The sequence below is a fragment of the Falco peregrinus genome, chromosome W, assembly GCF_023634155.1.
Source record: "Falco peregrinus isolate bFalPer1 chromosome W, bFalPer1.pri, whole genome shotgun sequence".
In the NCBI taxonomy this organism is placed as follows: Eukaryota; Metazoa; Chordata; class Aves; order Falconiformes; family Falconidae; genus Falco; species Falco peregrinus.
Window position 1 is genome coordinate 8,801,370 of NC_073743.1, and position 72,089 is coordinate 8,873,458.

A 72,089-nucleotide genomic window follows, 5' to 3' on the forward strand; every position below is an offset into this window, starting at 1 on the left:
CCCGCGCTTTCCATCACGAGGCCTCCGGGCTTTTAGGAATGACAGTAACCTCGGGTTTGCTCGATCTGCCCTCAAGATCCCTAGCGGCCACCCCTTGGTCAGCAAACCCCCTCCCAAGGTACCTTTCCTCCTGGGGACTACGCTGCGCGCCAGACGTCTCCGTGCGTCTCACCAGCCGCCCCGTTTCTAAACATACCGTTTTATCCGTGGATCCAGGGGTTTCTCTTCTGCTCCCGGGGGAACAGCTGAGAAGAGGAGGCTCCTCCGAGGAAATCTCCCGGGGCGCGCCTAGGAGCGTCCGCTCCGCAGCTGGTCCCTCAGCCGAGCAGAAATCCTCCTGGCTGGCTCGCCAAAATGACGTGCGGAATTAGACTCTATAACTCGAAAGTTATAAAGTAGGTATGTTTATTGCACGCAGATGCACGGGGGATCGCTCCTCCAAAAGCGTGCATGCCCGAAGTGACCAACCATCTCACATTTATACAATAAAACAAATGAATATTCAGTTGACGCCTATACATATTCGTTACCTAAACCCGCTTACTCTCGTTTCGTATGTTAATTAGCTTATCTGTCCTTTGCCTGGAATGTGGTGGTCTTGCAGGTTTGTAGGTGATTCATGTTCTTGTGACCATCCGATCTTCTCCAGCAAGGAGACTTAGCACTCCCTCCCTCTAGATAGCATTGGAATGTCTCTCATCCTTTTCTCATTCTTTTTTAAATAGCCCCTTTGTTAGAGGAAGAAGGGTAGGTGTCTCCTCAAAACTGTAGGCGTCTCCTCAAAGCTTTGTGCCTATGTGACCAGACACCGCACCCATGACCAGTCACCATACCCACATTCCTGAGCAGACCTATACAATCACAATCGATGTCCATTGTCCCCATTTCACACTATTTCTCCATATCAGTACTAGCTTGTCAGGGACTTTGTACTTCCTTTATTGCGCTGTGTTCCAATTGGCAGAAATAATGACGAGATCATTATGGTGACATATAAGCCACACTACTTGCTGGTAAACTGCAGCACATCAACATGAACAGCACTGAAATAAAGTCCAACCAGAACAAGCACATCTCATTTTCCTTTGGGAAGGTGATTGTCAAGCTGCATCTTCAGCCCCAGAAGCCTTTTTAAGAAAGCTGCATCTTCAGCTACAGGAGCCTTTTTTAAGAATGCACACCAAAATGGTAGTGGTAAAAAATTGTGAGGACCCGTCCTTGTACATGAATTGGTAATAGTCTCCTTAGTTTTCAATGTATACTTATGATGCATGATGTTATAAACGATAACAATTAAAACAATTTTATTTTGGGTTCAATCAATTTAGGTTGAGAAACAACAAGCAAAAACAGCGCTGGGTGTGCGGAGAACTCAATCAGTTCCACCACACACACACCTGAGTCCTAAAAGCAGCATCTTTTATCCCCGGATCTTGACCAATCTCTTCTCGACGGATGTTCGTCCTGCTCTTTCCCCATTGGGTTGTTAGGGTACACCTTCTCCTCCTATTGGCTCTCCTTTGGCGCGCTTTTTCAAATCTCAAGGTCTTTGTCTCCTTTGGCGGGCCTTCTCTGGCGTGGTTTCACTTTCCTTATCTCCTTTGGTGGGCTTTTCCAAGCAGCGATTGCCTCAGGGGAAGGGGAAGCCATCACATTGTCTTAAAGGAGAACCACACGTGCCCACTCACCACAACTGCGATACAGGTCCCAGATTTACACAGGGTACAACAATTACACTTATCACAGTACATTCTATTTTTGACATGAATCATGACTGCGTTTATCACAATGATGTGGGCGTTGAAAGTATAGTCCGTAGCCTGTTTAGAAAGGCTGTCCCACTTTTAAAAAGGTGTTTGGAAATTGTTATGCCACACATTAAAAGCACCACTCAAGGTATTGCAAAAACTGTAGATGGCTATGTTTCCAAGGTTGTTGTAGATAAGGTGGAAGTTCTGTCAAATGAGGAGGGCTTGGGACTTGCTTATATTCAAAGACAAAGCCTTAAAAAAAAGAGAGCCATGTCATGTCTCCAGAGGGAAGGTCTGCCCCAGCCCTGTAAAAGACAAAGGAAGTGTGGGGCCAGACAACAGTCTGACCAGGACAGGAAGAATTAAAAGAACAAGTCGGGCCGAACCATGAAAAAGAAACAGGAATCCCAGAGAAAGAGGTTCCATTCTACAGCTAGAAAAGGAAATATATTTTAAAACGGATGGTTTCCATTCATGGTTGCTTAGAAGAATGCACCAAATTTGAGCTGGATTTGTTTGAAGTGTCCCTGACACAGACCAGCACTGAGAAAAGCCTGTTTACTGAGGTGCCTCCACTTTCAGCTATTACAGAGTCTGCACTTCTGGACTTTTTCATAGCTGGGAATGGGAAAGATTACATAGATCTTGGCTGCAAGACTGTAAAAGCTGAAAGGTCAAACCTCAGAGCTGGTGAGGCCATGGGTCTCATGAATCACCCACTGGCCTCTATTTTTAGCCAGCTGGACATTATGCTGGGAGACCAACTGATAAGCCAGAACTGTTTATGAAGAAGGTTCAGCTGGTGTCTGGAGTGCCTTTTGGGCATGCTGAGGAATTACTCATGGCCAACACTAAATACCTGATGGAGCGGGTGGGCATGAAAGTTTTCAGCATATTGACCAGCAGTCATGTCAGCAACCAGGAAAATTTGTTTCTGGGTCAGGTACCCGAGCTTGTTGTGATTGGATTTGTAGATAATGACACTTTTAGTGGCAATTATGTGAAGAACCTTTACAACTTTAAACATTATGATATAAATTTTGTGGCCCTCTATGTGGATGGTAAACAAATGCAAACAAAACTGCTGCAGTCTGATTTCAAGAATGGCTGCTGTGTGACATCATACATACAGCTCATTCAGTCAATTGGCTGCCATATGAAAGAACATTCCCTTCTGGTTGATAGGGAAGAGTTCACCCATGGCTATACCCCGTTCACTGTTGACCTGTCTCCAGACAAAGAATGTTCTGATCACTATTCCCGATTAAAACAGGAAGCCTGAGATGAGAGGTACTCTGCAGGGGTCTTGACCACTGCCATTGATATCTTCATGTATGGTGTATTTGACAACGCGACAGAAATAAACCAGAGAAGACACATACTCTTTGACCAGATGTGAAGATGGACACTGAACAGGTTTCTTGGGTTTTATTAGCAGACCCCTACGCCATGGAAACATTCCTAAGTGTTCACTCAAGTGACAGATTCCCTAGGTCCCGTGTTTCTCAAAGACCAGCAAATGTCCACAACTGAAGCATCCCCTCTCCACAGCCCGCAGATACCACTGTCTTTTTCCTACATCACCATAACGAGGAGCTACTTTCTGAATAACTTTTTTAACTGTATTATAATGATTTAGTACAAAATGCCCAGATGGTGATGCATTTTTTAAAATATAAATATGGAGATTTCCCATGACCAGAGCTACTCAAAATATGTTTCAGAAGACCCAGACCTGAATCTCTTGCAATGTTTTTGATAAAAGTATTCTGTAAATAAAACTTACAACCCAACTGCAAGGAGTTGTGTGCATCTTCTTTAACATCACCCCACCCCCCCACTCCACCCCTACTCCACCCCCACCCCTCCCCACCCCAATAAGTTTTTTTTAAATGGACAACAAAGATTTTATGAATATTTTATTTTCAAGAGTAAACTTTACAGGGTGAGTCACTGGGCTTTATTTGTCTTTCTCTTTTTAGGTGGTCTGTATGGTGCTTCTCTGTCCTCCGCAGTCACTTTTAGTTGTTCCAAGAGATCCTGGTTTGCTGTATGATCCATGAAAGAAGATGGGACATTCACCCAAGCCATGGCTTCCATAAAAACATTCCAGCCTTTAGGTGTTCTCAGGCTAGAAAATCTGAAGGATTTATCAGACTAAATCAAGCAGGCTGGACCCCTTGATGACATCTCCTTTGTATACAAAAGTTCCCTGGCTGTCCCAAGGAGAAATATGCTTGTTCTGCCTTAGTTTACTTAGGAGCACTTTGCATTCCTCTGATGCCATGGATGCACATTATCCAACACTCCCTGAACAACAGGGTCAGGGGTCTCAGGAGTCTATAGGGGCTTTTGCACTTCCATCTTGTTTTCTTCTGGAAAAACAAGAGTTACTTTCCCCCTTTCCTGGGGAAAGTGTCAGAGTCCCTGCACCAGGCAATGACGGTATAGGGACTGAGCAGTCAGTTACCCCAGTGATTATGGGGACAGCAGCAGTTGTGATTTGTCTGCTGAGGAATGGACTGGAGAGTCTAAGGATGAAAATGGAAGAGCAATCCCTGTGTGCACTTTGGTTATTAACAAAGCAAAAGGACCCCCTGGGGTGCCGCAGCATACAGTATCAGCATGAGACTACGCTCAGGCTGAGCTGCGGTATTAGGCAGACTCATATCAGCAGAACTCTGAGGAGAAAATGGGACAGTGGTTACTGCAAGTGTGGGACCAAGTAGGGGAGAGTGTACAACTGAGCCCCAAGTAGTGGTGCGTCTGGAAGCAGCTTCCCAATATTCAGTGCTAACGCAATGATTAAAAAAGACTCAGGCAAATGGAAATGAGAGTTACTGTCTTTGGAAATGGTTGCAGGGGGCAGGGAAAACATAACATCCCTCCCCATTTAATTGGAATGACAGAATGGTGACACAGAAGCATATAGATGTGGGGGCAGGGAGAGGGCAATATTTGAGAGAAATGGCTATTCAAGATATTGACAAACCTGCCTTCACTAGCCCTGACCCAAAGGTATTTACTTACCTCAGGAATGCAATCCAAATTGTTAGTCAGGGCACCTTTTTGTCTTAAAGGGAACATCATATTGATCCTGAGAGGTGCCCAGGGGACAGCAGTTGGTGATGCAATTCTAGCACTGAAGCAGTTAAGAAAATACCAAGCCAAAAGGTAAGATAGGACATTACCCTTTGTGGATAAACTGCAAAAGAAAAAAGTTACTTGAAAGGAGATGTTATTATTATTATTAGGTTACTTTAGTTCCTTTAGTGAATGAGCGGTTTAGGTTAAGTCGCTTAAAGATTCACCATTTAAGGTATGAGCGAAATAGTTTAATATGAGCTTATGGGAGCACGACTTCACAAAGTCCGATGGCAAGGTTCACTCTATTACTTATTATGTGGATAGAACACACACAAAAAAAAGAAAAAAACAAATTAAAAATCAAGTTAGAATTAAGCCAAAATGATTTACACAGGGATCAAAGATATAAGGGGTAAGGGAGACCCTACCATTGAGTAACGAGGTTTAGAGAGGACCGCCTTGCTTTCTAAACTATTTGGTAGAGTTTAGGTGCAGATATATCCAATCTTAGTCTCAGACTTGTTCAACAGTTAATGTCTAATAGAAAATATATAAAGAATAGGACAAAAGAGTAGAAGAGACCTTTCCATTGAGTCACGAGGTTCAGAATGGACCCCCTTGCTTTTTAAACTCTTAATAGAGCTTAGGTGCAGTTAGATCCAATCCTAGTCTCAGACTTGGAAAACATTTTATATCTAAGGGTATATAGGGAATGAGGGTTTATTCACAGTTTAAAGTTGATCACAAAATTGTAGCAGCATTTTATCATCAATTAATTTAATATTTGCAAAGTAATTCAATAAGATTTACTTCAGTTATAACAGTGATTTAATTATGGATTTGAAATTATAACACTTATACTGTATTGGTTATGAGGTATCTAAATCAATTCACATGCACAAACACACGCGGACACAAACAGAAAGAGATAGGCGTATAGAAATATATGTACAAATTGGACAAAGGTATACACCTGTTAAAAGTTCCCCTCAATTTCAGTGAAATACGTCGAATGCCTTTGCATTTCTCAACGGGCAAAGTGTTGAGCCTCAGGAAGCAGGAAAATCAGCCCAGGCCCCATCGTCAGCTTTCAGTGACAGTCCTCCTAGTATCTCAAACTTGGGAGTTCACGAGCTCTGAGCAGCATCCCGCTCAGAGAGAGATGCTGGTCACAGCCTGCTGCAATCCAGGAGAGCTCAAAGGGTCTCACTTGGACTGCTGTTTATAGGGTCAGAGACGACTGCCTTTAGTCATCCATAAAATTCCATCCTGGTTGTTATCCAAGTTGGTCATTTTTCAATTACAATGATACCATTCTACTTGGGCTACAGTTTGGGTCAGGAATGTCCCAAGGCTGTCAGGGGATGAACGATTATCATTTTTGTTTCCACCTTTGCCAGGCAACAAGAATTCCTGGTACGGGCAGTACTGCTCCCCACCTTAGTCATACAAGAGTTGTTGGTACGATCAAGGGGTGCTTAACTGCCCAACTCATTACTCAAACACCAAGACCTAACAGGGATTCCTGATGTCATAGAGTGATCCAGAGAAGGGGGCAAGATGCATCACCACAGTTACACATTATTATTAGGTTACTTCATCCACAAACAAAATATATTGATGGCTTTCCTCTTACTGATTCTTTTGGTTTCAGCTGGGATAGAGTTAATTTTCTTCTTAGTAGCTAGTACAGTGCTGTGTTTTGGCTATGATGTGAGAACAATGTTGATAGGACACTGATATTTTTAGTTGTCACTGGGTGATGTTTATACTAAATCAAGTACTTTTTGTTTTCTTGGGCCCTGCCAGTGAGAGGGCTGGAGGGGCACAGGAAACTGGGAGGGGACACAGCCAGGACAGCTGACCCAAACTAGCCAAAGAGGTATTCCATACCATATGACGTCATGCTGAGTATATAAACTGTGGGAAGAAGAAGAAAGGTGGGGACATTTGGCGTTATGGCATTTTTCTTCCCAAGTAACCGTTACGCATGATGAAGCCCTGCTTTCCTGGGGATGGCCGAACACCTGCCTGCCCATGGGAAGTGGTGAATGAATTCCTTGTTTTGCTTTGCTTGCGTGTGCGGCTTTTGCTTTACCCTTTTTTCCCCACCTTTGCATTTTGTTATTATTATTATTGTTGTTCTTACCTCTTTATTCTGTTTAAATTATTAAATTGTTCTTATCTCAACCCTTGACTTTTACATTCCTTTCCAATTCTCCTCTCCATCCCTCTGGGTGAGGGGGAGTGAGCAAGTGGCTGCGTGGTTCTTGGTTGCCGGCCGGGGTTAAACCACAACACTGATTAAGCTATTGGAAAAAAAAAAAGATTTTCACTGTGAAATTGCCTACCTTTTTGTGAAAATAAATAGGTCCACGTTATTGTATGTGTAATCCAGCAAATTTGGGCACCCACTACAGAAACTTCTATTAAGCCAGTGGAGATATACTCACAGTGTCTCAGGCATGTCAGATGAGTTAAAATGGTTGCAACTATATTAGCATTGGTTAACCCATTATGGCCCAGTATCTTTCTATTATCCATGAAGATCTTACATGAGCTTCATTCTATCAAACTAAATTATTATCTTAGAGATGTTATTTGCAGGTTTTGACCTAAGAACTAGATATGGCAGTTTCCTTGTTTCCACTCCATGGTTTGATATTTTTTCTAGCAGAATGATATAATAAATTCAAAGGATGAACAGTATTAGAGCAACTACGTGTATCAACTGCTATTTTCTCCAAAATGGGAATCATCCACTGCCTGGTATACTACAATGGTTCCCACTGAATTAAAACTTATGTTGAAATTATTACTACTCTACTGTTCTATAGGATATTCATGCCAGCTCTGCTGTATCTATTTAATGAAGAATTTCGCTCTTAATATTTCAGTTCATACTATCAGATACACATCAAAGTGGACCTATTCATTCATTGTCTCAACTCCATGCTTATAGCCTAACTCTCCAAGGTACTGATTTCAGTAGTTGCAGCCAATATGACTTTCCATTCTGGATCACTCTCCTGTCGATGTCTGAGCCAATCTGCCTCTTAGGTTTTCTAATCTTTTAATGTCTTTGAGACATCGAGAAATACATAACAGCAAATCTGTTTATAATGACTACCTTCTGACCATCTTTATGTTGACACAAACTGCAACAATGTCATGAGGTGAAATCTGCTTTCAAAAACAGAAATTGTGTACCATCTATATTTAAAACAAACAAACAAAAACATACACAGGTTTTAAAATGGACTTAGGCTTTGGGCTTGCTATCTGACTAGAAAATTAGTTTATCCCCAAATTCATGTTTACTACTGTATCATATATTAATTAATATAGCAGATAGAAATTTGCCTTAGCTAAGTTGTTCCAGAGGTTCTTGTTTTTATATTTTTATAGCTGTTTTTCTTTGAGTAACGAATTATCCCGTTCTGAAAAACTTCCTCAATCTGAAATTCCCTCAGCATATGCAATTACAAGTCCCCCACACACAGAGATAGAAATAGCCAGACCAGCATGTAAATCCCACTTTCTCTGAAATAGCTAGAGATATCTTGGAGAACAATGTAAAGCTTATAAAACTAATGGAGAATTTTAATAACTATTCAAATGTTGAATAAATAGGAATTGAGATCAAAGTCAAACATTGTCTCATGATCATTGTTTGTTTCACAGAGCAAAAGCGCACATGATGAAGCTCAAAAAATAAAGTTTTGTGTGATTAAGCTCTTTGGTTGCAAGACAGTGATACCAGACTGACTCATGCATGGATGAATAATTTGCTTACGGGAGTAGTATACAGGCTACGGGAGTAGTATAGCATTGATCAGGCAACATGGAAATGTGACTATAAATGAACTTTACTGAATTTAAGAAAGCATGGTCATTATTCTATCTACAGCAACAGATCTAAATTCAAAAGCATTTTTATGGTGACTAATTTCTTCATATTTAAAGACACATGGCATCAGAATAGTGAAAAATAATGTTCTTCATTAAGTTATGTGAAGACTTCAGCTATATAGCCATGTAAGGTCAATAAGGTATAGCACCTATTTTATAACTGGCTATTATTTTAGTTCCCTTAACATAAAATTTAAAACCATTCAGAATAATTTGGTGGTGCATATCATAGCATTATGGGTAACAAGATAAATGAATGCATGTGGGAGTCTGAAACGAGAAAAATATATTCTAGAATATCTGAATTCAAAACCTGAAGTCCCTTCCTCCTCACAAGATATTTTTTCTATTTCTATTACACGGAACAAAGACTAAATGATGAATGAATTTTAGGTATTTAGATCATTGTATGAGAGGATTTAATTATGATATTTTAGAATAAGTAGGAATCTTGGGGTGGTAAATCCATACCTACCAGCTTCTTTTTCTTTTCCTTCAGTGATCCTGAATGGTCCTGGCTGACAGTAGGACAGTGTAAATTGTGAATTTTTAACATCTCCAGTGAGGGAAAAAAAATCTTGTTTTAATTTATTTTAATCCTAACTTTTTAACACTATTTCCATGACAAAGTTCCTTTTTACATTGTCTCTATCTAAGCCAGTGTCATTGTCATTTCTAGTAGTGAAACAAATGATGAGTAACTGAAGAATTAAATCTTTATATATGAAACAAACTCACATTGTCATAAGAAACAGTATCAAATATTTCCTTAATCTGTCTGCCCTTGAAGATATTAGACATGGTGAGTTCATAGAGTCTCTTCCCATTGCTGCAAAGCAGGTATCTAACAAATAATCATTCTGGGGAAAATTTAAAAAGCAATTTTTAGATTTATTTCAAGAAAAGTGTCTTGAGTATAAAAATTCAAGATATTAAAAAAATCTGTGATATCAACCACTTGCAACTCTGGATATGCAGCATCAACAGTAAGAATTTCATGTATCTTGCAAACTGCTCATTCAGCCAGATATTCCCCCATTCCACAGTGAGTAGATTACCAAACCACTAAAATAGATTAATATACATATTCAGAAGCAGCTAAAGAATATACAAATAATTTGAAGCAAAATTAGCAGGTATAATGACTGGAAAGAGGGATGAAGAACAATGACTTTTTGCCAAAAAAATCAGCAAAAATACTTCAGACAGTGAATATCTGAAAGACAAAATCCAATCAAGAATAGAAAATCTCTTCTCTGTCAAACAAGCCCAGTGAAGCCTTCAACAAATGTGTTCAAAGCTCATTCCTATGTAGTATATTAACACATCAATCTTAGCACTGATTTCTTTTTTTTTTTTTCTTTCCTTAGGAGAGTATCTTGAGTACAATATAATATTCAGAAAACCACTAGAGGAAGACCACTTGAATTTATTTTTTTTAAATAGAAATGTATGATGCAGGGAATACTTGTGTTGGAAGACATAAGAAGACTCAAGTTGATTCTGTCTTCACAAACCCCAGATCCAAAAGGGTAAACCCCAAAATTTTAGCTCAGTCTACTATAGGGAGCCAAACCTTGTGCCTGAATGGAAAAGCACTCAAGGTTAGTGCTTGCTAGGCTGCATTACTAGGGCTGTAAAACCTATACCTTTTAACTCACCAATCTAAAGGGTGCTTTTAGGATCAATGGGAATATTATCTTGAGTAGACTGAAAGGGTTTTACCAAATGTTTAGGGCTCTATTATTGGGACTGTTTTTGAGAAGTAGCTAGAAAGATAGATATGTATTTTTAGATTAATTTATAGCTTTGTACGCAAATAATATATTTATTAGCTATTGCAGTTGTAGTGGGTTTGGCTGGGGTAGAGTTAATTTTCTTCTTAGTAGCTGCTACAGTGCTGTGTTTTGGATTTAGTATGAAAATAATGTTGATAACACACTGATGTTTTAGTTGTTTCTAAGTAGTGCTTACTCTAAATCAAGGACTTTTCAAATTTCCCATGCTCTGCCAGCAAGCAGGTGCACAAGAAGCTGGGAGGGAGCATAGCCAGAACCGCTGACCCAAACTAGCCAAAGGGATATTCCATACCATAGAACATTATGTTCAGTATATAAACTGGGAGGAGTTGGCTGGGGCCTGCTAATCGCTGCTCAAGGACTGGCTGGGCATTGGTCAGTGGGAGGTGAGCAATTGTATTGCATATCACTTGGGTTTTTTTGTTTTTTCCCTTTGGATTTTATTCTGCTCTCTCTCTTTCATTATAATTGTTGTTGGTTTTATTATTTTATTTTACTTCATTTTATTTTATTTCAATTATTAAATTGTTCTTATCTCAACCCATGAGTTTTACCTTTTTCCCCGATTCTCCTCCCCATCCCGCTGGGGGTGGGGTGGGGGGAGTGAGCAAGCAGCTGTATGGTACTTAGTTGCCAGCTGGGGTTAAACCATGACAGCAGTACAGCTAGTAACTATAGCAAGTTATTAGATATCATGGCTAATAGCTATATTTCACAACTAGACTAATAGCAAACTTAAAGCTAATTTATGAATCAGCTGAAAACTTTTTTTAGCTTCAGTATGTTTTTTAGTAAGTTGTCACTAGCTGTCAAACTTGAACTGTAGCATTAAGTTCCTGATTTATAGTTTATGTGAACAGTAACTACTCATAAGTGATAAATTCTACATGGATATACAATTCTTTCTTTTTACTATTGTGACAGAAAACAGCTTAAGCTGTGATCCCTAGGAGTATTGCTGAGCTAATATAGGAAAAGACTGGATTCACCACCTTGCTGTACATTATCATTCCAGGAGGAAAGATTATTTGTAGTTATATAACTATCCAGTGAGTCAATAAATGCAGAGAATAATCTTCAAAATAGAACCAGTGGGTTTGTTATCAGTAATGCATATAATGCCATGTCTTGATGAACTTGTATGATAAATGATCAAAACTGGACTACCTGATGAAACAGTTTATGTCCTATCAGCATGGTCACCCAAAATTTCTTAGATGCTGAAGATGGTTTTGGATCATAAAGCAGAGAAGTGTCTCTGTAGGTAGCCAGGCCCCAGTTTTCCATAGCTCCTGACTGAAAGTCGGGGACAACAAGAAGATTTGAAAAGAGCACTTCTTTCATGTGTAGGAATCGAGCATCATTGCATAGTTCTAGTAAACAACTGAAAAAAAATAACCCCACTAATGGTCTGATTTAGTGCCTCTTGAAATCAGCAGGAGCCTTATAATAGGAATGGAGCTGGACCAGGTCCACTGTGTGGAATAAAACAATCACCTATAGAGATCATTTCTGTGAGACAAACATAAAGCACCAAGTCACTCTAATAATTTTCAGTAATCTAAAATAACTGATTTTAATAGGAAGATTTAACTCTTTATAGGGTACTTTCCATCAAAAATTATCAAAAGCAAAGTATCTTCCTCTATTGTGCAGTATCTCTTTGATTACAAACAAGTAAGAGCTTTGCCAAAAGCAGCAACTGTTTCTCAGAGAAACTAACAGACCCAAAAGCAGGTTATCTCCAAACTCTTTCTAACTACTTGTATTTGTAAAATTCTTAATGGATTCACCAGCCTGTCAAAGATCTTGATTGGCAATTTTTTAAAGAATGCCCATAACGTATTCCTTAAGGACATAATTTGCTTTCTGTCTCACTTCTAATCACTGACCACACACTAGCAAGACGCTCTGAAAAAAGCTAAAAAAATAATAGTGGGAGTATGAGGATATAAATTATATATTTTACTTCATCACTTCCTTCATATTTCTTCTCTGTTTTGTCTCATTTTAGCAAAAAACAAATGCTTGTATTTAATTTTTAAATAATAAATTCTTTTAGCAAGGAATTTATTCTTTTATACTATATAAATAACAAATAGCAATAACAGTTTCAACATACTCCATCTCCCACAACTTACTTTACATCATATCAGACATGCTACTCATAGAACTCTACTGTCTTTACAGTAACATCCAGTGTGTAGTAGACTTGAGGCACCTTCTCTGGATTAGCATATACAGACAGCTGTTTCAACAGGGGCTAAAACACAGCACTGTAAAGGTTGTCCAGATGGTTTTCAACTAGTTTAACAGAAGGAAGAATACTGGTATCTTCCTATAGCCAGATAAAGAGCATCTCCAGATCTCACAAAGCAATGAGAACATGCCTATAAATATAAGTTTCTGTTGCTTCCCATTCACGTTTTCCATTTTCAATAATGCAGTCAAGCACCTCTGTGACCTGCTGCTTACAGTCTGCATTTCTATAAAGAAAACTACTGGCTTGTCTCCAAAATTTTCATGAAAAAGACTGATAACTTTGGAAAGATGTTCTTTAGTTTTTCATCATATGATCTCATTTTCTCTCACATTCCTGATTCTTTCCAATCCACCTTTCCATTTGTAAGCAGGATACACTATCACTTTCTTGCCAAGAAGGAAGGAAATAAGTCAGAGTTGGGCTATCACCTCAGTGAATGGCAACTTAAAATGTTTAATTTTACATCTTATATAGGTTTCTTAAAGCAATTACATAATCCCTAAAGTCCAATCATAAGAGTCCACCTAAAGTTTCATCATCTTTTTGATTCTTCTATTCTTCTTGGTCAGCTGGAAAGTACTTTGAATCCATCAGCTGATTCTCATCATTCAATCCGACTGTTGACCACATAGATCATGCTGTTCTCTTCTTGACTCAAAATCATAAAAGTCAATTATATCTAATAATAATTATCTGACAGGCTTATTTGATTATTAATTACTGTATAACATATACATTTATTTTTATCTACTGATTAACTCATTTGAAGACTAAATCAATCACAGAAAGAATCATAAAATGGACTTGGTTATACTGTTATTGCTGCACCTGCGTTTTTACTGCTGCTAACAATTAATCTTACTACTTTAACCTACACAATACTGCTATTAATCTATGATTAGCCTTTAACACCTGGGTAATGTTTATACTAAGTCAAGGACTTTTCAGTTCCTTGGGCCCTGCCAGCGAGAAGGCTGGAGGGGCACAAGAAATTGGGAGGGGACACAGCCAGGACAGCTGACCCAAACTAGCCAAAGAGGTATTCCATACCATATGACGTCATGCTGAGTATATAAACTGGGGGAAAAGAAGGAAGAGGGGGATATTTCCTGTTTGTCTTACCAAGTAACTGTTAAGCACGATGGAGACCTGCTTTCCTGGAGATGGCTGAACACCTGCCTGCTGATGGGAAGTAGTGAATAAAGTCCTTGTTTTGCTTTGCTTGCATGGGTGGCTTTTGCTTTACCTATTGAATTGTTCTTATCTCAACCCTTGAGTTTTACATTCCTTTCCAATTCTTCTCCCCATCCCTCTGGGTAGGGGGGAAGTGAGCAGGCAGCTGCGTGGTGCTTGGTTGCAAGCCAGGGTTAAACCATGACACTGATATAAAGATTTCATTTAATCTCTCAGTTGTTAATGAAACAGGCTGATGGAATTTCATAAAGAAAATGGTAAGTGATATCTAGCTGATTATAGTTACAAATTTACAAGGTCTGGAGTTACAAAATTGTGAAGCAGAGAAGACATTCTGTAACAAATTTTATCAATTTTACAGTTATTTCCATGGGGCCTTAATGCTTTCAGCCCTAGTAAGGTCTGTGGGACTTCTTTCTAAGTGAAAGTTCAGAGCATTCAGAGCTGTTCTTCCTATCTAATTTAAACTTAGAATTCCATAGTAATTGTTGGGGTCTGCAGACAAGTTAGTTGACTTCAAAGACTTAGCCGTGTACCTTTAAGACAGCCACAAATTGTCAGGTATGTAAACAGGGTGTGTGGAACAGGAACTTAGAACCGCAGCATACGGGCACCTACAGCAACAGCAAATAGCAAGCAAGAAGAAGAACACAAAAACCTATCAGGATCTGACACCTGCACTGTCTAAGATATATAAATAGTTTGTATAAACAAATAAAGACCATTTTGTCCGAACCCATCCACACAGACGTAGTGTTTTTTTCAGTCCGCCTTGAATTGCATCACCACATTTGGTGACCCTGATGTGCCGATGTGATCCCAGTAAAGGGTATCAAAAAGAGACCCTGAGACTGTGCCGATGTGACCCCGGTAAGGGGTGTCAGGAGCGATCCTGAGACTGTGACCAGCGGGTTGCTGGGGAGGCGGAGCCTGGTGAAGCGGAGTAGCGCAGCGAGCGGCTGCAAGATCCTGGGAGAACGTGACACCGGTAAGGTGAGCCACCAGGGACAGCATGGGGACTAAGTTATCTAAAGAAGATACCATAGTGCTATCACTGTGGAAATTAGTATTAGAGAAGCGTGGAATTACTTTAAATGGGCTTCGGTTAAAAAATATTTTATTGTGGGCCAAAACACATGGAGTGGAAGTGTCCCCCGCGACTGCTCTTAGTGTGTCAACCTGGGACAATTTAGGATCAACACTGTCAGAAGCTCTGGAGAAAGGGGACGAAAAGGCGTCGGGGCTTTTGCCTACATGGGGACTGCTTAGACATGTTGTAGGGGGCTTCAAAAATCTGCAAGACGCAAATGGGGGCTTGAAAAATCAGCAAACTGTGACTGGGGGCTTGCAAAGTCCGCAAGACCCGAGTGGGGGCTTAAAAAGTCAGTAAAATGCGAATAAGGGTACATCGTTCAAACCTCCCCTGTATCCCCCTCCAGAATACAGACAAGAGGATGAGGGGGTGGGGGAGGGGGAGAGTCTGTGTCCCTTACCAGGCGCCACTCCCCAATGCCCCGAATCCCCTAAATCTCTCCAACTGCATCGACCTATACTCGATACCGATTCCGAGGAGGAGGACGACAAACAGAAACCTCGGTGGACCGATCCCAGCCCTCCTGACTCCCCCCAACATTTGTGCCAGCCCACACTCTTTCCTCCCTCGGCTCCGGCCCGCCCGCCCGTCTCCTCGGCACCACCCGCCCCCTCGGCACCGCCCCTCCCGCCTGCCCCCTCGGCTCCGGCCCTGCCTGCGCAGGATGGAAATGCCGAAAACCCGGATTCGGATCCAGCTACGACAACGTTATCAGTCACAGGCAATGAAGAAGGTGGAGGTGGTAAAAATCCAGTTTCCAGTGGTACAGTAATGACGCGCGACCCTCGCCGATTTTGGCAGGCTGTAAGAGATAGGGCATTAAGAGATGGAAACTGGGATTTAGTAGAACTGATAGGCGGACCGCTCCTTGATCTTCCTACGCCTTCCACCGATGCACCGCATACATATCCTATTGTAATAGGAGATGCGGCTGATACACCATTTGCTTGGAAAGTAGTACAGGACTTGCAAAAAACTTTCTCAGTACGGGGTGAATTCGCCACCTACAATGCAATTGCTGCGTTTGCTAACCATGGGTGCTTTGACTCCTTTTGATATTTCTCAGCTGGCACAGATTATGTTCTAACCTGTGCAACTAGCCGTTTTCCACGTCACCTGGCGGGCAGCTGCAGAACAGCAGGGACTGCATAATATAAACCTTCCACAAGCTGATCCCCGGTTTGCTAATGGGCCTGATCCGTTGATGGGTCTTGGGCAGTATGCCAACCCTCAAGATCAGGCTCAGTGGCCCACCATAGTATTAGATCAAGTAAAAAATATAGGCATGCAAGCAATATTGAAAACTGCACAATTAGCAGAGCCAAAACAGCGTTATACAGCAATTAAGCAAGGTCTAAAAGAACCATTATTGCCATTTGTGGAAAAATTGCAACATGCTATTGCCTCTCAAGTGTTTGACCCTCACCTGTGTGACATGCTAATAAGGCAATTAGCCAAAGATAATGCTAATGCTGATTGTCAAAAAATAATAGAAGGATTACCATGTGAACCCAGTTTAGAAGCAATGATATCAGCCTGTGCCAAGGTGGGCACCTTGGAACACAAACTAGCAGTAATGGCTGCTATGCAAATGAAATGTTATTCTTGTGGTAAGTCAGGACATTGTAAACAGGACTGCCCCTCCAAAAAACAACACACGCCATGACCTAAACTGTCCTCGGCGATAATTCCTTGTTTCCGCTGTGGAAGGAAAGGGCATTTTGCAAAACAATGTAATTCTCGTTACGATAAAGAAGGATTTCACCTACCACGCCAGGGAAATGCTCACAAGAGCGCGAGGAGGCGTGCAATGACACAAGTACTTCAGGTTGTCATACCAACTGGCCAGCCTTATGTGACCAATTATCAGGGAGAACCCAGGGATCAGCAGGGATGGATGTATACACCAGTGAATCAGTAACACTAACCAACCATGGAGTGTTTAAGGTCCCTTTGAACGCTCAGGGGCCAATAGGTAAGGGCCTTAGTGCCTTACTAATAGGTCGATCTAGTACTACTTTGCAAAATATCCAAGTCCATGTTGGTGTTATTGATGCAGACTTTACAGGTCAAATATGTGCCTTAGTTTCTACACCTGTGCCTCCTGTTACAATTCCAAAAGATACATGCCTTGCTCAACTTGTGCCTTTTGTGAGTTGTGTTCCCAGAACAGAGCCTAGGTGGCGGGGTGATGAAGGATTCGGCTCCATAGGGGTACCTCAAGTGTGTTTGAAACAAGAACTATCTTCACAACGACCCAACCTGACCTGCACCTTGACGTTATCGGGAGGCACTCCTGCAGAAGTGAGATTGAGTGGTCTTCTGGATACTGGAGCAGACGTAACTGTCATATCAGGCAAAGACTGGCCACCTCAATGGCCTTTGGTAAATAATGCAGCAGGAGTTGTAGGTCTGGGGGGCATGACTACTAGCTACTTGTCTGTAAAACCTATAAAGATCAAAACACAAGGACAGACTGCCACCGTCCGCCCATACGTTGCCACCGCACCATTCACTTTGTGGGGTCGAGATTGTTTAGGACAATGGGGAGTTTGTATCACCACGGATTTTTAACTGGGGCCACTGTATTGCAGGGAGTGAAACATCCTACCCTTGGTCTCACTTGATTAACTGACAAACCAGTATGGGTAGATCAGTGGCCCCTGCCCCAAGAAAAGCTGTATGCCCTGCATGAATTAGTTGAAGAACAGTTAGATGTAGGCCACACTAAAGAATCACATAGCCCATGGAACACCCCTGTATTTGTGATAAAAAAGAAGTCTGGTAAATGGCAATTATTGCATGACCTGCATAAAGTCAACGCAGTGATGGCCCCTATGGGGGCCTTACAGCCATGATTGCCATCTGCCACCATGATACCAATGGACTGGGACATTTTAGTTATTGATCTGAAAGACTGATTTTTTACCATTCCTTTAGATCCAAAAGACAAAGCAAAGTTTGCTTTTACAGTACCATCTAGAAATAACTCTGAGCCCACAAAAAGGTACCACTGGACCGTGCTGCCTCAGGGCATGAGAAACTCGCCAACCATTTGTCAATGGTTTGTGGCCCAAGCCCTGAGCTCTGTGAGAGACAAATACAAGGATGTTTACTGTTATCATTACATGGATGACATTTTGCTGGCAGCACTGTCAACAGAACTGCTGAACGTAGTTGAAAAAGATGCCAGACATAGCTTAGCAGAGTTTGGATTGGTTGTAGCTCCTGAAAAAGTTCAGATACAAGAGCCTTGGAAATATCTGGGCATGAATGTGCTGAAAAGAACTGTGTCTCCACAACCTATCAAATTGAAACTGGACATAAAGACTTTGAATGATGTCCAAAAACTTGCAGGAATGCTAAATTGGTTATGGCCTTATTTAGGCCTTACTAATGAATAAATGCAACCTCTTTGGCAACTTTTAAAAGGAGACACAGATCTTTTAGCCCCAAGGTATTTAACACCTGCAGCCTTAGCACTTGTGAAGGAAATCAAACAGTTGATCTCTTTGCAACATGTGTGGCATGTAGATATCACACTTCCTTTAAGTGGTTTTATTTTAATGGACCAATCTTGCCCTTATGCTATGTTGGCCCAATGGAACCAGGCTTGGGAAGATCTGCTGCATGTACTTGAATGGTTGTTTTTGCCTTTGCAGCCTAAGAAAACTTGTTGCCGATTTGATCATAAAAATCAAAAAGATGTTTAGAGTTGACTGGAGCTGATCCAGCAACTGTAATTATCCCTGTACAACAATACTATGTTGAATGGGCGCTGTTGAATTCTGCTTCCCTTCAAGTGGCTCTTGCCAATTTTCAAGGGCAAATTCAGTACCATCACCCACCTCATCCACTTCTGAAAATGACTGTAAAACTAACTTTGCAGCCACGGCAACTAAGTCAAAGACAACCAGTTGAAGGTGACACAGTATTTACAGATGGATCTGGAAAAACGGGAAAAGCCGCAGTTGCTTGGAAAAAAAATGGGCAATGGCATTCCCAAATTGTGTATCAGGAAGGATCCCCTCAAGTTGTAGAGTTATGGGCTGCAGCTTTGGCATTTCAGTATTTTCCAGGCCCTCTTAATCTTGTTACTGATTCGGCATATGTGGCAGACCTCCTTCCCAAGCTAGATATGGCTGTCCTTGGCCATGTCAACAATCCCAAGCTTTTTGCAATTTTGACTTTAGTTTGGGAAGAGATTCGGAAATGCCATTCTCCATTTTATGTTATGCATGTTAATAGCCATACTTCCCTACCTGGTTTTATAATTGAAGGCAATGCTCGAGTTGATGCTCTAGTTTCTGTGGCTCTGTCAGTGCCTGTTCCTGATGTTCACCAGCAGGCCGTGTTAGCCCACCAATTCTATCATCAGAACTGGCGATCCTTGTATCATCAGTTTGGCCAAAAGGGTCTCTCTCAGGCTGCTGCATGCAGTATTATTGCAGCCTGTCCAGACTGTCAAAATGTTACTTCTATGCCTAATTATGGAGTTAATCCTAGAGGACTTCAAGCTTTACAACTTTGGCAAACAGATGTAACTCATTACAATGAGTTTGGCAGACAAAAATATGTCCATGTTACAATAGATACATATTCTGCTGCAATGATTGCTACTGTCCACACAGGTGAGACCAGTCGTGACATCATTTGGCACTGGCAACGTGCTTTTTCTGTGCTTGGTGTCCCTCTTGAAATCGGAACAGACTGTGGACCTGCCTATAGTTCCAGGAATGTCAGTCAGTTCCTTTCCCAATGGGGGATCTCCCACAAATTTGGTATTCCCCATTCCCCTACGGACCAAGCCATCGTTGAACGCATTAGTGATACTCTTAAATGCCAGCTTGAAAAACAAAAAGGGGGAATGAAGGGAATGACCCCAGAGGCACGATTAGAGAAAGCATGTTATGTTTTGAACTTTCTGAAAATCTCTGCCGACCATGTGGTGCCTCCCATTGTGCAACATTTTGTGTCAATTGGTGACAAGCAGCAAAAGCATGAAGGTGTCTTAGTACGCATGAAAGACCCTCGTACCGGGCATTGGTCAGGACCGCATGAATTGTTAACTTGGGGGAGAGGTTATGCTTGTGTTTCTACAGATGAAGGTCCGCGATGGATACCTGCTCGCTGTGTGCGGCCTGAGCTTAGAGTGCCGGTTCGTGGGAGTGCTGCTGCCGCCAGTCAACCCAACAACTAATGTGTGGCCTCCTTACTGAACCAGTCCTTGTCTGGTGTGCCCTTCCTTGAAACTGACTTGCAGACATTGTTGCAAAAAAGTGAATGTATGCGGGGAATGAAGAATCTTACTGAAAGTCTTGATATTTGGGATAATTGATTACCTCTGTATAATGTTAACCCAAAAGAAGTTGATATTGTTTGCACTTTGAATGTTGATAGTTGTCTTTATGTAGATGCTAATGTAGTGAAAGGCTACGATGGGTCCATGACACCTGCATAAATCAACACGTGAACATGTTGATAAGCATAATGTGTTTAAACACAATATAACTTTGGATGAAGCATGTAATGATGTAGTTGATTTATGGAACTGATGGGAACGTATTGCAGCGGTTCTTCTCTTATCCAGAGTAACAGCAGGGAAAGCATTAAAAAGTTAAATCACCTTGTTTGTTAGGCAGTTAAGAATGTGAGTCAAATTTGCCACCATTACATACAAAACAGAGCAACTATTGGCTTTTTGCTGTTGGCTCAAGAACATGGCTGTGAGGATTTTGATGATATGTGCTGCATGGATTTTAGGCGCCCCATTGTAGCAACATGTTACCAAAATCTAAGAAAATGTCAGCCATTTTGGCATCCATTCACTCAATTGGCAGTACTGTTTGTTTGCTATTGCCTTGGTTGCCGTCATGTTTGCAAGGGCCCTGCAGAACATGACAAACCTGGTACGAGCTGTTCAAAAAACAAAAAGGGGGAATTGTTGGGGTCTGCAGCGGGTCTGCAGACAAGTTAGTTGACTTCAAAGACTTAGCCGTGTACCTTTAAGACAGCCATAAATTGTCAGGTATGTAAACAGGATGTGAAGAATTAGAACTTAGAATCACAGCATACGGGCACCTACAGCAACAGCAAATAGCAAGCAAGAAGGACACAAAAACCTATCAGGGTCTGACACCTGTATTGTCTAAGATATATAAATAATTTGTATAAACAATAAAGGCCATATTGTCTGAACCCAGCCACGCAGACATAGTGTTTCTTTTAAGTCCACCTCGACTTGCGTCACCACAAGTAATGATATAATACACAGCAGATCTGCCTCACTTCACAAATCTTTAAGTACATTTTTTTGTCCTGGTTTCTCTCACCACTATATAACTGCATTGATTTCAATGGGGATATTTCTGATTTACCTTAGTTTAAAAAGTGAAAAATGCAGTTCCTGTATATTTACATAAGTTCCTGAACCAAAATAATTTCTTAATGTCATGGTGTAATCCTGGCTCGCAACTAAGCCCTACACAGCTGCTCACTCACTCCCCCCCACAGTGGGATGGGGGAAAGAATTGGAAGAGTAAAATTGAGAAAACTCATGGGTTAAGATGAATACAGTTCAATAGGTAAAGCAAAAGCCACGCATGCAAGCAAAACAAAGCAAGGAATTCATTCACCACTTCCCACTGGCAGGTAAGTGTTCAGCCATCTCCAGGAAAGCAGGGCTCCATCGTGCTTAACAGTTACTTGGGAAGACAAATGCCATAACACCAAAAGTCTCCCCTTTCCTTCTACTTCCCCCAGCTTATATATACTCAGCATGATGTTCAGTGATATGGGATATCCCCTTGGCTAGTTTGGGTCAGCCGTCCTGGCTGTGTCCCCTCCCAATTTCCTGTGCCCTTCCAGCCCTCTTCCTGGCAGGGCCCAAGAAACTGAAAAGTCCTTGACTTAGTATAAACATTACCTAGGAACAACTAAAGACATCAATGTGCTATGAACATTGTCCTCGAAGCAAATCCAAAAAAACCTCACTTCACCAGCTACTAAGAAGAAAATTAACTCTATCCCAGCTGAAACCAGGAAACTAGACTAAAAAGAACCAATATTTTGGAAACTACTATAAAAAAGCTACAGAAGGGAAAAGATGTTGATAAAAGCAGATATATAGGAAATGTACATTTTCACATATGATTTTTCTGAAAGTTTTATAAATATATGACGTTAATCTTTACATCTACCATAATTCCTTCCTTCAGGAAGGCCTTTGACACTGTCTCCCATAAGATCTTCCTGGAGAATCTGATGAAGACAGTGTGGTGGTTTAAAACCTGCCTGAACGGCTGGTCCCAGAAGGTGATGATCAGTGGCACAAAGTCTAGTTTGAGGCCAGTAAGAAAGAGTATGCCCCAGGGATCAATGCTGGGTCCAATCCTGTTTAACATCTTCATTAATGATCTGGATGCTGGGACAGAGCGTACCCTCAGCAAATTTGCTGATGACCCAAAACTGGAAGGAGTGGCTGATACACTAGAGGGTCGTGCTGCCATTCAGAGGGACCTAGACAGGCTGGAGAAATGTGAAGACTGGGTTAAAAATCACAAATTTCTTGCTGCTTTTGTTGTGTATCAATTAACAGATATTGCTCTGCCTCTTCATCAAATATTCTTTCAGTTTTTCATTCAACAGGTAAAAGAATTCTTCATGTCTCTGGATTAAGAGTTCACACCTTTGTCGTGCCCAACAAGCTATTGAAACCACCAAAGACAATATACAGTGAATGGACAGAAATTTTGAGAAAGTAAAAACATGGGTGCAAACCAAAAAATTAAATTAGGGCATCTTATTTACATTTGTCTAACTGAAAATTCAGGGCTGGAGCAAAAGCTCATTTTTATAAATTTGTTTCTTTAGAAAGAGTTCTAAGGCAGCCTAACCTTACTGCTCAGTATTTTAATATTTCATGTTTGTGGTTTTCTGGGAACAGAGCTTGACTGGTCATTGATCTTTTTCACCAGATAACAGATTTAAGAAAAGAGAATTTGGTCACTGTACAGTGAACTAAGGAGTAGGGAATGGCTGATTACTAGAAATCTAAAATTTATTTATTTATTCTGAAAAAGCAGATGTTCATAAGAGACAAATAACCATGTGAAACTTTCCATCTGTGAATGGCTACCGTTCCTGTATCTTTTCCACAAAGGTAAAACTAAACTTTATTTAACACTGAAGTGCATTTAAACCATGGAGCTATGATGGGTTAACCTTGGCTAGCCACCAGGTGCCCAGCAAGCTGCTCTATCATTCCCCCTTCTCAACAGGACAGGGGCAGAAAATATGACAAAAAGCTCATGGGTCAAAATAAGGACAGGGAGAACTAATTTAATTTATTGACAACTAATAACATAGTAGGATATTTAGAAATAAGAACAAATCTAAAACCACCTTCATCCCACCCCTCCCTTCTTCCCAGACTCAACTTCAATCCCATCTCTTCTACCTCTTCCCCCCCAAGCGGTGCATGGGGGTAGGGAATAGGGGCTGTGGTCAGTTCACACATTGTCTCTGCCACTCCTTCCTCCTCACACTCTTCCCCTGCCCAGTGTGGAGTCACTCCCATGGGAGACAGTCCTTCACAAACTTCTCCATTATGGGTCCTTCCCATAGGCTGCAGTTCTCCAAAAATACTGCTCCAGCAGGGGTCCTTTCCCCAGAGTACAGTCCTTCAAGAAATGGACTACTCCAGTATGAGCTTCTCTCCACAGGGTCACAGGTTGTGCCAGAAAACCTGCTCCAGCGTGGGCTCTTCTCCACAGGACTGCAGTTCCTGCCAGGAGTCTGATCCACAAGCATGGGCTCTCCATGGGGTCACAGCTTCCTTCAGGGTGCTTCTACCTGCTCTGGAGTGGGGTCCTCCACAGTCTGCAGGGTGGATATCTGCTCCACTGTGGACCTCCATGGGCTGCAGGAGGAAAACCTGCCTCACCATGGTCTTCACCACAGGCTGCAGGGGAATCTGCTCCAAAACCTGGAGTACCGCCTCCCCCTCCTTCACTGACCTTGGTGTCTACAGTGTTGTTTCTCTCACACATTCTCACTCCTCTCTTCCAGCTGTTGTTGCACAGCATTTTTTTCCCCTTTCTTTAATATGCTATCACAGAGGCACTACCAACAACACTGTTGTGTTCAGCTTTGGCTTCTGGTGTCTTCTCACAGAAGCCACCCCTGAAGCTCTCCCCACCCCCACCTTCAGCTACAAAAACCTTGCTACATAAACCAAATACATCAGGTTAACATGAATAACAATGCAGGCTCTGAATAGTGAATGGTTATCACATGCAACAGTGGCATACAAAGCCTTTTCTGAAATTTTACACAGCTTGGTAAGAGGTTTAATGACTCTAGTCTGCAATTGCCACACTACAGAAATGTAAGCAAATAATTTCTGCTTCTATATACTACATGCACACACAAATACATATATAGATTGATTACATAACAAATATGAACTTTCAGAGAGGTAGAAAGGAAAAATCACGTAAGAATGTATGAAGTCTCCTACATCAAGATGGGGAACAAATGTTTTTAAACAACTTTTTAATATATTTCCACTATCATTATTAGGTAATCTGTAGGAAATAAGATTATATTTTTCTTATTTTGTCTTATAATAGATTTTAATTTACTTTTTTAATTTTCTATGAAGTTAATCTGAAAATCTTCTAGATGATTAACAAGTATTTGTTCTACACCTTCATATTACCCACCCCAATCACTACTCATATATATTTCACAGAATCACAGAATGTTCAGGGCTGGAAGGGACCTCTGGAGATCATCTAGTCCAACCCCCTGCTAAAGCAGGTTCACCTAGAGCAGGTTGCACAGAATCGCATCCAGGTGGGGTTTGAATGTCTTCAGAGAAAGAGACTCTGCAACCTCCCTGGGCAGCCTGTTCCAGTGCTCTGTCACCCTCAAAGTAAAGAAGTGATTTCTCATATTCAGATGGAACTTCCTGTGTTGCAGTTTGTGCCCATTGCCCCTTGTCCTGTCGCTGAGCACTACTGAAAAGAGCCTGGCCCCATCCTCTTGCCCTTAAGATATCTGTAGACATTGATAAGATCCCCTCTCAGTCGAAGAGGGTCCCCTGTGGAGTCGGCCAAGTCACAACAATCACACCAATATGGCTACATGCCATGCTCACTTTATTAAACAAACAGGTCATAGTTATAACTTAAACCAACCGCTGGTCATGTGGCTCTACACACAGGTGATTGGATAAATGTTTCTGGTCACGTGGGCGTCCGTGTCGCTGATTGGTGAGCATGCTGTAGGCACCTGATCAGAGTGTGCTGATGAGAGTGTGTTGTGGTTCCCAGGACTTGCTCTGCACCTGGCTTCTTGTTTGTGCATAGCTTGTTTTCTTTCTCACCCTGCTTGTTCCAAGGACAATTTAAAGTTGCTCTGCAGCTTCAACTAACAGGCCTGGGTTGTCCAACCCAGACAATGGTAACATATGTCCTCGGTCCTTTAAAAATTCCTCTACACTCAGTCTTCTCTTCTCCAGGCTTAACAGGCCCAACTCTCTCAGCCTTTCCTCATAAGGGAGATGCTCCAGTCCCCTAATCATCTTCGTAGCTCTCCACTGGACCCTCTGCAGCAGTTCCCTGACTCTCTTGAATTAGGGAGCCCAGAACTGGACACAGTACACCAGATGAGGCCTCACCAGGGCAGAGTAGAGGGGGAGGATAACCTCCCTCCACCTGCTGGCCATGCTCCTCCTAATGCACCCCAGGATACCATTGGCTTTCTCTGCCACAGGGGCAGACTGCTGGCTCATGGGCAACTAGTTGTCCACCAGGACTCCCAGGTCCTTCTCCACAGAGCTGCCCTCCAGAAGGTCAGCCCCTAGCCTGTACTGGTGCACGGGGATGTTCCTCCCTAGGTGCAGGACTCTACACTTGCCTTTGTTGAACTTCATTAGGTTCCTCTCTGCCCAACTCTCTGGCCTGTCTAGGTCTCGCTGAATGGCAGCGCAGCCTTCTGGTGTATCAGCCACTCCTCCCAGTTTTGTATCATCTGCAAACTTGCTGAGGGCACACTCTGTCCCTTCATCCAGGTCAGTAATGAATAAGTTGAACAGGACTGGACCCAGTATTTACCCCTGGGGAACACCGCTAGCTACAGGCCTCCAGCTAGACTCTGTGCCGCTGATCACAACCCTCTGAACTCTGCCATTCAGTTAAACCACAACAGTGCCCTATACTTCTGCAGAGTTCACTGTCCTTCAGCAGAGTATAATTCCATTTACCTAAAAGTTTTATCTGTCTCTGATAGAAGCTTTTGGGTCCCAGGAGACATCCCTCTGACAAACAAGGAAAGAGATCAGCTCTAGAAGGCATGTCAGGCAAAAAGAGTTTTTTCTAATGATTTCAGTGGTATACTTCCCGTAAAGCCATACCTTCCAATTCTAGCTGTTTTCTTCAGATTAAATGGTTTAAAGAACCCCATAAATATATTCCCCAATATACTGTAGCCTCAGAAAATCAATAGTATATGGTAGAAACTTCATTTAAGGAAAACTGAATTATCTAGACAATTTATCTAAAGCAGCTTTGAATTTTACAGATCATCTGTTCCTAAGATACATGTATTCATGTAAGCATGGTATATTTACCTTCCATTTCTTAGAAATACTACCTTACAAATATTTTAATTGCCTTTATTATGACAAAGTAATAATTCTCCTATACCTACTAACTGTTTTGAAACTATAAACTACCCTGTGCTGTTCCCACAGTGAGCAAGAAGCCTGAAATAACAAGCTTTATTCTTTCATTTCTTTTTCCTCTTCCCATACTCTTGCACCCATAGGTGGCTTGCACACCCTTCTAACTTAACTCCCTCTCTCCACAGTGATGTAACCTTTGTGTCTCTCTTACCTATCTAGGTCAGTGTTAGATCCTCTGAAGACATAGTTTTATTGACATCCAATAGACACAAAGCCTGATCTAAAGTTTGGACATGCAAAAATATATATAAATATTTAATCTTGAGGTTCAGTGACCCACAAATTTGCAAATCTGAATGCATCGGTATTTCAATTTTACCCTATGTTTATAGGTGATCACAACCAATAAAGTCTGTGAGAAAGACAGCAAACCTTCAGGTAGACCACAGAACAAAGAGATTTTATCCCATATACAACAAATCCCTTCCAGTCTCAATTGTGTGGAAAACATGTGTTTCAATCTGATATCTTTGTATACTATAGAGATTTCTTTGCTTTTAGTAAATACAGTTTATAAACACTCATAATTCAAGAATTTTAAATCAGTAAAAGTCACAAGAAATAGAATTTCTTTATACTATAATCTCAGAAAAAAATCCACCATCAAGCACAGAATTATCCAATTTCTTTTATAACTAACTTACTGCAGACAACTCATTAAGTCAGATAACCTATTAAAAAAAAAAAAGTAGCCAACTAGTGCTTTAATAGTTGTTTAGGTATAAAAGTGTAAGTAGACAATAGCCAATGAATCCAGAATATAGCTACAAAGGGAGTGCGAGGTTAAAAAAAATAAATGGCTGCTTGTGATGGATGCACCCACTCTGAATGAATGAACAGGACTTTGATTCAGGCATCACTGACAAGTAGGCCTGACTGAAATCATCTTTGACGTGCAAACCTTGAGTCTAGATCACACCTTATGAGGAGCTAACAGTACCAGCCTGAGCTGGGACTAGACAAAACTAAAACTTCTACAGCTTACACTCCAGCACATACACCAAAGGGGGGTTTGACTACAAGTCAACCATTTTATGCTATAAATATCTGTAGCCCCCCAAAGCCCATTGAGCTCTCCTGTACAGCAGCAGGCTGCACAGTAGCAATCTCCCCCTCAAGCAGATACATCTCTTAAGGCTACTCCTCAAGGTTGAGAGACTCTTTACCCAATATCTGATATCTACGAGGTAAACATTTTAAATTAGAACTAAAAGTACATTGTATGCTCGCAACACATATATATACATCTATAGCTTAATTATTGGAAGTGTAAATAGTAGAGTGTTTGACCACTGTCTAAATCATCATCCATCTGCTGTCTAAATTATCATTTAAACAATCATTTAAATAATTTTCAATCAGTGTTTAATTACCATTCAATTATTGCTTAATCACCATTTGATCACTATTTAATTTTGATTCAGCCATCGATTAACTATCATTTGATCATCCTTTAATAATAATTAAAACTCATTTAGTTAACCCCATAACGATGACTTCTCTTAATAATTCACCTGTGACACTGCTGCACGTGCAAGTTCAAACAGAAACATTCATTAGGGGTGGAGGTGTCTGCTATGAGGGTAAATGAAGGGGGGGAGGGGGAGGGAGCGGGCACGCAGAGCTTTGTTTCCTTTATTTCCTTGCGCGTAGTTCTATCCTGCTCCTGTAGGCGGGGTGAAGCCACGCGAGACAGTCGTCGCTGCTCTGGATTCGGCTCTTTCCGCTTCTCCACCCCTCCGGGGGGGCAGGAGACGTTCTCTTGACTACGCGCGGAGTCTCAGTTCCTGTATAGCCCTCAGTCTCGGGGAGGAGGAGGTTGGTGACTCTGCAAGCGATGGCGGCAGTACTGTGAGCCATCTCGCGTGTGCCTTGTCCATTTTTCCCTTCTCCCTAGCCGCCTCCGCGTGGGAGCGTGCGGGTATGTAGGCCTCGGCAGCAGTCAAGAGGAGGCAGAACTGATGCGAGCGGACCGGCGGGTTCGGGTCTCTCCTTATTCCGCCGTTCTTCCTTGATTCTTTCTCTTTCTTGCGTCTTCCTTTCGTCCTTCTGCGCGTCTCGCTCTGTGCTGCTGCCGTAGAAGGAAGAGGTGGTAGCACTGCTAGTTTTGTGCCCCACGCCCTCTTACCCTTCACTCTCCAAGAAACAGTCTGGAGCTACCTGCAGCGTCTCCGACGTCGGTCGTGGGGTTTCTCGCTCTGTCCGCCCCCTCCCTAGGAGCAGGTACGCGGGCGCTGAGGGGCGGCTGGGGGGGATGCGGGCCCAGTTGCCGAGTGGGGGCGGGGCGGGGGAGGCACGACAACAACACGCACTTGGGCCTCCCTGCGGCGTTTCCGCTGTATTCTGTGAGGCGAGGGGTGGCAGGGCGTCTCTTGTCTCCTCTGGCGGACTTCTTCCTCTCGCTCTCTGACGCGGCGGGTGCTACGAAGGGAGGCTGCGGGCAGGGCTGCCGCGCACCCCGCTCCCCCCTTAGTGGGGCAGACAAAGGGAGCGAGATGATGAGGCTTCCTCAGCCCTCGCTGGAAGAGGGGCGGTGGGGAATGAGGGTTGCTGCGCGGCACCCAGTGCGAACATGAATCAGGGATTTGTGAGAGGCCCTGACGCTGTGGGGAGTGCCGCGGGCTCTATGTTTCCTGCTTGGCATCCCCTCCTTCCTCCTCCACCCCCCGCTTCGTAGCCTAGCAGCCCCCGAGTCTTTTGTGTTCCGGTGTCTTCGGGGGTGGTGGAGAGAAGGCGACTGAAACGTACCACGCTTTGAGCACTTGGCAATGCCTTCCTTTTTTGTCTTACTCATGGAGGTGGATTTCTTATTGGGAAATGTCCGGGTTTGATCTGTATTCTTCGCATTTACTTTGTCTTTTTGTTTCACCTAGAGCACTGTTAGAGAGGCGTATACCTGAAACATCCTTACTATTTGTTTGATTTTTGGGTTTTTTTGGTGGACCATTTTCTAGCTGAGGATATTCAGATAAATAAGTATTTATTCAGCCAGTTTAGCTCCATCTCTGACTCAATTTTAAATCAATAATAAAACCTTGGAATTAGTTTATATTTGTGTTCCCTTTATTATATTAAGTCTTAGGATAACTTTAAGTGCATTTATTATGCACTTCATGTAATGCATAAGCGTTAGGATTCAGTTGTAGCTTATTGGAAGTGCGCTCTGTGCAAAAAAGGCCTTGGTTACATTGATCATTCCAATAATCTAAATATTTGCCGTTATTAAGTTGACTATGCCTCAGGTTAGTTGTAATTTGGAACTAAAAAGATGTCTTAGTTATGCGACTTTGTTAACTTTAAGGATAATTAAATTTTTATGTTTCCCTTTTACTTTAGCTGAGTAAATTTCCTAGTAACTGAAGATCAGTGACATAAATTACTGTTTAAGTTAACACGCTGAATAAAATGGCTCTTTTTTTTTTTAATATTGGGAGGTCAGGGTTAAACAAGGATATCTTTGAGGGTTAAGACTTCTTCGAAGCTTTTGGGGGTAGAAGAGATCTTTATAATTTTTTGCAAGGGTTTGGTTGTAACCACCCAACCAAAAGGTTGAGGAATGTATTTGTAAGACTGTGAGAGAGTAATCATCTTGCATCTCTGATCATAGCTAGTTGTTTCCTGTGCTTGCTGTGAAATAGATATGAAAATGTCTGAGGTGACTACCTTGTGATGATGCGTTTTCTTGATTGAATTTAAGTATCTGCACTCCCTTTTCTTCTAGAAAAGAAGCTGTAGTCATGTTAATCGCACTTCATGTTTTCCTCTTATGGTTGGTGTATGCTTGGCTGCTTCAGTTCTGTGGGTTGGAGTTGGTAGTCTTCAGAGATATAAATAGAAGCTGATTTTAGAGGCCCCTGTTGACATGATTTTGTGTCTGTGCCTTTAGCTTAGCCTTTCACACTGCAGCCTTGTAACAGGCGGAAGCTAATGTGTTCACCTATGTGATCCAAGTTTGAGAGAAGTTCAGGAAAGCAGATATGTGATGGTATTAGCTAGTTTTCTAGGGAAATAGAACTGAATTTCTAAGGCTTTAGCTAGTTATTGATCTTGTTAGAAAACCTCATAGGGAAGAATTGGAGAAGTCTAATCTGTGTCTTCTGAAACTTTACTTTCACTGTTGGTTCAAAAGATTAAATGGTGTATTTTAATGTCCTGGTTAGCAGGTTAAATTCTGGAAAGTGTATTATAACCTAGTGAGATGATACCTAGACCTGGAGTGTGAAAAAGCATGGTTTCTTAAGCATTGGATAACAGCTTGATTTTTCAATTAGGGGCATGTATTTCAAGATGTGAAAGACTGTGCTGACAAAGGAGCCATGAGGAGTCTAGTTTGTAATATGTTAATACTAGCATTAATACCTAAAGCTAAACTTAGTAAGTGGTAAAACGTGCTAATTTGAAAGCAGAGCAAGTCAATTGAGATAGCATTCTTGATAGTGCTTTGAACATACCTGCATAATAAGGGCAGAAGTACAGTATTTATTTGTATTATAATAACATAGAGCTACAATGACGTGAGAACATTTTTAGGTCTTAAATTTTTCTGTTGAGTCTGTTGACTTAGTGTATGGCTGTAAACTGCCATAGAGGTATATCAGAATAAATGTAAGTTCACTTTGTAGTACTGAAACAAAGGTATAAATTGATGAAGTCCTGTGACCGCCATCAGGCAAGCAGATTAATTTTACTCTTCTGCTTTTGATTTACTTTGATCCCAGATGTTTAGATTAGCTAGACAAATGCTGCTGTCAATTAGTTGTCATACTGTTGAGATATATGGTTACAGCTTGTAGTGTGGCTTTTTTCAAGCTATGAAAAGTATTTCTTAATACATTAGAGTTAATTAGCATTTGGTATGTTTTTCTCATAAGCCTCAGCAGACAAATATCCCTTATCCTCTTAGAGGAAGGTAGTAATCTAGTTTTCACTAAAATGTCTCCAAGTGCCATAGGCAGTACTTCCACTAAATCTAAATTTTTGGAGCACAAACACAATATTATTCTTGTCTTCAATTTGTAGTAGATAGCTTGATTACTATATTCCGGTTTTATTGCCATTGGGAACTAAAGAGTTGGTTATGATACCAGGTTTTCTGCTAGCTTTGTTTTGCAGATTAACTACCAGTGAAGGTAAAGTATTTTTATTCGTAACTTTTGCAGTTGATGGCAGAGATGAGGGTTAGCATTATCTACCTTTGGGAGGTACAAAAGTCTGCCTATATCTTTAAGACAAAAGATTTAACTGGCTTTTTGGAAGTGCGTAGGCTGTGTAAATGGATGTATTTGACAGTCCATAATTGTTTTATTTTTCTTGGATGAGTAAAATCTGGTCTAAGCTTATTTCAGAAATGCTTTTTGATCATCTGTTTTGAGGGCCTGTTGTATCCATGTTGTTGCCAACTAATAGTATTGGGCTTCATATACAATTTAAGCAGAGTTAAAGGTCTTGTTATGGAAACTTCTAAAGATATAAAATACAGCTTTGAAATGACTTGCCCATGCTTCAGTGGATATTTTTTTTTTAACATGTTGAAAAAGTATGAACTGCTAATAATGGGATGAATATCAGAATGAGGCAAGATCAACATTACTGAAAGTGGAGTTCATTCTTTTGGAGACAGCACAGCTTATCTTTGCAATCAGAATTGTTTAGTAGACCCAAACTTAGTCTTTCTTATTCTATCCATCTAGCTGTGGAGGTTTTTTTCTACCCTGTAAGTGCTCAAAGGTTGGTATATAAAGCTGTTGTTGGCTGTTAAATTCAATTTTGTTGTAACCTGCATGCACAGCATGGTGTCTGACATATTACTTCTCAGTATTACTACGTGTATTGGGCTTGTGTGGCAAGGTTTTGGAAGTGGGTGGGTGGCAGCTCACAGGAGTGGTTTCTGTAAGAAGCTGCTAGAAGTTTCCCCTATGTCAGATAATGCCAATGTCAGCTGGCACCAGGACAGACCTGCTGCTGACCAAAGCTGAGCCATTCAGCAACGGTGGTAGTGCCTCTGTGATAACATATCTAAGGGAAAAACACTGCTGTGCAACAGCAGCCAGAAGAGAGGAGTGAGAAACAACTCTGCAGACACAGAGGTTAATGAAGGAGGGGGAAGAGGTGCTCTAGGTGCTGGAGCAGAGCCTTCTCTGCAGCCTGTGGTAAAGACCATAGTGAGGCAGGCTGTCCCCCTGCAGTCCATGGAGGTTAACAGTAGAGCAGATATCCACCTGCAGCATGTGGAAGATCCCACGCCAGGGCAGGTGGATGTGCCTGAAGGAGGCTATGACCCTGTGGAGAGCCCATGCTGGAACAGGCTTCTGGTGAGACCTGTGACCTCATGGAGAGAGAAGGCCATGCTGGGGCAGGCTTGTTGGCAGGACTTGTGACCCTGTGGGGGATCCATGCTGGAGCAGTCTGTTCCTGAAAGACTGCGCCCTGTGGAAGGGACAAGTGGAAAGGACCCATGCTGGAGCAGTGTGAACTGTAGCTTGTGGGAAGGACCCATGTTGGAGAAGTTCATGGAGGACTGTCTCCCGTGCAAGGGACCTCATGCTGGAGCAGGGGAAGAGTGCGAAGGGGAAGGAGCAACAGAGATGTGATGAACTGATTGCAACCCCCCTTCCCTGTACCCCTGTGCTGCTTGGGATGAGGAGATGGAGAATTTGGGAGTGAAGTTGAGTCTGGGAAGAAGGGAAGGATGGGAGGAAGGTGATTTTAAGATTTGGTTTTATTTCTCATGTTTCTACTCTGATTGGTAATAAAATAAATTAATTTTCCCCCAAGTCGAATCTGTTTTGCCTATGATGTTAATTGCTGAGTGATCTCTCCCTGTCCTTATCTTGACCCATGAACCTTTCATCATATTTTTCTCTCCCTGTTCTATTCAGGAAGGAGAGTTAATAGAGCAGCTTGGTGGGCACCTGGCATCCAGCCAAGGTCAACACACTACACTGATAATGCTTTTTACTTCTCGGTGGTTATTAATGATGTTACTTATCAATACAATAGAACTATTAAATTATATCTTAACATTCATATAGCCATTTTTAAAAATGCAAACATCCCTTTTTGTGGGCAATGTAAGCAGACCTGCTTTAATTCTTTAACTCTGTAATAGTTTGGTGAAACATCAGTTCCTAATGTAGTTTTTGGTTTTATTTACAGCATTGAAATGGCTCAGGAGGCAAACCAGACCCCAGGGCCCATGCTGTGTAGTACAGGATGTGGATTTTATGGAAATCCTAGGACAAATGGGATGTGTTCCGTTTGCTACAAAGAGCATCTTCAGCGACAGCAGAATAGTGGTAGAATCAGCCCAATGGGTAAGGGTTTGAGTCTTTTTTTTGTCTAGGTGATGAGGAGAATTGCAGAATGTATTTCAGGAGATCTTCCAATAGCTGCATACTAAAACTATGAATACCAAAGGGAATAATACTTAAATCACTGTAAAAATAAAAATGCATTTTTGTGTAACATATTCTTGCCCACTTGGTGTTGAGCCTTAATTTGCATTTCTACTTGCCTTCTGCTATAAGTATTCTTACACAGTCCCTGTATTTTGGTCATTAACAATACAGTTTGTCTTTAAGGAGATGCAGTAGAATGATGAATGATTGGAAATGGTTTATAACTGTATACAAAACTACTTGACTAACTTGTACCCTGTAACTTGCTTATAATTAACTTCTCAAATTTCTGTTATATAGGGACAGCTAGTGGTTCAAACAGTCCTACCTCAGACTCTGCATCTGTACAGAGAACAGACACTAGTTTAAACAACTGTGACAGTACTGCTAGTAGCACACCTGAAAAAACAAGGTAAGATTATAGAATCATTTAGATTGCAAAAGACCTTAAAATCCTGGACTCCAACTGTTAACCTAACACTGCCAAGTCCACCACTAAACCATGTCCCTAAGTGTCATGTCTACGTGTCTCTTAAATACCTCCAGGGATGGTGACTCAACTGCTTCCCTGGGCAGGCTGTTCCAATGCTTGACAAGACTTTTGGTGAAGAAATTTTTCCTAATATCCAGTTTAAACCTCCCCTGGCAAAACTTGAGGCTACTTCCTCTTGTCCTATCACTTGATACTTGGATGAAGAGACTGATACCCGCCCCACTACAACCTCCTTTCAGGTAGTTGTAGAGAGTGATAAGCCTCCTTTTCTCCAGGCTAAACAACCCCAGTTCCCTCAGATGCTCCTCATAAGACTTGTTCTCTAGATCCTTTACCAGATGAAGGTATTATTTTGAGGTTTGAATGATCTGGGAGTGTATAGCAAGTTAAAGTAACATTGCAGTAACCTTGCCCTATTACAGTGAGTTTTTGCAAAGGAAAAAGGGACAGTGTACCTGACAGTGTTTTTTGAAACTTTGGAAATGAGAACTAATTAACATTTGGTCTTGGACTACTGCAATTAAAAGGACATTTCTGGATTATCTGGGGAAATATTTGCTACAGATTGTCTAGTTTATTCTAAGGAAGAGAGATAGAAGTACAGGTCAGGAATGTGTATCAATAACAACTGATCAGGTAGTCTATTGATGTATTTTGGTGGTTTAAGCTCTTATGAACTCAAAACTAATTACCCATTTCACTGTATGTAAACAGAAATGTGCCTGTTGCTGCTTTGCCTGTAATGCAGCAAATGACAGAAATGAGCATTTCAAGAGAGGAAAAAGTATCACCGAAAAAAAAGACCAAGCCAGGTATGTTTGCAGAGTAACACTGGGTACAACTGACTTCACAGAAGCTGACAATTTATTTACTTTCCCTTAAGTAGGCATATCCTTCAAGTGATGACCTTGAGGAACTGTTAATTATGGATGCTTCTTGAGTATTAGTACCCTTAGAATCAAGAAAAATGACTAGCACTGGAATAGTTTTCAGACACATGTTCAATTTCAGTAGATAACTTGATATTTGAGGAGTGTTTTGACTATCAAACCTTCATTTTTAAAAGACACTCCAGTTGTATCTAGGTGCAAGATGTTAAATTTTGAAGTCAATGTTGATTTCTATATAAAATCTAGCAATACAGTTCCTGCTGACTCATGGCAATCAAAATGGTTTGTTGCATCTGAAGAACAGAGTTCTTAAATTCTATTCTTCAGAAGCATGAAAGTGGGGGAGAAGGGAATACTTGATTTTAAAATGCTAACAAATACTGCTAAAGGTTCTTGGACTAATTGAGTAATCAGTAGATCTAACCAAAATATTATGTGGATATAGAATACTTATGGCATTAATTGTTTAGTGAGAATATTCAGTTTAAAAGTTTTACTCCTGTTCAGGAAGGTTGTACCTGTAGTATTTAAACTTTGAAGTGTAAAATATTTCTTTGTGTGAGGTGGGGAGAGAGTGCTTCCCTAACTACTAGTGAGTGATTGAATTAATGTTTTATTATATAGCAGTTTATTCAAATGGGTATCTTAATGTACTTGTTTGATATCTATAGGTATTGACACTTAATTTTAACAGTTCCGAAACAGTTTTAAAACATTAAAAGCTGATGTTTAATAGGAAAATCTCTTCACTACAACTGAAGATAAAATGATTTTTTTAACGTCAGAGTTAAAAATTCCAGAAGGTACCGCTCAGCACTATATAGATGCATCTTTGTCAATAAGACTGCTGTTATAGCTGACAGTTAATTGCTCAGTGTTTGTACGCAGGGTTTACTATTTTGTCATGTTAAGTTAAAATTGTGACTTGAACTAAATTACAGTTGTTTTTACTATATTTTTTTTTTCATTATGTACAGACAGAGGAGATTTTTACATGTTTTGGTTTCTTGTAACTTATATTATCTGAAGAGGCTTATTGTATGTAACTTAGAAATTTATACTTTGTTACAGTGTTTATAAACTCATATTGTCTTGTTATGAATTGCTACCTGAAAAAGTGACAGGCAGGAAAGAAATACATAAAATAGTAGCAGTGGTTAAATAATAGCTGAATTTTTGTCTTACTAAAACTGCCAATAAGGATTTGTCACTTTGCCAACTGTAAAGGTCAATCTTATGTTTGACACTATCCATTTTCTCATAACAAGGCAACTAAATGGTAGTGTCACGCAGCATTATTGACTAGAATGGGGGGAAAAAATTCCTAAAAGCAACTCAAGATTATTATTTTACAGGTTGAAACCAGTAAAAGCTCTGTTAAAGCTTGTGTAGAGATGCCCTGGTTTCAGCTGGGATGGAGTTAACTTTCTTCTTAGTAGCTGGTACAGTGCTGTGTTTTGGCTCTGATGTGAGAACAATCTTTATAATGCACTGATGTTTTTAGTTGTTGCTGGGTAATGTTTATGCCAAGTCAAGGACTTTTTGATTTCTCAGGCCTTGCCAGCCAGAGGGCTGGAGGGGCACAAAAACTGGGAGGGGACACAGCCAGGTCAGCCAAAGAGGTATTCCATACCATGGGACATCATGCTTGGTATATAAACTTGGAGGGTTAGCTGGGGCCTGGGGATCGTTGCTTGGGGACTGGCTGGGCATCAGTCAGCCGGTGGTGAACAGTTGTACTATGCATAACTCGTTTTCCTTTCTCCCTTTTCCTTTGGATTTTATTCTTTTCCAATGTTTCCATTATAACTATTATTGTTGTGATTGTTCTTTTTTTTTTGTTTAAATTATTAAATAGTTCTTATCTCAACCCTCGAGTTTTACATTCCTTTCTGATTCTCCTCCCCACCCTGCTGGGTGGGGGGAGTGAGCAAGTGGCTGCATGGTGCTTTGTTGCCAGCTGGGGTTAAATCACGACAAGAGATAATTGGGAAAACTACCATGGAATTTAAATGTTTGGAAAAAAACAATTTCTATAACAAAATTGTCTTCCTTAGTACATATCCATAAATTCTTGAAACAGTCTTCAGCTGCTCTAAAAGTAGAAGTTCATCAAGATGGGGGTAGATTTTAGGCAGCATAGAACAGTGTCCTTATACACTATTCTTAGATTACAAAGGGTTTATTGGACATTTAAGATATACCAAGTGTTTGCTTTATTCACTAGTACATTGATCTGGTAAGTGTCTTGCAGTCAAGAAAAGCTGGCCTCAACTCTTTATAAATCCCTATTGTGTTTGGGGTAGTCCCATTTTTTTTTTTTTTCTTTCTCTTTTCCAGCAGCAGCCAGTCATGTGTTGGCCTCTTGAGGAGGAGCTGAAACAATAGTAGATAATTCATGTCACTTCATAACAAAGAGATTACTTTCTATGAGATGTAATTCTTTAAGATAGTCTGTCACAAGTCTTTTTATTAGCAACATTTAGTTTTGTTGTCTTGCCCTGGCAATTGAATTTCATAACTGTCTATCAGATGGTAGGTCAGGAACAAACATAACCTTCAAGCAAAGTATGTCTCCTTTTTTTTGTCTTCAGTACTATGAAGGTTTGTTCTCGTCTGCAAGCCAGAAAGTTCTAAATAGTTAGATCTGGACAATTGTCTTTAAGTCTGTGGACTAAAAGTATATTGTCTTTCTTTTGAGACTTAAACATCTGAATCTAGAAGGTTCTGAAGCTGAGAAAAATAAAACTTTACAGGTTTGTTGAGGTTGTAACCTGGGTTCTCATTCAGAACTAATCAAGTCTGAAGGCAATTAACTGTATCTTAGCATTTGAAAGAAGAAAGGTATGACGGATGTAACTGGCCTAGTCAGTTGTAATTTAGATGTCTAATATGCTATATTTTGTTGTAACTTGTAACTTGCAATTTCTTAGTTTAACTTTGTTTGCTGTAGTTCTGTAATTGAATGGTGGCATGTGTTCAGTCCAGTTGCTTATCTGATGAACTGTTCGCAAGTCAGTGGAATAAAGACCTTTATATCAAAAACTCTGGTTCATACTTGGGTATTAATTATATCATGCATTTTATAGGCTTTTGATATACTTCTAAACTTATTAAGGATTGAGTTCTAGTCCAGTCTTGGGCAAAGTCAGGATATACCTCAAGCAGTCCGGAGATATTGTTCATATTTATGTTTTTAATGTTGATTTACAGGAATTAAATGCAAAAATACCTCTTATCTAACTCCTTTACTTTCCTTGTGTTGATTATTACATCAGAGCAATACCATTACCAAGTTGGTGAGGCATAGTTGAGGTCTTTAAGAAACCTGTTTTGTTTTAGCAGGTTTAAGCGACAATAAAAGATCCATGCAAAAGAGCTGACTTACATATTGAGCACTAAACTCAAACTGTTCTGAAAACAAGTATGTTTAAATAATCATTGAGTAGATGTTCCTGGTTGAAACAATTCTGAAATGGAACTAATAATCTCTTAATCTTGAAGCTGTCTATCTTTAAAAATATAAGACTGAGAACCCAACTGTTGGTCCTGTACTTGTTGCTGATAGGATGCTATTGTATCTTGAGTGATGTGCAACAGACATTGTCTTGATGGTAACTAAATTAAGCCATATTTCAGTGTGATACTTAAACAGGGGTATCTGTTATATTGAAGTAAGAGTAAAAATATTTGATGTGCTTGTCAGTTGTTGGGCATGTGGGAGGTTAGTTATGTGCTGCAGAATAGTTTTATGCCAGTTCTTTGGCATCAAATTAAAAATGCAATTTATTCTTTAGCTTTTTATCATGGGCACCTAGATCAGCATATCAATTGCAGTTTCTAAAGAATAAAATATTCTCAAGCTTGATAAAGCATAACAAATACTATCCATCTTATTTTCACACATTTGCACATCTTAATGTGCAGTGTAAGGATTACATAAATATGTGGTATAGTTTCCAATTCTGGTACTGCAGAAGTGCAGTATGTTTTTCTGATGGCTTTTGGGTGCTTTTTGTACATTACCTTTATTCCTTTTTCTGTTTTAATTTTCCCAATTTTTCCATGGTGGGATTTGAGAATTACCTTCATGTAAAAGTAGTTAGAATGCTTAAAACAAGATAATTTTTTTTTTGTGTGTGTGCTCTCAAGCATTTAACTCTTTACTGGCATGCTTACTGCTTCCCTAGTATTGGGGAAGTTAATGCAGCTTGTTAAACTGTTAGGGTCCTATTTTGGATAATTTGTTTGGGTATAGAGATTGCTTTAAATATGAGGAGGTGTAGTGGGTTGACCTTGGCTGACTGCCAGATGCCCTCAGAACTCAGCTGTTCTTTCACTCCTCAACAGGACAGGATTTAAAAAAAAAAAAAAATGGAAAAGGTTATGGATTGAGGTAAGGACAGGGAGATTGCTTACCAGTTGCTGTCACAGGCAAAACAGACTCAACTGGGGGAAAATGAATTAAATTTATTGCTAATTAAAAAGAGTGGGATGGTAAGAAACAAAGAGAAAACTAAAAATTCCCTTCCCCCCTTCCCAGCTCAACTTCACTCCTTTATTTCAGACTCTTCTACCTCCTCGCTCTAGTCCGAGTGATACAGGGGGAATGGAGGGTTGCAGTCAGTTCATAACAGTTCCTCTCTGCTGTTACTTCTTCCTTGCACTTTTTCCCTGCTCTATATCCTGTGGGAGGGACCCATGCTAGTCCTTCATGAACTGCTCCAGCTGTATTGGTTTATGTAAGGGAAAACCACTGTCACTTCTGAAAGTTTAGTTATTACTTTTTCAGAAGTCTCAGTCACTGTGGCTTGAATACTTTGGGATCAGAGTAGCATTGTTCTTCCTGTTTGTAGGACCTTTCTATGTATAGGTTGAATGGCTGTCATGCATCAAGCTTGTGGCTTACTTCCAATCATCAGACCTTGCTGTTTCCCCTCTGTCTGCTTTAAAGATGCATTGTATTTTTAGACTGAGTGAAGTAAATCTTTCCAAATTTACAACGCAACACTAGTGGCTTTTTTCAGGCACTTGTACTAGGACTATGTTGGTCCTAATCCTAGCAGAATTATGATCATAGACTAGTTTGGATTGGAAGAGACCTTTTAAATGTCATCTAGTCCAACCCCCTTGCAATGAGCAGGGACATTTTCAACTAGATCAGGTTCCTCAGAGCCTTGTCCAGCCTGACCTTGAATGTTTCCAGGAAGGGAGCATCTACATAATCTCTGGGCAACCTGTTCCAGAATCTCACCCTCATTTAAAAAAAATAAAAATAATCTTCCTTGTATCTAGTCTCGATCTACTCTCTTTTTAGTTTAAAACAGTTGCCTTTTGTCCTGTCACTACAGGCCCTAGCAAAAAGTCTGTCCCCATCTTTCTTATAAGCCCCTTTTCTATATTGCAAGGCTGCAATAAGGTCTCCCTGGAGCTGCGGCAAATGAAGAGACGGGACGCAGCTTGATGCAAGCAAATGTCAATTTATTGTACAGAAGCACGAGTTTATATATACTTTCAGAAGCTGCGTGTTTTAAACAGCTTCAAGAACCAATCTAAGCATTGCATACTAGGCAATCCGTGATTGGTGGTTAACTACCAGCAATTAACAGCAAGGTGTTGCCTTTCCTTGGCGCCATCTGTCTCCCACTCCCCTATGCTCTGTAAAGATGTCTCATCATGTTAATTGTCTAGACAAGCTCGAGCACATTCCCCTCAGCTAACGGATTGCCACGCATGGTCCTAGTTTCCAGACCGCTCCTGCATCTCCCCCTTCCTGTTGCACAAAAGAACCTTTGAAACCGAATGAGTAAAAACAAGGTATAAGTAATAGGACAAACAAAAAAGCAACTAAGACGTCTTATCAATGTCAAAATAACCCACTGTCTCTGTTCCGTACAATTTTACAATTTCCCCTTTTTATTTTTGAACAGCTAGTACCAGTTTTGCCATGTTCTGCAGGGCCCTTGCAAACATGACAGCAACCAAGGCAATAGCAAACAAACAATACTGCCAATTGAGTGAATGGATGCCAAAAAGGCTGACATTTTCTCAGATTTTGATAACATGTTGCTGCAATGGGGTGCCTAAAATCCACGCAGCACATACCATCCAAATCCTCACAGCCATGTCCTTGAACCAACAACAAAAAGCAGTGGCAATTTTGACTCACATTCTGAACTGCCTACCAAACAAGGTGATTTAACTCTTTAATGATTTCCCTGATGTTACTCTGGATAAGAGAAGAACCACTGCAATACGTTCCCATCATAGCCTCCTACTACATTAGCATCTACAGAAAGACAGTTATCGACTTTCAAAGTGTAAACAATATCATCTTCTTTTGGATTAACATTATACATAGATGGAAGAGCACACCAAACAAGAACTGGTTCAGTCAAAAAGTTCGAAACATAGCATGCCTTCTCTGAACATACCTCTGGGGTCATTCCCTTCATTCCCTCTCTTTTTTTATGCAAAGAGAAACACTTTTACCATAACAGAGAAGCCCCTATTTACATCTCTGAGCCCGGGCACAAACCACAGCTGTATGCTCCACCAGGCTCAGGGCAGGAATCGTTCATGTAGTTACATAGCTATATATCACTACAAGCGTGCAGACACCTATTAAACACTAGATAACCATGTTTATCTTTCCTATTCTCCTTCACAATACCTAGCTATTCTCTCATCTCTTGTTAGGTCAAATATTCTCCAGTTTCCTCTCCTATATCTCTCTTCAGACATTCTCTATCCTCTTTTTTGCTTGTCAATTGCGATGAGACAAAGGGGGTGTGTAGCTGGGTGACCATGACCTGCTTTATGTTACAATAAACTAAACACTGAATACAGGAAAAAAAAAAAGGCATGGGAGACATAAGGCAAACATCAATAAGGTGGTTAAAGATAATTATAATAAAACCTGTAATACTTTTGAGTCATGGCCCAAAGTTTCCCAGCCGTGAGAAGAGACCAAAGGCATCCCGCCCGTGACTCTGCTGCAGGTCTTTGTTTTAAGGCTTGTAAGTTTTGTATACTTTTGTAAATTAATTCACAGTGGTCATTCAGATTCACGTAACACATCCTATCAAAGTCTTCACACTAGTGTCCCTGTGCTAATAATAAAAATCAATAGCAACTCGGTTCTGTAGCAACATATGATGGACAGAATCAACATCTGTTAATAAGCCAGAAAAAAAGAACAGTATTTGTAGTATTACTTTGTTTAGCAAGCTAGCAGCCTAATTTACTAAGCAAGTTAAGAGCGTGTACTATTCTTACAGAAGAGATTAGAGAAGCAAAAATCTGTTATGCTGCATTCCAGAACTCAGCCTGAGAATTACAGTCTGCTGTGAGTTCTGCGTTACAATCATTTGACACATGTTGGGGTTGCGATTGTGAAAGTTGCCCGTTTACAATTTTCATTGGCATTATAGCTAGTTGTTTTAAAAGCAACCCTTGAGCTTCCTGATGTTCGACTTGTTGCAAAATATTCTGAAGCCAATCAATAAAGTTAGTATTACAGTTAGTGACTCTCTAGGACCCTGCAAGACTGTGGCAAGACTCCCGCATCCTGACTGCCTTAATAGCCATCTCATTCATTTGCAAACAGTTGTCCCTGGGATACCTTGCCTGAGTCACAGAATCGGCACACTTATTTTCTCCAGCCAACTGCTCCTAGTTAACAGCAATTCCCCGATTAAGGTTTTCAGTCAAGGCCACTACACATAGCTCACAAAAATCAAATAACCACATCATATACTGTATCAGTTAGTACCATACAAAGCAATAACTTCCAATCATGCAGTGTGAGCGTATAAGGCTCTGCCATCACTTCAAGAAGGGACATAGCAAATGTATTATAAATCCTCCCTTCCCGCACTGCTTTGCTTAACCCTTTAACAGCCTCGTATTGCACAGGCTGCCACTCTGGAGGTTGATTTGTCTGACAAAATGCTGAACATGCCATAGCAACTCCCAAAACCCCTCACTTAAGCGCTTCCCACTTGCATTCTTGCCACCAATCTCTCAGATTTCCTTTCACCCTCCCCAAAATACAATCAATGCATCAGGAGAGACGAGGGGGTGGGGGAAAGGTCTAGCTCCTTTTCCAGATCTATAGGACCTGGATCAAAAGGTTTATCAGTGTCAATAAAATCATTGTCCGAGTTGTCCTGTTCCCGTGCTTGCTCCTGTGTTGTGAGGGTCGCTGCAATCAGTGACAGAAGCTTTGGGGGCAGAGGAGGTGTGGACGGAATCGCCATCACTGATGGTGTGTTGAGAAGAGTCGCACTGTCGGTGGAATTTACAGCTTCCTCTGGTTTAGCACCATTAGTAGAATTAGTCTACACTTGGCAAAGAGTAGTCAGAATTTGCCACCAAGATGTTAAATGCATTCCCGACACGGAGTTCCCCTCCGCGGCAGCATCATACAATTGGCTGCTGTATGTACACACTTTCATTCTTTCAAAGTCTCTAAAGTTTCTTGGCTGCTCACCTGTCTCGACGAATACAGGTGTTATCCTCAGGGTTTAGGTTGTCCGCCTGGTCCAGACAGCAAGACGATCGTTCAGCCAAGCCGTCTCCTCCGGAACACAGCCCTCTTCCACGAGCTGTCTTTTTTCCGTCCTTATTCTTCCAAGGCTTCGGAACACCACCATAGGGGTCACCATTTGAGGAGACTGAGGCACGGACTCCCGGATCTGACTAGAAGACCCTTTATGAGTCCATATACGTCTCTTTCTGGGGACAAAGCCTGATTCCCCATTACGGATTTCCCACAGCTCACCTCTCAACTCTGGAGGGATTTCTGGCCGGCTCCTGCTTCCTTTCAGCAGATCATTCAAAGTTCTGTGGGATTCGCTGCATGTCGCTCAGTTAGGTGATTCGAGAGCCCTTCACATCAGATCCCTAAACGTATCACGATGGGGTCACCAATTTGCGGTGAATGAAGAGACGGGATGCAGCTTGATGCAAGCAAATGTCAATTTATTGTACAGAAGCACGAGTTTATATACACTTTCAGAAGGTGCGCGTTTTAAACAGATTGGTTCTTGAAGCTAAGCATTGCATACTAGGCAATCCCTGATTGGTGGTTAACTACCATCAATTAACCGCAAGGTGTTACCTTTCCTTGGCGCCATCCTTGGCGCCATCCGTCTCCCACTCCCCTATGCTCTGTAAAGATGTCTCATCATGTTAATTGTTGTCTAGACAAGCTCGAGCACATTCCCCTCAGCTAACTGATTGCCATGCATGGTCCTAGTTTCCAGCCCGCTCCTGCATGGAGCCTTCTCTTCTCCAGGCTGAACAACCCCAACTCTCTCAGCCTGTCTTCATAGGAGAGGTGCCCCAGCCCTCTGATCACTTTTGTGGCCCTCCTCTGGACCTGCTCCAACAAGTCCATGCCTGCCTTGTCTTCTAGGACACCAGAGCTAGATTCAGTACTCCAGGTGGGGTTTCATGAGAGCAGAGTAGAGGGGGAGGCTTGCCTCCCTTGACTTGCTAGCTATTCTTTGTATGTAGCCCAGGATACATTTGGCTTTCTGGGCTGTATGTGCATATTGCTGGTTCATGTCCAACTTTTTATCCACCAGTACTCCCAAGTCCTTCTTGGCAGGGTTACTCTCAATCAATATCTTCTACTTGGCCTTGTTGAACCTAATGAGGTTCACATGGGCCCACTTCTTAAGCTTGTCCAGATGGCATCCCCTGTGCCTGTTTTGTTCCTGATAGTACTGCATTTTACAATGCCTGTGGCTTAACTTATTGTCTTTTATTAATAATTAAAAAATAATGCCCAGTTCTGAAAACTTATTTTGTTCCCAAGTTCTTCAACCTTGTAGCAGGAGAACTGGTCTCATAAAATTGAAGTGAAACAAAGCTAATCTGGTAACCTGAGCTGATGGTTGGCAAGAGAAATGACCATGGTGATGGAGACTACGTGCCAACAAGAACTCTGTTAAGGTGATAAAGCATGTGTGCACATAACAATAACAACCATATTCCTAATATTGTTTCAGCTTTTGTCTATTGATTTAATTCCTGATGATTAACATGGTATGATTTCTGGTATTAAATGAATTTAATATATTGAATGGCATTGTAGTTGCCCAGTTAATTTGGCTTGTATGCTAGAGGGAGCTTCTTGTGATGACCAGTTTTCAGGATAGTATCTGATGAATTTGGCTGCTAATGTCATGCCAGAAAAACTAAAACTTATAGTATTTCATTTGAGACACGATTTGAAAAAGGGAGTTTTGTTTTGATGTGTGAGTTTTAGTTAAAGGGTGTTGTCCCTGTTCTAGCTATTAATCAGAAGCTACTGAGGACTTCATTATTAAAACTAATGCCAGCACAGTTAGAGCTATTAATAAAAGTGGGAAGATACTTCCTCTCTGCAGGTGTTGCCTGTTTAGAGTTATAAACTGAACACTTGAATACTGGTTTAGTGGGCCCTGCACAATCTCCTTGTATTGGGACCTTTTAATTGCCCATTTCTGCACATTATCTGCTTTTCCTTTTTGGAATATATTTTAGTTGTGGGAGAAGGATCCTGTTTGGCAGCTCTTTTGAGAAATGGGCCTTTACACTTGGGATTATCGTTGTGTTCTAGTTCCCATGTTGTTGGTTGTGGCAGTGAACGCTTCTCAGTGTTTATATGGAGGAGTAAGAGGTACATTTGTAGAAGTTGGTAACATTTTCCCTTGGATTAATTTTTAATTTTTGTTTTATGACACAATGATCTACTAGACTACCTTTTTGCCTTGATGGTTCAGTGAGCTCAGGTCAGATCACTGCTGTACTTGAACTGCTTCTTGTGAGGCTTGTCCTCCACTGGTTCAGGTGGTTTCTGCTATAGTCATTCCTATAACATGAAACTCAAATCATGGGTTACAATAGTTTAAAGGTATATCCATTATAATCTCTACCCTGACCCCTTTTTACCAGGCCATAGGGCTTAACATTGCAATAAACCCCTTGCCCCTGCTCAGACTTGGACTTAACCACAGACTGCAGTCCCTTAGGGTTGTACCTGCTCCAAGTGGAGTCTTATCTATGAGCCACAGTCTCTCCAGGGGTATACCTGCTGTGGCATAGACTTAACCACAGCCACAGTTGCTTTGAGGTGCACCTGCTCCAGCACAGCCTTCTCCATAGGCCACAATGCTGTTAGATATACCTGCTCCAGTGTGTCTTTACACTCAGCCACACTCTTTTCAGGAGTCTACCTGCTGTGTTGTGGACTTATATCCACAGCCACAGATGCTTCAAGGTGTACTTTCTCCAGTGTGGACTTATCCTTGGGCCATAATACCTTCAGAGGTAGACCTGCCGTGGCACAGACATACTCACAGCCGAATGCTTCAGGGTGTCCTACTCCCATGTGGACTCATCCACAGGTCACAATCCCTTTGACTTGACTTCCCATGGAGTTCCAGCCTGTTCAGAACAGCAGCAATGCCCTGGCCATCTGCCAGCCCACATGCATTGCCATCACTGTTTACAAAATGTTCCCAGACACAGCAGAGTAAGATAAGCAGTGAAGTGGTACAGCAAGCAGTGAAAGCAAAAAGCAGCCACTAACAAGCACTAGACTCTAATATATTGTGAGGCAAGCACAGGAGCCTGCCAAGTAATAGCTAAACAGTAATTACGGCTATAAATTTGATCTAGCACGTTCAAGATAATGACACATTTGACTGGAACCCTTCAAGACCCTTTTGGGTCCCAAAAAGGCCTGTTGTGGATTAACCCTGGTAGGTAGCTGAACAGCACACTGCTGCTAGCTTGCTCCCCCAGAGCGGGATGGGGGAGAGAATCAGAAGGTTCCCTTTTTTTGTCTGCCATGGCTTATAACTAGTGTCTTATTTTAAACAGACTGGGAATATAAAAAATCTGAAAGGAGTTTGACTATGCTTCTTGGTTTGGGAGATGTTTAATCAATTTCTTAATGCTGTAGATAATGCCTGTCAGCTAAGGTGTGTGGTATCAGACAGGCTTACGCTGTGGTGTCAGTATTTTCTAACCTGATTTTTTTTTCTCCGCAGGCTCTCAACTAGATTATCTGATACTGAATGCTTTCCTTGGGGTTTAAAGACAAGTTTAAAAGATTACATCTATTAATCTAGAAAATATTAATTGTCAAGACAAAGGAATTGCCTTTTTAAACTAAACAGCTGTGGAAACTACTCTGAAAAGTATTAGTTACAGTAATGATTTTAGTTCTGTACCTTTTGCTTTTTACCAGTAGCATGCTTAAATATGGAAAAAAAGTATCGTATATCTAAGACTGAATGGTATCATTAGCCTCAGACTTGGCAAAATAGTGTTGACACCAAACTCTTCATGCTCTCTAGAAAAATCTATAGAATATATAAAAAATAAAATTGTTGTTCCTTAGGACTGTTATAGTTATAATATTGTAGAAGAAAATATTGTTTTCCTGTATAAAACTTCTTTGGTACAAGCACTGAAAGTTCCTAGTTACCTCTGAAAGTTTGTCACTTCTGAATTTTATTTACAATCTGGAACATGGACTACTGACTGGAGGTGCTTTCAACTTCTACAGTGAATTGTGAAATGGGACTTGGATCTGTGAGGTCTTGTGTTAGTGATAATAGGCATATGAACATAATTAAAAAGTTAAGGGAGGAGGTATTAATAGTAAAGATAATAAAATATTAACTATAAGGGGTTCATGATGTCTGGAAAAATCCATTTTTTACAGAATACAATGCTTATTGATCCAAAAGGTTCTCAACTAAGAAATCCTGTTTGTGTACATAAAGTTGGCTACAAATGAGTCCTTTAAGCCTATGTTCTCAATCATTAATCCTGGAATGTATTATATAGTTTGCTCACTATCTTTTTTTTTTTTTTTTTTTTTAAAAACAAACAAACAAACAAACAAACCCAATAGATATAATCATGCAACTGAGTGTCCAGGAAAACTGAACAGGAATAGACTCCTTGGGTTGTATGTGTTAAAATTGTTATATGAACATACCTCCCTTGACTTTCCTCTACTAATTTGAGTATTAAAAGGATTTTAATCAATTGTTTTTAAAATCAATTTTTCAAAGAAAACAGATCCACAGAAGTTCACAGGAGGACCCACTTTTATCCTGCAGAGAACTTGAGTAAAATGTGACAAATTTGACCAATAGTGTTCATGACAAAGGCAATTGAAAAAGTGATTTTGACTCTACCTGCTTGATCATTAAGGTTGCATATAGTACAAAGATACAGATATCCAATGTAAATATGTACTTTTTTTTCTTTAATTTACTGAAAAAAGTGTCTGAAACGAGGGCTCTTTTGAGCTGCATGGTTTGTACTGGCATGTTTGGTGTATCACAGAACCAGTGGTTTGAATCTCAAGAATGTTAGCTGCTCTGGTTGACTGAGGTTTTAGATCATCTGACTTTGCAAGTATAGTGGCAGAGTAACTTGGTGCTATGATAAAAAAGCACTACTTTAAATGTCATTTGTTTATAAAATATGTTCCTACCGACTTTTCCACAAGTACCCCCTCTGTTCAACAACTTTAACTGACAATGTTATTATTGTTTTAGATTAATTGAAACTAGATAATATGACTTTTAATGTTGTATGTACATGGAACTTCTGGAATGCTTTCCAAGCCTTTACACCTAATATGGGTGTATACAGTTGATAACGCTAGGTATTCTGTATTTTCTAGATGATGGAGCAGTGGGGAAAACTTTATCTTTCTGTAGAGATAAAAGGGAAGCTAACAGAATACCTATTCTACTTAGTACTTCAGACAAACTTCAGGGTCTTAGTAGAGGCAAATTAACTGTTAATACAAGCATGCTACTGAGTGGCTAGTGAAGTCAAGAAAAAGGAAAAAATTAACCTTTGTTTCTCTTGCTTGCTTTAACAGTTGTTACTCAACCAAGCCCATCAGTTTCTCAACCTAGTATTTCACAGAGTGAAGAGAAAGGTTCTGAACTGCCTAAACCAAAGAACAATAGATGTTTCATGTGCAGAAAGAAGGTTGGCCTTACGGGTATGAGAGCACTTTGTCAATATTGAACAGATCTATATGACTAGTTGCCTCTTACTAGATTAAATTTGTTGAAATATCCATAGTCATTAATGTCCGTTTCACTTAATCTGTTTGTTAAAGTAGATGCAAAATACCCCCATTGTACTGGGTAAGCCCTTATAGCTTGCTTAAGTCTGAAGCTTCCTAGTAATGCTGCTTCTACTTTTCTTTGTACAGGATTTGATTGCAGGTGTGGAAACTTATTTTGTGGACTTCACCGTTATTCTGACAAGCATAACTGCCCATATGATTACAAAGCAGAAGCTGCAGCAAAAATCAGGAAAGAAAATCCAGTTGTGGTGGCGGAAAAAATCCAGAGAATATAAACTAGCCTACTTGAGAAAAGACTGACTTGTTTTATTTTAATATACCCTAGGAAAGTGTTAAAGAGCAGATGCATGGCCATTTTCCTTTGTTCTCCAGAGTTTTAATTTTAGCTTTGTTTGTCTTTATGACACTTCAGAATGTTTGAGTGTTTGTTACAGGCAGAATTGGATAGATACAGCCCTTAAAAATGTGTATGTTCTCCTCAGAATGTGACTGGATGATCAGAACCTGCACAGGAATACACATGCATAGAAGACAGGCTCTAGTTTACATGTGCTGAACAGATGCATACTATCTGCATGTTTGCAGCAATTGGCCTTTTGAGATGTTCAAGGTATATGACACCAACCAAAGATTATATGCCTGTTTGGGAGAAGGATATGTCAGAAAGGTTGTTGGGTTTGCTCCTATCATTTAAAATTTTGTTCTACTTCTAGTTTCCACACTGTTATTTTTCAGCAGAATGTAAGCTACCTTCCAGTAAGATGAGTGGTGGTGTCATAGTTAATAAAAAGTCTTTTAACAATTGCAATGGGAAAGATGGAAAAAAACAGATATATATGAAAGAAAACTATTTTGGAACAATTATGTTAACTTTAGAGTCATAACAATAGTTTCCCAAAGGAAATGTCCTGTTAGAAATTTAAGAACTGGCTCGCAACAGTTGTCTGATTTTTCTTGCAAAGCTAAAAATGTTGTGTAGCACAGTATTGTGCTAAGATTGATTTATAACACAAAAGCTTAGTGTGTGGTGTTTTGGACATACCACAGCAGCTCTGTCCAGTGACACGTGCATCTGTAAGTTGCAGAAGTATTGAAGCAGTTTATTAATGTCCTTATTAAATTCAGTGTGTTCTGAGTTAAAAAGGCTATTAGGAGCTTTTTAAATGAAAAAAAAAAATTAAATGTAATAATTGCATGTGCAACAACTGTTGGGTATGGAAAACCATACCCAACATGACTCCTGTAGACTTAAATGGGAGCTGGAACCACTCTTGGAGGGCTGCTTTTTCACTTCTAATTGTACTTGGGTGTAGGACTAGTGTTCTTGGGTGTATTGCATGGGCTCAGTTATCTACAGCTTTGTATAATAACTAGAAAGGGCAGTATAGTTCACTGATGCTTGTCTGGTAATATCACTTCTGTGTTATAATGGAAGGGGTTTTTGTGATGTATGAAACTTGTGGGGTTTTTTTATATAATCAAGTAGACTAGTATTATAGTAATGCCTCTTATCTGTAAGTAGCTGTATATGTACACGAGATGCTACTTCTGACTTTTATTGCAGTGTTCAGTCCTTAAGGTTTTTTTGCTACTAAAAGCATTGGGCTTTTGCTTTAATTTTGTTCTTCCAATTTAGGTATTAGATAACATGTACAGATAGTTTATACTTGGATATTGCACATAATCACACTATCCAGCATCTCTGCTCTGTATTATATAAATAATAAAAATCATGTACAGAAGGAAATACTTTTTGTGATAGCTCATTGGTTTTGCTTATTGCTGTAACTTGGAAGTGGCCCTGTAGAGGTTGGGGGTACAAAGCTTGTACTAGGTTTGTATAGATGTTTTTTCCTTAAACCCAATGTCCTTGTTTCTTATTTTGACATACCAACTTGTTTAAGATTCTTTGTTGAGGTCCGAAACGTGAACAGCTGGAATACAGGTAACTACTTGATGACCAAAGATGTTGGCAAAAAACAATGTGCTTAAAGGGAATGAAGGAAATATTAGCAGTAAACTTTAAATATTTGTGGTTTGTCGTGTGTTTTTGTTTGGATTTTTGGTGTTGGTTTTCGGGGGTTTTTTTTCTCCTTTTGGCTATGGAAGTTATTTCCAGTGGATCTGTTTTAATACAGCCAGTATACAGACTACAGTGTTTTGTTCAAATTTTTGCCAGCAGGCCTGGGCAGAGTTGTCTGGGTCTGTATCCAAATATGGATGTCACATATGCCAGACACACTTCCCAAGGAAAAACAAAAGTACAGAGCGCACAGCACATATTGACTTTGGAAGAAGCCATCTTCACTGACGAATAATACATAAAAATTGTTTATCAGAAACACATGTATCCTGTCAGTCAGCTAGTACTAACACTCAAGGAATAAGTTGTTATTGCTACCACTGTATATATTTCTGATAAGGGAACAAGGCCAGGTTCTGGGCCTTCATATGCCAGGTTGTATTTTATTTTTTTAATCATGGAACTGTTTTAAATCATCAAAACTATAATTTTCCCACCTTCTCGTGTTAAAGTAAAATTAACCCAACTGCATCATAAAAAGATTGTTGGTTTGGGGTTTTTGTTTTGTTTTTAGTTTCTTGTTGAATGCAGCTTGGAACTGGATATTTGAGGAGAAAGTGTCCAAATTTGTGATACTATCAGGGTGAGACTATTTTAGGAAGGATAACTATGTTGATACTGGTACTTTAACAATTATGATGGTCTCTCTCGCATTCATTTGCTTTTTTTAATCTGTACAAAAGCTTGTTTGAATAATTTCTCAGCAGTTCTGAGGAGGAAAGTATGGTATGAGAAATCCCTCATTGTTCTGTAAAATAATTAACTGTATGTAAATTGCCCACAGGTGGGATATAAGCCTGTATTCAAAACTAAGCTTAATTATGTTAATTCATATAGGGTCCTATCATTCAGGAGGACTAATTCTGTTGAGGCTCATCAAAAATTCAAAGAGGGGGAAGGCTGTTTAGTAAGAGTGGGTACTGACAAAGTGTGATGAATGAATATGTAAATTTTGGTGCAAAGTGTGGTACGTATCCCTTGGCAAAAAGATTATGAGTATAGGTGCAGAACACTTTGTGTTTGGGTCATTTTGACTTCAAATTTAAGTGACAAATGCTTACAAACAATATACCTGTGGTGTATGAAGGTACGAATTCAGGTTGTGGTACAACCAGAGACACTTTATTGTACAGAGAAGCTCATATTTATACCTCTGAGTCCAGATACAAATTCCAGCTGTATGTACCACCAGGCTCAGGGCAGAAACCATTCATGCAGTTACATAGCTATATATTACTACAAGCATGCAGACACCTTTTTGCTACTAGATAACCATGTTTATCTTTCTTGCTTTCCTTAACAACACCCAGCTGTTCTCTCATCTCCTGCCAGATCAGACATCCTCCATCTTCCCCTCACATATATACCCATCTTTCAAGAAGGCAATGTGATCAGTTAAGATGATACTAGTCCTTATTTAATATTTGGCTGTTAAACTGATATGTGATCAACTTGTACATAAACATGCTGTTATGGGAAGAATCTTCCTATGCCCCTGACAAGTTTACCAAATGATGGGGACTTTTTAGTTGGGGCATAAGAAAGAACATATAAACAAATGAGTAAACAAAAGTAGCTACTTGACTAAGAATTATTTTTCTCTTAAATGTCTAGCTAGGTTTATGGCTGCATGATAGCGGGTTCCACAGGATTCTTTACAGACTTTAATCTGAAATTTGGAGGAAGAACAAGCTTCCTGTGGTGGTTTCAACCAGTTGCTCTAAGGCTAATAAATTGTCAGATGATTAGGTTGGTTGTGGTTTATAAAAATATAATGAACTTAAGAAGCCCTGACTACATCCTGAGACCTTGCTGGTATTTGACATTTTAAAAAATGTGGTTTTGAGGGTCATAATATTTTAAACCGAAATATTACAGCTTCACAGGCATTTTCAGCTATAATTTTTTTACTCTAAATGATTCATAAGCAGGTTTGGCACTTCAGACTGATCTATGAAGCCTACTTTACTCTGTCTATAGCAGGGGTCCTCAAACTTTTTAAACAGGGGGCGGGTGCGTGGATGAAGTGGCAGGCAGTCATCTGCGGCTGCTTGGTTTCCCCCCCAACCCCCGGTGTGTGTGGGGGGGTGTCTGTAAATACCGGGGGCCGGATTGAGGACCCTGGGGGGCTGCGTCCAGCCTGCGGGCCATAGTTTGAGGACCCCTGGTCTATAGGATAATAGATGAGCTTTCTTCCAGTATTTCAGGTATCTACCACCAACTGAGAATGGAAGATGTAATGTTAAATCATGTAACTAGTTAAAACTTGACTTTTTGTTTATGCAACTGCATGGCGCACAGATTTGCATGACAAAACATATAAACCGTTATACTCTTTTACATGCATATTTTAAAATAAAAATCAAATTAAGATATCTAGTAATTTTAGCTTCTAGATGTTGCTATTTTTACTTTTTATTTGTTAAAAGTGTATTTGACCGCATACAAGTATTAACATGACTCGGGGTTAACAAGTTGATTGTCATTGATTATCTTCTTAACTATATAAATTGGCTCACTTAAATGCCATGAGGCTTTCTGTGTGTGGTACATTTAATGTATTTTCATAAATCAGGCAAAAGAGAATGAGGATAAAGTTTCAGTTTAATGTATGTGATGACAAATCCATGGCAAACTTATGCTTATAAAGTTTTCTCTTCAGTTTAATTATTTCCTTTTGCATTAAGATAATGTAATTTTTTATAGGCTTTAGTGTACAGGAAATGCAAAGGAACAGGTTTAAATTTCAGGCATTATTTTTACCTTTTCTTGTTTGAATTCAGACCTAGAAGTTACATTTGCTTTTTGTTTTTCTTTCCATAATGGAAAAAAACCCCAACAAAGTAGATAAAAAATTTTTCCATGGCATGCTGTTACTACTTACAACCAGAGAAATGGCAGGTGTGGGATCTTGAATTGCTGAAGAAGGGCCTGTAAGGATATTGGGAAGGTGGAAGTTTGCTCCATGAATAACTACTAAAGTATTTCAGCAAGGTGTGTCTCTCTTCCTCCCCATAGAGGCCTTAATAAAAGGGTTACTTTTGATGCAGTTACAGACAGGAAGTGCTTCTTTCCAATGAGTTTCACATATGGAACAGGATCTTCCCTAGCAGCATAAACCTCCTCAGAGATGGTACCAATTAACAGTAGTACCTCTACTTGAAATGCAACCAGTAGAACTGTGTAGGATAGAGTTTTTTCCCTTAAAGCACTATGAAGTTGGTCTAGTTTCAGGTTGTGGGTTTTTTTTTTTTAATCCTTTAGGAAAAAAGGACTATGGTGGGTTAACTTTGGCTGGTTGCCAACCACCCAAGAACTCCCCCACCTCAGCAAGATGGGGTAGGAAAAAAAGATGAAAAAGCTTCTAACAATCATGGGCAAGACAGACTGGGGGAAGACTGATTAAAATTATTGCCAATTAAAAATGGAGGATAGTGAGAAACAAAAACAAAACTAAAAACACCTTCCCCTCCCCTTTCTCCCCCTTCCCAGGCTCAGCTTCATTCCCAACCCTTCTTACCCACCCCCCAGCAGTACCATTCTCCCATGTTGGTCCTTTCCATAGGGTGTAGTTTATGCTAGGAGCCTGCTCCTGCCTGGGGCCCTCCATGGGCTGCAGGGGAACAGCCTGCCTCACCATGGTCTTTACCATGGGCTGCAGGGGAATCTCTGCACAGGCACCTGGAGCCCCTCCTTCCCTGACTTTGGTGTCTGCTGAGTTGCTGCTTGCATCTTTCTCCACTTCTCCCTCACAGCTGCTGCATCATGTTGTTTTACCCTTTCTTGAATATGTTATTAGAGGCACTACCCACGTTGCTGATTGGCTAAGCTTTGGCCTGCAGTGTGTCCATTTTAGAGCTGGTTGGAACTGGCTCTGTCAGACATGGGGGCAGACAGATCCTGGTGTCTTTTCACAAAGCTGTGCACCTCCCCCCCAACCTTGCCATATATACTCAATGCATTCTACCCTTCACCTAAACTGCCTTTATCTCAACTCAAGTGTAGTCAACTGGCTCCGTATTAGTTCAAACTTGAAATTTAGACAAAGTATGTAAATAACTAACAAAAAAACAAGAAATAATTTGAAAAACAGAGGATGTTACAAATACTTAAGAGATGGCCTTGGGAGAAGGAACAGTCACCATAAATATGTCAAGCTGGGACATAACAAGATAAGCTCAAGGAGAACCAAATGGTTAATGAGATGAAACAGAAAATTACTGGAAATGTGTGTGTGAACTTGTATACAGGGAGAAATTTTATTATCCTTTGTATTATTGGGAATAATAACGTTGTGTCTTTACAAGTATACCAACTTAAAATTAGAAATTAAATTAAATAGGTTAATAGTTGCCTCTTACTTGATCTTGCCAATACTCAAAGGTAACCAGGGTAGTCTTCCAGGTCCATGGGACCATAATGTTCACCTCAAACTAATTGAGGTAGCAATGAAAATTGTGAATAAGACAAATTGTTGAGTCTGTACACACTTCCCTGAACATGCAAAGAAAGGAATTTCACAGGAATCCCCATTCCAGCAGAAACATCTTGGCAAAACTTATGGAGAAATACTTCTTTCAATATAAGCTTAGATAGCCAATAACAAGAATGGGACATAGAAGTTCCAGGTCACCAGAGTGGTTATTGCAAATGTGTCCAGCAGTGTACGCCTCTAAAAGGCATTAGTAAATTTGACTGTAATAACAATATGGTTATGGTAGGGAACTATTCTAAGTGCAGTGAAATTATAAATTTGGGATGGAATTTTTGAAAGTCCTGGCCTGCTCCAAAAGGAAAAAGTTGCTATTGGCTTTGTGGGGAAAAAAGGCTAGAAAAATTTTACCAAAGAATTAGGCAGGAATATGTATCCTAGGAGCACTAGTTCCAAGCGTTATGGTAATAAAAAAAGTGAGATTCTAAAGCCTGGTTGAGAACTTATTTACAGAGACATAAAAGAGTCTGTAATCCACTGACTGACAGACCTACAGCTTTTCACTCTTTTGCTCAGTGGCTAGGAGTAAGTGAATTAGAAAAAGCTATTGTAAATATCTCTGCAATTATAGAAAAAAATGGGAATGAAACTGCTGATACCAATGCGGCTTTACAACAGGAAGTTAGACAATTAGCTGACATTGTAATTCAAGATAGAATGGCTTTAAATATGCTTTTAGCTTCACAAAGGGGAGTGTGTACTGTACTAAATTGTAGTAGTGTATATATGGATCGAAGTGGATGCATTTCTACTGATTTGAATGAAATTTGGAAGCAAACTAAAATTTTACATGAAATAGAGGATTTAAGAATAGCCCTACTTTGGTAATGCATTGGCCAAAGAACTGGAAGAGTGGCAAGGTAAGAATTCTTTAATTGCTTCAATATATAGATGATATCCTTCTGAACCAAAGACGAAACAGGAATGTCAGGCAGCCACCATTAGCTTACAGAATTTCTTGGGACTTGCTGGGTATTGAGTATCACAGAAAAAAAGCACAAATTGCTCAGCTAATTGTAGAATATCTGGATTTTGGGATATTTTTCAGGGTGAGAAGATCGGGAACAGAATGAAAAGAGGTGATATGCTGGATAACCCCTCAGAAATCAAAGAAAGAATTAAGAGGATTTTTAGGAATGGCTGGGTGGTGTTGCCTATGGATACCAAATTTCAGTTTTGTGGATAACTGGCTAGCTGAAAAGGGTCACATAGACATAGTCCAGCTGGCTGGACAAAAATGCACATCGCTCTCAGCTTATCTGAAGTAAAGCAAAAATACACTATCTTTGGCTGTCCTTGTTACACAATAACAGGAAGATTTCGGTGGGAAAAGAATGTTGCAGGTGGGAACAGATAACTACAGAAGAGAAACTAGGGGCGGACTTGGTATTTAGGCAACTAACCAATAATGAGCTTAACTTTTGTAATATGTATGAGCTAATTATAACAAGGCATAAAAGGTGACTGTAAGGGACAATAAACGAAGTCTGCTGATCACTCGTATTGAGTGACTGTGTCTTCCCTCCGTCGCGACAAATGGCGCCCGAACAGGGACCTTAGAGAGGGCTGAACCTGCGAGCCATGGTTCGACGGAGATTCGGGTACCGGTGCTGAAAGCAGCGCAGGAGGCGGAAGGGCACAGTCCCCGCGCCCGGGAGCACCTACAGAGGGTCCCGCCGGCCACGCGTCGCCGAAGTCTCGCAAAGGCTGCAACAGCGCTGACGAAGGTATGGAGAGACAAGCGACGTACGATTCGCTCATATGCTTTTTAGAAAAGCGGAGCGTTCAGGACATAGATTGTAAAAAGGAATTACCCGGGTTATTAGCGTATGGGATAGCATCCGCGTCCTCCGCGGCAGCGGCGAGCGGCGGCGCGCGGCCCGGCAGGCCCCTTCCCGGCCGCGGTTTCTCTCCAAGGCGGCACCCACCCCCCTCCGATCGGCGCCATGGCGATGCAAGCGGCCAAGCGAGCTACCGGCTGCCCCCAGAGGTCAATCGGATCCTTTATATTCGGAACCTGCCGTATAAAATCACAGCGGAGGAAATGTATGGTATGTTTGGGAAATACGGACCTATTCGACAAATCAGAGTTGGAAACACTCCTGAAACAAGAGGAACAGCTTAAGCTCCTCAAGGAAAAATACGGACTTGATTACAAACCCACCAAAAAAAGTGCTTCAGATGTCCCCTACAAGAAATGGGTTTCTGCTTTGAACTAGCAAACATCTCTGTGCTTAAAGAGAAGCCTTTTTGCCTTGATGGAGATAATTTATTCTGTATTCTGTATTTATGCTGTATTCTGAATGTGGAAATTGGTTGGGACTAGAAGGCTGGCTTAAAGGCATTTTGCAAACGGGATTATTATTTTTGATCGTTATTATAATAATAGTTTCTTGATCAAAACCAGCCAACACTATTTGTAAGCATTAGGCATATCTGAAGAGAATGCCTTTATTTGAATCAGCAGTTAAGGTGTAGTTTAGTCTGATGCTGTGGTTTTATCTGCTTCTGGTGAATTTTTGAAGTGATGAAATCAGAGATACTAAGAGTTATGAGGTAATAAGATAATAATCTAAGTAAGGGTGCTGTCTTTTATGTCTACAAGTGCAATATGCTTTTATGTAGCAGAGAGAAACTTTAACAATACTGTTGCTTGAGCGAGATGTGCATGTGACAACTTGGGAAAAGGGATATCACAACTGGAGTGCAACAGTGTTTCTATGTCTGGCAGAGTGAAATCTTTCAAGCCCTGAGTTTAGACAGTCTAAAATAAATTGTTAGTATTCAGAAAACCCATCTTAAGCCTCTTTTGCTTACATAGTGTTATGGAAGTCAACTGCAATTGTAGAGAATTAATGATTTTTTAATACATATTAACAAATACTACTATTTTAACTTGAGGCAGTTGAGTGAGAAATACTCACGTGTAGCATTTGAGGGAATGTCAGCATAAATCGCACTTACAGTAAGACTGCATTTTTAATTACTGTACTCGTTAAGATTCGATGATGCCATAAGGCTAAGGCCTTTTATCACAGATCGGTTCTGAACTAAAAGGTGTGTGCACATGTAGATATGCACATTTGTGTTATTTTCCTTAATTGGCTACAAAATAATATAATTAGGTTGGGGACTAGATCTTGGGAATTTGTCTATTATACTTCTGTTTGTTAAGGAACGTGCATAACATACAGCACCCATGTAGGCTTGGCTTGTGGCATAGTTGTCAAATTTAGCATAGACATTCAGACAGATAAGCAACGTACTCTTCTTGTGTGTATGACCTACAAGCCATTATGGCTTAGTGTGTAAATCTGTATGTAACTATTGAAAAATCCCCTTATGAATGTATATAGCTTAGAACTAATTTTTTCCCTTTGTTAATTCCTTGATATCAATGAGGTATTTTTCAGAAAATGTATGGACTGGTTGGTTGCATAAGGGCAGTTGTTATTTGGACAGAAAATTGTTAATGGTCAGGGATTTTCCACTAAAATATTTGCAAATATTCCTAGTCAAACATCAATTTGGTTTCTTTTTGGGTTTTGAGCTTGCATTAGTCCATGTTCAGAACTTTAAAATTACCTTTGATTTTTTTAAACTTTTTATATCACTGGAACAGAAAGAGCATCTAAATTAAAACTTCAAGCTAACTTTATTTTTCAAGTATTTCAGGAATTATACTTCTGAACTGAGATTTTATAAGTTGGCTGTGTATTTTCCTGTGTTAAAACGCTGTTATTGAAAATGGTCAACCAAGCCTATGTCGCCCAAAATAAAAACGGGGGAATTGTGGATAACTGGCTAGCTGAAAAGGATCACATAGACATAGTCCAGCTGGCTGGACAAAAATGCACATCGCTCTCAGCTTATCTGAAGTAAAGCAAAAATACACTATCTTTGGCTGTCCTTGTTACACAATAACAGGAAGATTTCGGTGGGAAAAGAATGTTGCAGGTGGGAACAGATAACTACAGAAGAGAAACTAGGGGCGGGCTTGGTATTTAGGCAACTAACCAATAATGAGCTTAACTTTTGTAATATGTATGAGCTAATTATAAGAAGGCATAAAAGGTGACTGTAAGGGACAATAAACGAAGTCTGCTGATCACTCATATTGAGTGACTGTGTCTTCCCTCCGTCGTGACACAGTTTAATTGCTAAACCGTTATATGCTGCTATCAAAGGGCCTGGATAAATTCTTGAATGGACTCCTGAATGTCATAAAACCTTTGACACTAAAATTGGAACTTATGAGGGCCCCTGCTCTGGGATTGCCAGGCTTGAGTAAGCCTTTCACTTTATATATACATATACATATAGGAAAAACAACATGTGGCCTTAGGAGTTCTAACTCAAACCCTTGGAGACTGGAAATGGCCAGTGGCATACTTCTCTAAACAATTAGATGAAGTGAGCAAGGGATGGCCAGTACACCTCAGAGCAGTAGTGGCAATGGTCTTATTAATTACACAAGCTCAAAAATTGACTTTGGGACAACCCTTTATCGTTTTTGTGCCTCATACTGTTTTGGCAGTATTGGAGCAGAAGGGCCATCACTGGTTGTCCCCAACATATTGATTCAATATCAGGCATCCTTGATTGAACAAGATGATGTCACTTTGGAGGTTACTTCAGTCCTGAACCCTGCAACCCTACTCCCTGCTAATGAAAATAATGAATTGGGACACGACTGTCTACGTGTCATAGAACAGGTGTACTCCAGCTGACCAGATCTGAAAGATATTCCCTTAGAGAAGCCAGACTGGGAGTTATTCACTGATGGAAGTAGCTTTATGGACAACAGACAACAAAAAGTGGGATATGCTGTGGTAACTTTGAAAGATGAAATAGAAATTAAGTCATTACCTGTCAATACATCAGCTCAGAAAACCAAAATTATTGCATTGACTTTAGCCCTAGTCTAAAGATAAATGAGTAAATATTTATATGGATTCAAAATATGCATTTGGGGTAGTATACACTCATGGGGCCATTTGGAAAGAATGAGGGCTTTTATCCTCACAAGGAACTCCATTTGTGAGACAACACAAGCTTGTCCATCTTATTTTCTCCCCCTGTCATGTTGAGGAGGGAGAGTGAGAGAGGGACTGGGTGGGGGTCTGGCAGCCAGCCAAGGTCAACCTACTATAGTCCTTTAAAACAGATTTTTAATAGTGCTTGTCTGACCAAATTCTATGGTATTTGTGCAGGGGATTGCTGGAATAAGTTTGTTGTCAAAGCAGTTAGGTCTTATTTCAAATTGAATGCCACATCAAAACTGAAATGTCTTGTTTTTCTCCTCTTCTAATGTTCCTGAAAACTGTAACCAAGAAAACTCTAAACCAAATGATAGTTTAGAAAGCTGACAATGGTTTATTGCAGCACTGGGTGCATGGAGGATTTTCCCTCCTAAAATGCACAAAGTTACTTGAGGGTACATATTATATACAATAGAGTATTTGCATATTCATAATCTATTACATATTGTTATTCACACAGGACTGGTTACAAGTTTCTTGCTTCTAATGCAAATTAGTATGCATCCTCAGATAGCACTACTGAAGCGTTTTACTTACTACTCATGCTCCCCAAGCAGGGTTTTGTCCTCTTTCAGGGGGGCTATTTTGCTCAGAGGTCACAGTCTCCCACTACCACAATTGCCTTTGTCCTACTTTCAACTAATTTTCTGTTGATGTTTGTGGATTGCAACACTTTATCAGCTTGTCTCCTCTTACAGCCAGAACTTCTTCACTTGTAGGCTTCTTCTGCATAATATAGATAATAGCGTTCTTTTCACCATCTGTTCTTTGTTTCCAGAACTTGTGACATCAGCAAAAGAAGGGGGGCTTGTTCTTTGTTCTAAGTAAATTCTTTAAGTCTTTGGTATCACCAAGAAGTAGGATGTTTTAATTCCTATGAGAAAACAGAAGCATTTCCGGCGTTTACTTGTGTGATTAGATCACCAGTGATGCAAATTAATATCTACAGGAAGATTCCCAAACATACTGATGGGGTTTTATTGAAATGGGCTGTCCAGGCTTGTCTGGTATGAGGCTGTATGCCAACCTTTTAGTGCAGTGTCAAAATTTTCATCTTTTTAGCTACACGTTTTAATTTTTAATGCCACATAATGTGGGTAACAATGTGTCTTATGTTTGACATCTTCTGCTGGACTTAATGTTTGTGACTGTTTACTGGGGAAAGTGATCATATTGGATAATTTAAAATCCAAGATCAAGGGACACTCATTTCTCTATTTGGAAAGTTGGCCCAAAAGCAGACCATCCCGACTGAGTACTTCTGAATTCTGAGCATAAGTACCTATAGTGTGACTTAGCAGTTTATTATAACATAATGATCCAAACTTGATCAGGATTTAGCTTTATCTTTGGATCCTGTTTGAGCTGAAATTTGCCCTTTTAAGATACTCTTATTAATACTATAGGATCCTTGCTCCAAAGTCTACATTCTTGTTGCTTGATGGTACAAAGTACTACAAATGTACTCGGGTTTTGATGTGTAATTATGTTATGTGCTGATATGATGTTGGGGTCTGCAGCGGGTCTGCAGACAAGTTAGTTGACTTCAAAGACTTAGCCGTGTACCTTTAAGACAGCCACAAATTGTCAGGTATGTAAACAGGATGTGAAGAATCGGAACTTAGAACCGCAGCATACGGGCACCTACAGCAACAGCAAATAGCAAGCAAGAAGAAGAGCACAAAAACCTATCAGGGTCTGACACATGTACTGTCTAAGATATATAAATAGTTTGTATAAACAATAAAGGCCATTTTGTCCGAACCCAGCCACGCAGACATAGTGTTTTTTCAGTCCGCCTCGACCTGCGTCACCACAATATGATATGCCATACGTTTGGGAAAGTCATTACTGGTAGCCAAAGAAGAAACAGGTTTTATGTTTATTTGCTATGTTTGATTGAAGAAAATACCAAGACCATTTCTGCTTTATGTTGAGAGGAAATGTATCAAAGGGGCATATAAGCATGAGGAAACAGAACTGAGGACCAGATTTCTGACTCTCATAGAGAACTGAATGCAATGGAAGAAGCAAGTGTTGGCATGTGGGATGTAAAACAGCAGAACGTCAGCAACCTGTAGTTTAAATGAAGTGAAAATAGAGGTGTAAAACTAATAAGATGGCACTACTGAAATAAAAGGAAGAATCAACACCTATGATGGCAATCCAGAACACTGTGCTTTGAGTGCTTATTTGTGTAGATACAAATCAGTACTAGTTTAAAAGAAATGTTGATTATTAAAATGACTTGAGTCACAGCTTCTTTGAAGAAGCTGTCTCACTGTTGCCTTTTGTCCTATGTAAGAAAATGTAGATGACAATTTTTTTTTTTAATGCCAAATTCTTTTCAGTGCATATTTCTATATTCCCTATGGGTTTGTGGCCAATATTGTAGTAACACTTGTAGTTGGGTTTCTCATGCCAATGTTACTTTAGCTCAAGCTCCCTGAGTAAGATATCTTTATTAAATATCCTTGTATCTAAGATCAGAATGCAGCATTTATTCCCAAATAACAGTAAGCCTGGTTATCACAGCTGAGGTTTAATTAGTACACAGAGAAAATAAAAACAAAGTAGTATAATTATATCTGTCTTCTGAGTACAACTATGCAGGGTAGAATAAATTGTATAACTAGTCCTTACCCAAGGCAAGTCTTGTACTTACTGACCTTATAGGCACCCAAAAGAGTTCTATAGAGTCAAGTACCTTGCTCTCTGCAGGCTTTCACTGTGAGGCTGCCCACAATCTGTGCCAAAAAAAATTATGCACTTCCATAGCCTCTCTTTTTAGTACGAGTCCTGCAGAATTCCTGGATTTCAATCTGGTTGATTCTAATGCTAAATGACTAGCATTTCAGTGTGATGCTATTTTTAATCCGTACATAGGTGAGAATATTTCTCAATTACATTACCCTGGAGCAAGTTCTTATTCTGTTTGTTTTCTGTTTCCTTTTGTAACTGGTATGCATATGTTTTAAAAAAATAAATGTATATATATGTCAAAGAATTTTACTTATTTTATCTATAAAATATGGAATTCCTTGATCTTTTTCATTTTTCTTCCAGTTAATGTCATATCCCAAATGAGTCAACTGAACATAAGCCTGATGCTTACAATGTCATATACTGTAGTTAGAAAGCAGCCATCTTTGTACAAGACCTACCGAAACATCAGTGTAATATTACTTTCCCTTATGATAAACCAGGACCACGTTTACAAATGAACCACCAAAGCTGGATTGCTCATGAAAAATGTTTAAATCTAATGAGTGTCCTGGTTTCAGCTGGGATAGAGTTAGTTTTCTTCTTAGTAGCTAGTACAATGCTGTGCTTTGGCTATGATGTGAGAACAATGTTGATAGGACACTGATATTTTTAGTTGTTGCTATATAATGTTTATGCTATGTCAAGGATATTTCGGTTTCTTGAGCCCTGCCAGCGAGAAGGCTGGATAGGCACAAGAAATTGGGAGGGGACACAGCCAGGTCAGTTGATCCTAACTAGCCAAAGAGGTATTCCATACCATATGATGTCATGCTGAGTATATAAACTGGGGGAAGAAGAAGGACGGGGGGACATCTGGCATTATGGCATTTGTCTTCCCGAGTAATCATTATGTGTGATGGAGCCCTGCTTTTCTGGAGATGGCTGAACACCTGCCTGCCCATGGGAAGTAGTGAATGAATTCCTTGTTTTGCTTTGCTTGCATGGGTGGCTTTTGCTTTACCTATTGAATTGTTCTTATCTCTACCCTCAAGTTTTACATTCCTTTCCAATTCTCCTTCCCATCCCTCTGAGTGAGGGTGGAGTGAGCAAGTTGCTGCTGGTTCATGTGTTTTCAGGCTCTTCCTATAGCTTCTAATAGCTCAATAATAAAAGCAATAAAAATGGAGGCAACATGACCTAGAGGATAAAATGAGGCTAGGGACCAGAAAGGGACCCTTATCACAGCAAATCTTTTTTTTTTCAGCTTAATTTTTCCACTGTAAAAGCAGAGGTAATGATTCTCAGTCCCTTTATCTAAAATACAGCCTGTGCATGAAAGGAATTATAAAAATGCTACAGAGGTATATTTTACTATGCATATTTGGACTCCTCTTTATTGGCTGATTTCTACTTTTAGATTTTATTCACACAATCTTTACATTTAGTTAATATATTTTGTTTTCTCAAAGCATTTTAGTGGGGGTGGTTTTCAGTTTCTTGGTGTACTCGTTTTCTGAGAGAAGCACAAACCAAACTACTGCTTGGCAAAAGAAGGTGGAGAGACACTCCCTACAGTTTAGACCAGGGGTCCTCAAACTTTTTAAACAGGGGGCTGGTTCACTGTCCTTCAGACACTGTCGGGGGCTGGACTATAGTTTGGAAAAAAATGAACGAATTCCTATGCACACTGCACATATTTTATTTGTAGTAGTGCACAAAAAACAGGAAAAAGAATGCAATATTTAAAATTAAGAACAATTGTAATCAACAAAACCAAATAATATTTCAATGTGAACTATGGGCCTGCTTTTGGCTAATGAGATGGTCAATGTTAGGTTCCATATTTGTCACTACTAGTCGTAGCAAGTGATGCAAGTGTTCATCAGTTAGCCTGGATCTGACTGGAGATTTCAGATATTTCATTCAGGAAAAAGTCTGCTCACAGACATAGGTGCTGCCAAAGATGGTTGCAATTTTGAGTGCATGGTTCCTGAGATTATGATATGTCTCTGAGGGGAGAGATGCATAGAAATTAGTAAGGCTGCTTGATTTGAATGCATCTTTCAGCAAGTCACAAGTCTGTAGTTTGGCCAATTCCATTTGGTAAATCGGATCAACAGTTTCAATGTCAACAGAAAATGGGTTCCGGAAAAACTGTATGTCCTGTTCATGGAGACGAAGCTCTTTAAATCTAATTTGAAACTCCTTTTGCAACATTTCTAGTACATCCATACATGTTTTGTTTGGGAATGCAACTGCTGTTTTTTCTGCAGACAGGTTTTGAGTTGTGGGGAGATGGCAGAAGTTTTCCTCCTTTACTTGGTTAATGAGCAGGTCTAATTTGACTTGAAATGCTTTCACATGTGAATACATATCACAGATGAGCTTCCCCTTTCCTTGAAGTTGGACACTTGAAATTGTTGAGTAGCTCTGTTACATCTGTCAGAAATGCAAGGTGCCATTTCCATTCTGCATCTTTGAGCTCTGGTACTTCTTTGTTTTTAGAAAGCACATAATCATAAACCTGTGGAAGTAAGTCATAAAATCGTTTCAAAACTCTCCCTCGACTCAGCCAACAGACTTCTGTGTGGTACAGAATATCTTCATAGGCAACATTTAGCTCAGACAGAAATTCCTGAAACCGTCTGTGGTTTAGTGCATGAGCTCTAATGAAGTTAACACAAGAAACCACAATTTTCATGACAGAGTCCAGCTTCAGTGATTTACAACACAGTGCTTGTTGGTGGATGATGCGGTGTATGGCTATTGGATGTGAATGGTTGCGTTTGTCCATCTCTTTGTTAATGCGTGCAACCACTCCTTTCATGGACCCCACCATGCTAGGAGCACCATCAGTTGTCACACTGAACAGTTTACCTCAGTCCAGCTCCAAATCATTCATAGTTTGGCAAACTTTCTCATAGATATCCTCTCCTGTAGTTGTTCCTTTGATGCTTTTCAGTGCAGCAAGCTCCTCCGTGACTTCGAAAGAATCATTTGTCCCACGAATGAAAATTAGAAGTTGTGTGGAATCACGAACGTCATTGTTTTCATCAAGTACCAATGAGAAATAGCAAAGTTTTTTTGAGGAGTTTTGCAACTGCAGATTCAAATTTTCCCCCATTTCTTCAATCCTTTGTGTAATTGTAGGTCCTGAAAGACTCACTGTACTAAATAAATGCGCCTTCTCTGGACACATCTCTTTGGCCACAGAAAGAAGGCATTCTTTAACAAATTCTCCTTCTGTGAATGCTCTGCCAGTGCACGCTATGAGCTTGGCAACTTGATAGCTTGCTTGAAGTGATGATATATTGAGCTGCTTTCGCTTCACAGAAGTATTTTGCCGAGTTGTCAATCCATGTTTCAGTCTTAATATTTTATCTTTTCTCACTTGTCTGACCAAAGAATCATATTTATCTTTATGTTGAGTTTCGTAGTGTCGACACAAATTGTATTCCTTGAACACAGACACTGAATTCTGGCATATCAGACAAACAGCTCTTTCTTTGTACTCCGTGAAAAAATAATCAGAAGCCCACTTTTCTTGGAATACCCCACACTCGGAGTCAATTTTTCTTTTTTTTGATATGATGGTGCACGCGCTTCCCACTGGTGCTGGCTTGCTTGTCCTGCCTGGGAGCTGGAGGGAGGGAGGGAGAGACGGGGGAGCCGCCCCCCTCCTCAGCCCGGCCGCGCAGTCCGGACAGGGTGGCCAGAAGGGACTGAAGGGACTTTGCCGCGCCGGGGCTCTGGCGATTCGCCCGAGTTGGCTGGGCCTCGCAGTGCAGAGGCTGCCGACTGAGCTTGCCCGGCAGAGGAGATGCCCGCGCCTCTCGCCCGCCGCGCATCGCAGAGGAGGAGGAGGAGGAGGAGGACGGGGCGGCGGCGGCGCGGTTTGTAGCCGAGAGGCGCCCCCTGGGGGGGGCAGGTCGAGGACGAGGCGCTGGTTCCAGCCCTGTCCCGGCGGGTGCGTGGGGGCTGCGGAGGCCGGCGCGCGGATGAAGTGGCAGGAGGTCATCTGCAGCTGCTTGGTTTCCCCCCCAACCCCCGGCGGGGGGGCGGGGGGTGTCTGTAAATACCGGGGGCCGGATTGAGGACCCTGGGGGGCCGTATCCAGCCTGTGGGCCGTAGTTTGAGGACACCTGCCTTAGGCCCATACACCTGGGTATACCTAGTCTTTTATTTCCTGTATAATTTCTTCTTCCCTAATTTGGGGTTCAATAAGAATTAAAATTTCAATGGAATTTGTCGTGGTTTAACCCTGGCCAGCCGGCAACCAAGCACCATGCAGACGCTTGCTCACTCCCCCTCACCCAGAGGGATGGGGAGGAGAATCGGAAAGGAATGTAAAGCTCAAGGGTTAAGATAAGAACAATTTAATAGGTAAAGCAAAAGCCATGCATGCAAGCAAGCAAAGCAAGGAATTCATTCACCACTTCCCATGGGCAGGCAGGTGTTGTTCAGCCATCCCCATCATGCATAACAATTACTCAGGAAGACAAATGACATAATTGCCAAATATCCCCCCCTTCCTTCTTTTTCCCCCAGTTTATATACTCAGCATGATGTCATACGGTATGGAATACCTCTTTGGCTAGTTTGGGTCAGCTGTCCTGGCTGTGTCCCCTCCCAGTTTCCTGTGCCCCTCCAGCCCTCTTGCTGGCAGGGCCCAAGGAACTGACAAGTCCTTGATTTAGTATAAACATCACCCAGCAACAACTAAAACCATCAGTGTCCTATCAACATTGTTCTCACACCAAATCCAAACACAGCACTGTACTAAGAAGAAAATTAACTATCCCAGCTGAAACCAGGACAGGGTTTTCTTTTCTGGTATTTTAAATTCAATTTCCTCATCTTTAAACTTGTTCAGCATTCAGTTGCTCCAGTATATCACTCCCCAAAAGTGATCTAGGAGCCTCAGGCAGGCAGAGAAACATGAATCCTCACATTCTTCAAGATTTTGAACTATAAGGTTTTCAAAAAGAAAGCTTTCTGAACTTGTCCAGTTGCTCCCACGATATTAACATTTTGTTCACTGATGGGCAATAAGGTCTGATTTAAAACTGAACATGTGGCACTTGCATCTACTAGAAATTCTGCAGGTTTCCCTTCCTTCCCTAGCTGAATTTTTACGAAGGGCTCTGCTAGGGAAGATTCCCCTGGTTCCAGTCAATCAGCTTCCAAGTCAGTAACCATCACTATTTTTCCCAGCCTTGGCCAATCCTTTTTCCAATGCCCCATTTGCTTACAATAAGTACACTGATCTATCAGGTGCGTTTGATTTCCTCGCAGCCCCTCTCCCTCCATTATTGTTGTTTCCTGATGGGTTTGGAGAGTACCTGGTCTCCAGTGGTACATAAAGAAACCACTGTAGCATTAGCAATCATTTTGCTCATTGTTCTCCCTTTCTGACTTATCTCTATTCTGGTACAGTTGCCATGCAATTTCCAGTAATTCTTCTAAATCTCTCACATCTATTCCTTGCATTTTCTGTAACTTTCTTCTGATATCTGCCGATTGTCCCTGGTTGTCCCAAAACCAGGATTATCATCTGACTCTTTCCCTCCTGGGAGCCAAGATCCAAAGGAGTGTATTTCTGCATCCCTTCTTTTAATTGATTCAGAAAATCAGTAGGGGATTCCTTTTCATCTTGTTTAATTTCGAACAATTTGGACCAATTAACTGGTTTTGGAACAGCATTCCTTATTCCATACGCAATCCATTCTCTGTACTGCACCAATAAATCCCAGGCTCCAGTCTGGTTAGGATCGCAATTGGGATTGGTAATCGGAACATGGTTATCCACTGTTCCTGGAAGAGTCCCAGCCAAAACCAAAGCATCTATCTGGTTTCTGGCTGCTCTCACAACCATCCTCTTTTCTGACTCGCTAAACGCTGCATCCAACACTGCATCCACATCCTCCCAATCAGGATCCTGAGTTTTCACAATCTGCTCAAATCCTCTAGCAACCTTTCTGGATCATCCTGATAATTCCCTGCAGAAACTCGCCATCCATCTAAAGCGAAAGGCACTTTAATTCTGACAGGTCCCCCTGTTCCCATTGCTTGCCTTAGTGGAGCTTGAGTGATAGGTCCCACTTCAAGTTCTGGTAGTGATGGGAGAAACTCCAATATCAGCTTCCTTCCTTTCCCTTGCCTCTGGTTTTACACACCCGATAGCACCAGCGTCTCCTTTATCGCCCTCTCTTCCTGGTGGAGGCAAACAATCCTCTAATCTCTCATTCTGTAAACCAACTTTTAAACATCTTTGCCCAATGCTACAAGCCGAGCAACATCTGTTTAACTTCTCATTCTTATTTTTCTCTTTTTCTATCATCAGGACCATGGGGTCCTGGGGTTCTGAATTAATTCCACATTCCTTTTGCCACTCCAAGTGATTTTGCAGAGTAAACGGCAGCATTAAATGCTAAGAATATACAAAGTTTAGCGTGCTGGGGAGAGAAACAATTTAATCTTACATCGCAGATTTTAAGTTCGTTATTGCTTGTTGTAGATAGTGTTAGGCATGCTACATTACAAAATAGAGCTGCAGTAGATTTTTTGTTATTAGCACATGGACACGGTTGTGAGGATTTTGAAGGGATGTGTTGTATGACCCTTTCCGATCATTCCATATCTATGCACAAGAAGTCACAACTGCAGGGAAACATGAAGCATATTCTTGCTGATGATAATCCCTTTGATGAATGGTTGAGAGGGTAGGGGATAACAGGTTGGTTAAAGACGTTATTGATGGAAGGAATACGCTTTGTTATAATAATTGTTGTAATGTTTTTAGCTGTTTATTTTCTTGTTTGAAGAAAGGTTTAACATCTATTGTGAACCAGACATGGGTTGTCCAAAAAGAAAAAGGGGGATATGTAGAGGGATTTTTAAAGGACCGAGGACATATGTTACCATTGTCCGGGTTGGACACCCAGGCCTGTTAGTTAAAGCTGCAGAGCAACTTTAAATTGTCCTGGGAGCAAGCAGTGGGAGAAGGAAAACAAGCTATGCATAAACAAGAAGCCAGGGACAGAGCAAGTCCTGGGAACCGCGAAATCAACACACTCTCATCGGCACACTCTGATCAGGCGCCTGCAGCATGCCCACCAATCAGCGACACGGACGCCCACGTGGCCAGAGACTTTTATCCAATCACCTGTGTGTAAAGTTGGGTGAGCGGTCGGTTTAAGTTATAACTATGACCTATTTGTTTAATAAAGTGAGCACAGCATGTAGCCATATTGTTGCGATTGTCATGACTTGGCCGACTCTCCACAGGGGACCCTCTTTGAGGATCTAATCGTATTCCCTCCATTTCATTTCCCCATGCTCATTTGTTCTCTAAATATCTGAAGTGTGGCACCCAACCTCTGGCCTTTTATACATTTTTTACCTTAGCACTACTATATGTGTATGCTGCCCGACTAAAATACTGTACTGTCATCCATCATTTATATTACAAAATATAATGTACCATGAAACATGTATGAAAGAAGCTGTAAAAATGCATTGTGTAATAAGGCTATGACAAAAGGCTATACCATAGATTTTAACATATATTTATATATATATTTCCTGTTTCTCATGACAGTCTATTAAGAAAGAAATATTTTTTAGTATTATCAGAATGTTTAAACAACATGCTAGATAGATACATAATCTGTTGCTTAAATTACTTGAGCACAAATTGCATGTCTATATAGCAAACTGAAAGCTATACTCATGTCTGAGTCCAAAGGTTTGTAGTTCAAGTTCTACAGCAACATTTCACAGAACTGCTAAGAGATAGGAAAGACTTGCTGGGTCATTGTTGTGGAATGAGTGATGCACTTCACTCCTAAGAGAGTAGCAGCAATATGTTTATTGGTATAAAACACTGATTTAACAATGTCTGATAGTAAATGCGACAATGGTTTAACAAGATTTGATGGCAAGGTACACTTGAGTATTTACTGCATGGAGGACAGGTTCAGACAAAACTGTCAGGGAGACCCTCCTACTGAGTCA

The 72,089-nt window shown here is 40.6% G+C and overlaps 1 protein-coding gene across 7 annotated transcripts; it reads left to right on the top strand.

The window, feature by feature from the left end:
* The first annotated feature begins 28,527 nt into the window (after positions 1 to 28,527).
* On the top strand, positions 28,528 to 51,788 carry LOC129783162 (AN1-type zinc finger protein 5-like). 7 transcript variants are annotated; one of them, XM_055793015.1, is made up of 7 exons: positions 28,528 to 28,666; positions 34,004 to 34,161; positions 34,546 to 34,657; positions 34,792 to 34,977; positions 35,453 to 35,550; positions 49,535 to 49,660; positions 49,877 to 51,788. In XM_055793015.1, exons 2-7 carry the CDS (start codon positions 34,011 to 34,013, stop codon positions 50,023 to 50,025), a joined length of 822 nt encoding a protein of 273 aa, XP_055648990.1. In that variant the 5' UTR covers positions 28,528 to 28,666; positions 34,004 to 34,010; the 3' UTR covers positions 50,026 to 51,788. The 7 variants fall into 7 exon arrangements, with proteins under 7 accessions (XP_055648990.1, XP_055648987.1, XP_055648989.1 ...); XM_055793012.1 differs by having other exon boundaries at positions 28,635 to 28,769; XM_055793014.1 differs by having other exon boundaries at positions 28,646 to 29,071.
* The last annotated feature ends 20,301 nt before the right edge of the window (positions 51,789 to 72,089 follow it).

What these genes read in the sequence shown, in the direction of transcription:
- LOC129783162 (XM_055793015.1), top strand. Translation starts at nt 34,011, where the DNA reads ATGGCTCAGGAGGCAAACCAGACCCCAGGGCCCATGCTGTGTAGTACA. An exon ending in CCACTACAACCTCCTTTCAG is followed by an intron (nt 34,978 to 35,452) that starts GTAGTTGTAGAG and finishes GTATGTAAACAG; the next exon opens with AAATGTGCCTGTTGCTGCTT. An exon ending in GAAAAAAAAGACCAAGCCAG is followed by an intron (nt 35,551 to 49,534) that starts GTATGTTTGCAG and finishes TTGCTTTAACAG; the next exon opens with TTGTTACTCAACCAAGCCCA.